This window comes from Ochlerotatus camptorhynchus, unplaced genomic scaffold (genome assembly GCF_037179485.1).
Source record: "Ochlerotatus camptorhynchus isolate MF236.1 unplaced genomic scaffold, CSIRO-AGI_Acam_v1.1 ptg000086l, whole genome shotgun sequence".
Lineage (NCBI taxonomy): Eukaryota > Metazoa > Arthropoda > Insecta > Diptera > Culicidae > Ochlerotatus > Ochlerotatus camptorhynchus.
The window spans coordinates 2,650,654-2,722,742 of record NW_027040576.1 but is presented as its reverse complement, the minus strand read 5'-3'; positions in this window follow the sequence as shown (position 1 = coordinate 2,722,742).

The window sequence follows — 72,089 nt, the reverse complement described above, 5'->3', positions numbered from 1 at the left end:
TGTGGAACAGGTTTGGACAGCCATTAAGCTGGGCGATCGCACATTATTTTTGTGCGCATTGTACATGCCTCCAGATCGAGTTCGTGATCTTGAACTCATCGAAACTCACTGTCAATCAGTCTTCACAGTAATGGAAAGAGCGACTCCAATTGATGAGCTATTCATTTTTGGGGACTTTAACCTAGCAGGCGTTTCGTGGAGACCATCCCATAGCGGCTTCCTCTATCCAGATCCAGAACGTTCTGTATTTCATGCAAGAGCTATCGGCCTTTTCGATAACTATAGCGTAGCAACGTTTTCTCAAATTAACCACGTAGTCAACGAGAACAACCGTAGTTTGGACCAGGCTTCCAGTGCGCGCGCTACCGTATGCGAGACGCAATACGATTTAGTCTCATAATCATAGCAGTCTCATGCGCAAGAGATTTGTAGCACTCTGTTTCTCTCTCTTCAGTTTTGTCGCATCTCACATTCTCATAATGTCTGTGTGTCGCACTGTTTTGTAAGCACAGCACATTTCCGGATGTACACTCAAAAATAATACAATTCATTATTAGATTAAAAAATAAACATTTTTCAAATTCACCGGTTGTATACGCTCCATAGATTAAATTTTTACACTATCATAGCTTAAACATTAATACCAAGTATGAATAGCAGTCAAAAAGCCTTCCCAAAGTATTCATGTCTAGGGTGATTATTTCTTACCACACCTAGATTAGTCGTGCTGCAAGCGGTAGGTGGGTAGGTGGCGCGTTTTGTTTTTTGTTTTTACTGTGGCGGTCATTAGTGATTATTATGAAAATTGTGTCGATTAGACTGGAACTGGTGGAAAATGTTTTGACCATTACGTGGAATCCGTTGATTGAGTTTCATGGTGTTTCACAAAAAGTGGCGCATTCGGGTGCACTGTCTGGTAGGTTTACTTACATTTGTTTGGTTGTGAATGATTAGCTAATGGGAAATTTATTTCAGGTGCTGACGTCGAATTTGGTCCATCATGGGGAAGACGAGGAGGGAATCTTCGGATTCATGGAGGAGGACATCAGAATGAGGAAGCTCGTATCCGAGGACAAAAGTGCTACATCTGCAAGGAGCGGTATGCTAAAGTTCTTGCTGCGTAAAGAAGTGCTTCTGTACATTTCATACGCTCTGTGGGATGCGGAAAAGGTGCCTGTTGCATTACGTGCAATCCATGGATACGTTCCAGTCGTGGTACGATAAGCACGTAGCGCTGGTGGATAAGGTGAAATACTCTGAGACCGAGGCCGGTGGGATTTACAACGATGAGATGGGACCGTACAGGAAGCTGGAATAGATTCGTGCCCCGTGCTGTTAGAATGGCTGGTTCCATCGGATCTGCGTGGCACAGTTTGCCCAATCTGCGGGGTACTTTCTCAAGTGCCCTTTGTGCAGCAACAAGGACAACTTTAGCCAGGAGATGCAGCAGCGCATGATTTATATACCGGAAAAGTAAGTGAGGCGGAGGTGGGTGAATCGGTATTGAAATACTGAATATTTTTTATTTGTTCTAGGGATGCCTCGTGGTAGCTGGTAACTGGTCAAGAAGATTTGACTGCCACGAGGGACTTCCGTCGAAAAGTTACTTAGAGCCATACCGGTCGTAAGGCTCGAGAAGCTCAGCTCGGAAAAGATCAAATCGTTGACTTCTCCGAAGAATGAAGTATCCTCCGCCGGATCATCGACCGTGTTCGATTTCAACTATCGTGTGAAGTTGAACAAAAAGCAGCGTTGAAAATCGATGGTAGAATTGCAGTCCATCAAAGAGGTCATCCGTTCCGACACGGATATGCTAACGGATGTCTTGACGGAACAGGAGATCGTACGTTCGTACGTACCAAAACGCCTGCCCAGAAATCCTTTGCCAAGAAGTTCAAATAAAAGCTTCTCGGGTCCAAATCCGAACCAAGAAAACGGTCGACCAGAGAGTCTGATCCGGAGCACGATTGCACAAGATTTAATTGCTTCACCGAGGTTTTCACTTTCCTAAGAAAATAAACTGTATATTATTTGAATTTATTGCTTTTCAATCAATAAAAATACCAACATTAAAATGACAGTGGTCAAATACATTGTATAGATAATCCACCGGTAAACTACGCATGTATATTCAAAAGATAAACTATACCCCTTATACTTCATGTTTATACTAGGCTCGTTTTGTTGGCAACTAAACGAAGCCTGGGGTCAACCAGGCGAATAGCGTTTTAGTGTGATTTTTATACTAATTAGTTTAATTTTTTTTCTGAGTGTATGCGTTTCACGAGAACGAGTATCATGCGACGTCGCGTGAGCCGAAGCGCATGCGCTTTTCGCAATGAGACGTCGCTAAGCGACGTTTCAATGCGACATCGAAATAACAAACTCAACTGGAAGACCAACTCGTGTTCTTGATGTGGGGAAAGTGTTGTTTTGTTTTGGAAACGATGGAAAGCGACCTAGCTACTACACTCTTATCGAACATGGAGAAGAGGTGTCGGATGGTTATGACCAACAAAGTTTTCCTAGCGGCAATTTTCGTTGATTAAAGGATTAACTTGAAAAATAGCCCATTCATAACGAACGAAGTAAGAGATGTGGCTTTGGTAAGCGAAATGTACAATCAAGTTGTGGTTTATTTGCTCGTTAATAAGCTTTTTTTTTAATTTCACTGAGGGTCCACGGTACTAACACTAGGACTATTTAGAAATCTGTCGTCGCAAATTGATTGTTTCAATTCAGCATCATGGTGGCTGATATGAACTATCCTGTGAGCGCTAACACATCTGAAGAATTCAGTTGCTGCCGTAGTAAGTTTTGTTGATTGACAGGTATTGAATACAATTCCTGCAGCAAGAAGCTTAGCAACAATCCGTAATACAGATATGACACAAATTGTTCCTAAATTTATTACTTTAACCTTAATCCAGCATTTCGTACCTACGTACACTGTGGTGCAAAGTTGATCGGACAAAGGTCGTTTTCATACAAACTAGCCAAGTTTAACATGTTATAAATGTGTTCTGTAATGATCAATTGGGCTGAAAATTTGACGCAAAACTACAAATATGTTGAATTTCACGTGTATGAAATACCAAATTTTTTGAAGCACCTGCTGGAAGGTGACAATAAAAATAAAATTTGTGCATAGCTGATCGGACAAAGGTCAATGGAAAAGCAAGTTTTGTGTCAAAAATTTTAACTCAATTGATCTGACAGAACACATTTACAACATGTTAAACTTGGTTAATTTTTAAGTGCAGACTTGTGTGTATGCAATGAGAAGTCACCACCAATGTTTTTGCAGCAAAGTACACTTCTGTGTTGAAAATAATCCCTTAAAATAGTGTTCACTCAAGCCAGACAAATAAAAATATTAATCTTTAGAGTTCTATCATTACTAGCGTGTTGATATGATCGGTCAAGTCAGACCGAAATATGAATTTTTTATTTGATTTTGAGAAAAACGAATTTAAAGTTGGCTGTTCAATATTGTGTCTTATGTAATGGGACAAATCTTTCGACCGTTTTCTCTTGCTACTAGAATTTTTCAAATCTGGCTGAAAAATTGAAATGTAGCTGAGGGAATTCTTGATCTTATGATATCATTAACTCATTTTTTGTTTTTATTTTGCTACTTAGTCCCTTCTGACTTAAGGCCGACCATATGATCTTGTATAGTATAGTGCTGTTTTACATTCAAAATCGTCCATTTATATTTTTACTGGTCTGAATAAAAGTATTCTGAGGGATTCTGAGTTTAATTTGGTGCAAATCCGCAATAACTTGTTTATATTTCCACCAAATGGGCTGAAAGCTTCAGAGGCTTCCAAAAAATGTATTTTAGAAGATTTCCGCATAAGGACTTGTTGAAGGACACATAGTTCCACAGATATTCCGGTATTATTTGGGTGCTAACATGCTAACGGTATCCCAACTACCGTAAGGTTGCCATCCACCGCTCACGTAGCCTTCCTTTACCTTCCTTTAGCATCCTTTCGACAAGCAATTGCGTCTTCCTATGATCATTAGTGGTGATCTTACGGTGATTCCAGTAGATCTCAGGAACCATGAGTTGAGTCTGCTTGAATCTATACTAGAAGATATTTCTGGAACCATCTAAAAACTTTACCCCATTTCAAAATCCACATGTGCAAAGGGCCACAAGTCCTCTGTGAACAAACCCTTGCAGTCCCTTATCTCGTCACCCGACAACATCACTTATGATGGGACCGCGAGAGTCAAAGCATGCGAAACAGCGCACGGCGATGGCGCCCTGAGAGAGCGCATTGAGATGTTTCAATGAAACAGTCGCATGTGATTGAATACATGCGTCGCATTGAGAGAGCAATGCGATGAGACAAACAAAAATTGAAACGCTCGAATTTGTTGAGAGCGTGTAGCTTGGCGCGCGCATCGTTCTGGTCTCTCTTTTGTACAATAATGTAGCACACCATGGATTTGAGAGTCATGCGACGCTCCGTCTCACAGCTCGCTGTCACATTTGTGTACGCGTGAGAATTCCGGAAGCCTGGTTTGGACCTCTGCTTCGTGAGCACTCAGGACAATGCTCCGTTCATTTCCACAGCACCTTGTCCACTAGTTAAGCTTGTTCCGCACCACCCTCCTCTGATTGTCACTGTTGTCTTCCTGCTGCGGTTTCTTATGACTTTCGAAAGGCCGACCATCGAAGCATTGTAGATGTGTTGTCAAACATGGACTGGGAGAACATTCTCGATCATGACGACGTTGAGGCCGCTGCGCAAACTTTTTCTCATATCTTGGCATATGTCATTGACAGACACGTCCCGAAAAGAATTCACCGCAAAGACCCTCACCCTCCCTGGCAGACGATTGAACTGCGTAGGTTGAAGTCGACCAAGAGAGCAGCATTGAAAAGATTTACGAGGTATCGCACGCTTCCTCTGAAACATCACTACGTGAGGCTTAATCACGAGTATCAGCGAGCCAGTCGTCGATGCTTTCTGCGATTTCAACGAGGTATTCAGCGTAACCTTAAACTACACCCGAAATCTTTCTGGAACTACGTGAACGAGCAACGCAGAGAATCTGGCCTCCCATCGTCAATGGAATTGAACAGTGAAGTCGCTTCCATCCGCAGGATATTTGCCGCCTTTTTTCTGTCAATTTTGCCAGTGTGTTGACTGATGAGAGACTAAGTGACGACCATGTTTCCCTCGCAGCCAGGAACATCCCACTAAATGGTCAAACGCTGGGTGCAATTGATGTCAACGTTGAGATGATTTCTAACGCTGCAACGCAGCTCAAATCGTCCTTCAACCCTGGACCCGATGGAGTTCCGTCCGTGTTTTTGAAGAAACATATTGCTTGCTTGTTAACTCCACTTCACCGTCTATTCCGTATGTCCCTCTCCAGTGGTATATTTCAATCCTCCTGGAATTTTGCACACATGTTTCCTGTCCACAAAAAGGGAAGCAAACGAGCCGTGGATAACTATCGTAGAATTACATCGCTGAGTGCTGTTTCGAAACTATTCGAGCTTGTTATTATGGAACCGTTGCTCTCTCACAGCAAGCAGTATATCTGAGTGCTGATCAACACGGGTTTACTGGCGGTCGCTCTACAACCACAAATCTGCTATGCCTCACATTCTACATTACCGATAGTATGACTGAACGGGTACAGACGGACGTTATATATACCGATCTATCCGCGGAATTCGATTAGTTGAATCATGACATTGCGATTGCTAAACTCGACAGGCTTGGGGTGAGCGGTAATCTCTTGAGTTGGTGCCGTTCGTATCTTACTGGTCGCCAACTTATGGTTGCTATAGGAGATTGCTAATCAGCTAGCTTCTTTTTCACATCAGGAATACCGCAGGGAAGCCATCTGGGACCGTTGATTTTTCTACTCTACTTCAACGACGTGAATCTGGTCATCGAAGGACCTCGATTATCATATGCAGACGACATCAAAATATTTTTACGAATTTGCTCGATCGCTGACTGCCACAATCTTCAACATCAGCTTAATGTCTTCGCCAGTTGGTGTACTTTAAATCGAATGGTAGTGAACCCAGCAAAGTGCTCTGCCATAACGTTCTCACGAAAAAAGCAACCGATTGTATTCAGCTATGACCTGCTTGGAACGACACTCGAACGCGTGAATCAGGCGAAAGACCTGGGTGTGGTGTTGGATTCACAGCTAACATTCAGGCAACACATTTCTTATGTCATCGATAAGTCGTCTAGGACTTTAGGATTCATCTTCAGAATAGCTAAGAATTTCACCGATGTCTACTGCTTAAAATCTCTTTACTGCTCCCTCGTACGATCGACGCTTGAGTATTGTTCTGCGGTTTGGAATCAGAATTACAACAATATGGTGCCGAGAGAATCGAATCTGTTCAACGTCGCTTTCTTCGTTTTGCGCTTCGTAGACTGCCCTGGAGGGATCCGCTTCGGCTGGCCAGCTACAAGAGTCCGCTGCCAACTGATAAACCTTGAACCTCTCCGGATTAGAAGGAACACCAGCAGAGCTTTGATTATCGCCGACACTCTACAGGGACGAATAGATTGTGAGGCTATCCTAAGGCAAATTGACCTAAACGTGCAACCCCGACCACTCCGTAACAACCTCATGCTGAGACTGCCACTGCGTCGCACGAACTACGGGGCATATGGTGCGATTTGCGGACTACAGCGTGTGTTCGACAGAGTCGCATCTGTATTCGACTTTCACCTCACACGTGATGCGCTTCGTCGGAGATTCTCATCTGTTTTCGCCGGCCGCAGTGACTGACAGAGAAAATTAGTGTATTTCCATTTATGTTTTTTTTTACATTCTGACCATGTTGCTTTGTTTTTCTTTCTGTGATTATTTGACATGTAATTTTACTATTATTATTATTATGATTAGTATTATTAACATCATTTGGGCTACAGCCAGCCTGTTGATATATGGCAACAATAAAGCATCATACTTCATTCTGGTCGGGTTTCTTTTTCTGTCAATCAATTATTCAGCAAAGGGACCGATGGAGTAAGATGGCCACCCTAAGCTTGAAGTAAAATTTAACCAAAACTGTATAAAATTTCCGCGGTAATTGAGTGAATATTGATCTTTATAGTACTTTCCATAATAACATTGATTCCCAGAAATTTTCTTTGTCATTTGATGGTATTTTATCGCAAAAAAAAACAAAAAAAAAACTAAATAATGAAAGAAAAAAAATCATTGGCCACTCCTAGTGGTATGACTGCAACGTGGAATATCCCATGATCCTGGGATATAAAAGGTTAGAAATCCAGAAACTAATTTTAAGAATTGACTGCATTTACGGATGTTCCGGATTTTCCAGTGGATCCCCCGGGGCCTCCATATCATGAATTCATACTGATAACAGATCTGCAAATGTTTTCGAAAAAAGCCTGATATATTTTAGAAACGAAATATTGTTATTTACTGTATTCAGTTTTATCCTTGATGCTTAATGCATTCCAACCAAACGTGGTCGTTAGACTGATGCAAATTTTGAATTTTTTGCTCCACAAGTCTTAAATGATCCCATATTGGGTCCTAATCATCTTGCCAAAATTTGAGCCCATTTGGTTACAACCTGACTTCGCACAAACCTTTTGAAATTCATATGGGAATTAGTATGGGAAAATCAAGTTTTTCGTTGGTATCATTCTAAACATCCTGCATGGTGGTTTGAGGACATATTTATTATTTGCACTTATAGAAAATTTTGTCAGCTACAACTTTGTGGTGGACCAAAATTTTGTACGACTTATATAAAAAATGTTATTCAATAAAACTTAAAGACATAACTTTTCCACTCATGATTTATTAGTTTATCTGCCAACACTGGTATGAGGAAATTATCCCTAGTAAGCCAAGTCAATGTATTTGTTTCAATATGTCAATCACGTAAGAAACCGCATCATTAGTACAGAAAAGGTGTTGCGTTCTAACTTGAATGTGTTCCTCGTGGGACCGGTGAAAGCAGACTTTGTTTTGCAGAAGATTCTGTTCAATCATATATACATGTAAAAGTCAATGTTTGTGAGTATGTATGTTCCAGCGTAACTCTGAACCGCCTGGACCGTTTTCTACCAAATCCATTGCCATATTCGAAAACGGAGCGTTCAGGGCCCGCACTTAGAAGGAACTATACACCAGTGAACCCTAAAAATGTCATACGTCGCAAACAACCGTAAAAGAAAAAAAATGTTTATAGTTAAGATAAATGAATAATTTTATGTGTATTTATTATATTCAACAAGTGTATTTCAATAACAAAACTAATTCAATGATCGGTGAAATTCAATAACTTGTAACAAAAATTGTTCTTGTTCGGAATTTTTCGTCAATTTTCCATTTAAATCTGTAGCCATCTTTACCGCCCGTTCTGCTATATCGTTTACTACATGTAAAGCTGCTACCCGGTTCTGCGCGCTCAAATATTCCTCAGATTTGTACCATTCAGCAGGATCGCTTTTTAGAAAATCTCGTCCAATTTCCAAAATATCGAAAAACACGTGTGTTCCCTCCGTCACAAAGTCACTCAACAATGAGCTTTTCGATATAGTAGTAGGTCTTCTTGAAGGCTTGAATGGTTGAACTTCGACATTGCGTTTCTTGATGCACAAAGATGGCTGGTCATAAACAATTCTCGGATTGTGCAGTGCTTGATCATTTTTCTTTTCTCCTCAACTTCTACTCCGTTATCGAAAAACGATAAGCTATTGTCGTTTCCGTTAAGTACCACAAGTGATTTGAAATCACACGAATTGCAACTTGAGCGTACTTTCCGTTATGAAACCTGTAAAGATCTTGGATGAACTCAAGATCCACCCTGGGAGCAATAGCAGCATTTGTCAGCCGATACCAATACATTACATAACATTGTGCAATAAAAATACATAATGTTTTGTAATGCCGCATGAGTGCTGAATCAATGTTGAGTTGATCAGCAAGCATCCATATTTTCAGTACATAAATTGCACGAGCCATCCATCTTGCTCGGTTTATAGCTCCAGCCTTCCGGAAACGAGCTCCTTTCGGGATTTCACCGAGAAACATGATTACCAGCTCCAAAAGTTCCTCATAATCGCCTCGAGGTTGCTGTTCGGTTAATTTTTCTACACAGAAATCAACGATTGAACTTTCCAAGGAGCGGCAAGACGCTTCATCGCAGGATATTTTTCTATAGTTCTGTATTTGTTAGTTTCAATCGAGCTATCCTTCAGGCTTTTTTGGAATTCTTTGAAATCGTCGAAATTACTGGATTTTGAGTCATCCCCGTGAACTTCAAATATATGCTTAAGAACAATTTCGGCCACGTGGTGTCGGCAGGCCAGTGCCAGCATGTTTTTGCTTAGTAGCTCGGATAGCTGGTTTATCACACCTACGTTGTGTCCCGAGTTTACCGCAGTGGTATGAAAGCACATAGCTGAAACTCGCTCAACTATACCTCAATCTTCGATGACATCTTTTATTGTCGTTGCCTCGATAATCGCTGTCCCTTTCGAAAGGGCTGGGACGGCCAACAACTTGGACACGTTACCTATATTGGTAGGCGATCTACTTTCTTCCCGTTTATGTCCGGCAGAAGCTTACCATCCCAATGAACGGTAAGTGGAACGTTCGGTTTGAAATGGGCTCGAATCTGACATGTCAATGATAAAGGATAATTGGTATAATAACGTGCAAATAGAATCATATCAGAAGTTAACCTACCTCTTCGGTCAGCTTCTCACGGTGTTTCATACGATGGCGTCTGATCGAGCTGTAGTTTACTGCATAATTGTTTTTGGAAGAGTCGATAAGTTTATCCTTGATAAGCGCATCCAATAGCATTCCTGCGTTTCTATCCGTCATGCCAATTCTGTCTAAAGTAGCAGTCACGGTAGACGTCAATAGTTTGATTTTTTTACGAGACCTGTCTTCATTGCCATGTGATGAACCCGGTTCCGATGTAAAATTATGGAACAGTATATCTTCCGTTTTACCGCTGATGTTTGCATCATGAATACCCTAAAGTTAATAAATGTATTTTTCTGTCAGAACATTATGTACTGCCAATTTAGTTTAACGGTAAGAATGATTAAAATACCATCTCTGCTTGAGGAATCAATAAACAGTTAAATTGTTCCGATAATTTACGAATGAATTGCTGCCGCCGGTAGATGTCACTCTGATTATTCCATTTTTTAACTGATTGTAGATCTGCAAATAAATTATTTATTATATAATATATTTCACAATACTTATATGCAACTACATACATCGCCAGGCCTCAAAAAGCCGATTAATCTCCTATTTAATTACATCACTTCGCTTCAGGTTAGCAGGTTTCCGACTTTTTTGGTCGTTGTTGTGAGACTTTCATTTATGGAAATCTTGTCAACAAGTCGGAAAAAGAAAAACACCTGCAATGTATCTCTATTGGTCGGAATCTTCTGCAAAACAAAGTCTGCTTTCACCGGTCCCACGAGGAACACATTCAAGTTAGAACGCAACACCTTTTCTGTACACATGATGCGGTTTCTTACGTGATTGACATATTGAAAACAAATACATTGGCTTGGCTTACTAGGGATAATTTCCTCATACCAGTGTTGGCAGATAATAAATCATGAGTGGAAAAGTTATGTCTTTAAGTTTTATCGAATAACATTTTTTCTATAAGTCCTACAAAATTTCGGTCCACCACAAAGTTGTAGCTGACAAAATTTTCTATATGTGCAAATAACAAACATGTCCTCAAACTGCCATGCAGGATGTTTAGAATAATACCAACGAAAAACTTGATTTTCCAATACTAATTCCCATATGAATTTCAAAAGGTTTGTGCGAAGCCACGTCGCGAGAGCATCGTGGGGCTTTAGGTAGTGATGAAAACGTCGCTAGAACTATTCCACAGCCGCAGTCAGTTTATGAGCAACAGGAGGGACGCACATTTTTGCCTGTGGACTTGGAGACATACTTCAAGTCCCCGCGTACATCGTACGGGCTAGGCAAAAATGTGCGTCTATCTTGTAAACTGTCGCTTTAATGGCCCTTCGCTCATTTTCAACTTCTATTCAATTTTCATACTGCCGTACTCTAACGGAACTATCCACCTACACTCTTCTAAAGATCATTCTCTAGCTAATAAATCATCACACTAAAGCTTCATGTTAGCATTTCCAACCAACTCTGAAAATCGTTAACTTCGCGTATGAAGTAACATAAAAAACACTTTGAATGTAACAACTCAAGGCGGGAGTAGCCGTCAACAATGCTGATGATGGTACAGCACACGCAACAACCACCCTACTGCTTTCTCTCTGAGATGATCACGTTGGTCATGACGAGAGGAGCAACACAATAGTTGGGTAGAGAAGAACTGCATTATAACACACCATCGACTGGAAATGCTCTCGCGACGTGGGGCTTTAGGTAGTGATGAAAACGTCGCTAGAACTATTCCACAGCCGCAGTCAGTTTATGAGCAACAGGAGGGACGCACATTTTTGCCTGTGGACTTGGAGACATACTTCAAGTCCCCGCGTACATCGTACGGGCTAGGCAAAAATGTGCGTCTATCTTGAAAAACTGTCGCTTTAATGGCCCTTCGCTCATTTTCAACTTCTATTCAATTTTCATACTGCCGTACTCTAACGGAACTATCCACCTACACTCTTCTAAAGATCATTCTCTAGCTAATAAATCATCACACTAAAGCTTCATGTTAGCATTTCCAACCAACTCTGAAATTAATGCCATTAAAAACGAGTTTAAGAATGCAGGCTATTGTTTGTTTATGTTGTTTATTTCACTGACACTTCCGGAGAACTTTGAGATTTGGGCGTAATTGCTTTTGTAAACAAACACGTCAATCGCCGATTTCTCGCGAATAAAAGAACAATCTTGCAAACAAACCATACCAAATGATAGGGAAACCATTCCTCTTCCTATTTGTGTTATTAGTTTTTAAGATTGAGCTTTCATTCGCGAGAAATCGGTAAATAACGTGTTTGTTTACAAAAGCAAATACGCCCTAATCTCGAAGTTCTCCGGTCTTGTTATCAAGCTAGAATGTGTTTTACACCACCAACTATTCCGTATGCGTGATAATGTTTGCACCATCGTACAAATAAGGTTCCCGTTTTACCTGTGCATACAATACCTCGGTTTTCTTTGCATGCACGTAACCTATAGCTGATACCGTAACAATCAATTCGAAACTAACGATTTAAAATTGGCTCACTACTTGACTAGCCTATTGGTCCCAAGCAAATCGATTAACGTAGCCCATTCTAGTTGAAATTCTAGTACTACATTATGTTTGTTTTGATTCGCTATGAAAGTTTGACAGATAAAATGAGGGGTTCGTGGATTTTCCTATGTTTCGAGGGGTGCATCGATTAGCTTGGGACCAAAGATAGTACCAGAGCTGAGCCAAAAAGTTGAGCTCGTTTCTTCGGGAACTTCTGGTCTTAGAATTACCTCTATGGTAGTAGGCTGTGTATAAAAGAAAATGATTTAATTAGTTTGACAGTTGCACCATGATGAAGTGGCAGCGTATTCGTGATTTGTCCCACGCGCAAATGTCGCAAAAATACATTTCAATCGCCGTGGGAGTGTTCCGGTGGACCGCACAGAGGAGTAACTGGAACAAAAACCTGGCCAAAATAAGAAAACAAGATTTTCTTGATTTTTCATGCTGCTTTATTTTTTGTATATATTTCAATATATGCAGCATAAAGTGGTAACGGAATAAAAACATTACATTTTGTTTACAAATTTTGAGACGTGTTCAAAAACTGAAGAAATTCGAAGCTTCTTGTTTTCCAAAAAGTAACCATGTAATAATTACGCCTACAAGATATAAACAATTTGATCAAGAGACAAGTGTTATAATAAAATGGGTATTTTGGGCTCTTTTCTAACAAGTTATGAGATAAAAACCTTTAAATTTAAATAATGTCTTATTTTTTAAACAATATGAAAAAAATGTATTTTTTATGTTTTTTTGTGTTATTTCAGACTTGAAAAAGTTGTAGAATCTTGCGCGATCAGATCATATAATCTATGAATGAATGAAAGTTTACGTTATTATAAACACATTGGCATAGGAATCTCGTCCGGAGTCGTCCGGATTGGCGATTGCGAGCCATTTGAAAATGGCATGTTTTGCATCATTTCGTGGCAACATTTTATCCCTTTATAACGTCATACTTCCAGAAAACTTCCGTAACACAACGCTTTTCTGCAGATACCTATGAAAAACTTACCGAGTACTACTTCTGTCCTTCTTTAATCTATTACATCATTTGTGGTACTAGATTAAAATTATACTTCAGTAAACTACTCCCGGTTTGATACTCATGACCAGCATCATTTTACTAATGTTACTAAGTTTTCAAATCTAGTACATCAATTGATGTACTAGAATAAAGTAGTGTAACGCTAGAAAAACCATTTGTCATTAGTTTATTTTTATAATTTGTGTGTGTAGCAAGAGTAAGGTTTCTTTGCCTTGTAATTCAATGTTTATCACAGACCGTTTACCCCATAAAGTATTTCACTTTTCAGGTAGATACTGTAGATTTTGAAAATTAGCGAGTGCCATTTGGTTGTAATACTCTCTCGTACACACACACACACACACACACACACACACACACACTCACACACACACTCACACACACACACACTCACACACACACACACACACACACACACACACACACACACACACACACACACACACACACACACACACACACACACACACACACACACACACACACACACACACACACACACACACACACACACACACACACACACACACACACAAACACACACACACACACACACACACACACACACACACACACACACACACACACACACACACACACACACACACACACACACACACACACACACACACACACACACACACACACACACACACACACACACACACACACACACACACACACACACACACACACACACACACACACACACACACACACACACACACACACACACACACACACACACACACACACACACACACACACACACACACACACACACACACACACACACACACACACACACACACACACACACACACACACACACACACACACACACACACACACACACACACACACACACACACACACACATTTACCCATTCGATTTTACATACATAGCTGGCGATAATGAATGAAAATAAAGCAGAATCTGTGCACGGTAACCGCAAACTACTCAATATCCATTTTCATTTTCATTTTCATTTTCATTTTCAAGCACAGAAGGGGGTCATAGGGCCAAGTCACCAGCGAAAAATCGCTGTCCATACTGCACCAGGGTAGAGGTATAGATTTGGCATCACAGAATAATAACCACAGGGGTCAAATGAATCCTGTTTACGATACCGGATAGTAAGGAAAGCTGTTGAACATAGGGGATAGTCAGAGTAACAGCAGTAATAGTTAAAGTTAGGAAAATAAGCAGGTAGAGATGGTTGATTTGCAATGGTTATCGACTCTGTTATATGGCCTACCGTATCAGATTCAAATTTAATGTCGTTTAATATTGCGCTTATTACTTTTATCTTTATTCTTAGCAATCTCTTTTCATACTTGTTTGCTTTTAAAGTGAACTGGATGAAAAAAAAAAAAAAAACAGAACGTTGCAAAAGTTTATACCAAAACATATCTAACTTACTATCCACATTTGCTAACTAATACCTGAATGTAATTTTTAATGTCTTTTGTGGATTCGTAGTAGCAAAGTTGTGCTAAAAGCTAAATAGTTACCTAAAAATACTACCTAAATCCACTACTGATGAAAACCAAAACTACAACCCTGAAAAAACGTATCGATATTTTCGAAGGCGAACACTCTGCAACCTATTCTTGCTAGTGATTCTGTCCAATTGTTAGGTATCCAAATTATAGTCATTGGTTAATTTATTTTTGAATATATGGATGAATTATCAATTATTGAATAACTATTATTTACGATAATTACATGAAAGAAATAAACTATAAACAAAACGTGACTACTAAAATCTCAAAAAGATATCCTCACAAATATATTTCACGCAACCAGGAATCTCAAAACCATTAAACGTTATAATAATACTCTACACATGTTAGACACAAGAAGAGGCCAAAAAGCAAGCGTCCGACACACAAAACCCGCCAAATCCACTTGCAGTCACAATCAACGATTCTACGAATCACGAGCGCTCACGAATCATAAAACCGCTGACTGCGACACTCTGAAAGCGAAACTGACAGGCTCTATGCGTCAAACACACGCCCTCCAATCTCCTCCCGCATCCAACAACACAAATCTCCATTACAACATCTAACGAATTCAAAACTCCGACAATCACTCATCTATAGCAAGTGAGTGGAAGCAACCCTGCATGCAACCATTCTTCATGGTACACTTTTTCTGTCTATCTTTCTATTAGGCCTGTGGACATGCGTTAGCTTCGAAACTTCTAACCAAACTAGGAAAATAAATATTGATTATTTTACGCAAAACCGAGCAAGTAATATTAAATCTTTTGTAATGCCAATTGACTGTAACAAAAATAGTATGCTAAAATTAAATAAAATTTTAATAAAATGATATGTAAAATTTACTAAAAGATCATTACTTTATTGGTGAGAAGTTTCTAATAAGCCCTCCCAGTTCCTCTGTATAAATGAACAAATCTGATACTATAATCAGAATTGCTCAGTCTGCATGAAGCAGCCGATTGCATCAAGGAAGTTCTATTAACAACGAAGAATTAATCGTTTGAGGCATACTGAAGCATTAAGAAGGTGATATGTGTCACTATAGGAAATCATCATCGTTGCAAATACATATAAAGAATTAAACATAACCCTTTGCTTCAGTAACGTCAACCTCCATGTCCATGGGGAGGGGGTAACCGCAAACTACTCAATATTGAATACAAAATACGCATTTTCGAGGGAAAGTGGGACTACCCAAAAATGAGTAAAAGTTTACTCACAAATGAGTAATTATTACTACAAATATTGGAAAAAGTTATTCTATTTTGAGTCATAATTAATCAAAAATGGGTAGAATTTGTAAATTTTCCCTCGAAAATGCATAATTCTAGTCAATGTTGCGTGCTTTAAAGTCTGCTTTCGTTATTTTTTTTTATTATTGTTTTTTATTTCAGGGCAATGATTCTTGGATTATTTCTTTACTCTTTTTTGTCAAATAATCCTTATATTAAGCAGAAGAATAAAAAAATCCTACTTTCAAAACCCATTACTTTTTTTATTCGTATGGATGAAGAAAGGCCAGATATGCACTGCTAAGTAGGTGGATTTTAAAAGTTAAAGTTAACAAAAGTCTAAAAACCTATTATTATTAAATATCTTAATATATATTAGCAGAAAATTGCTCAAAACCAGTGAATATAATTTTGGCCAGGTTTTTGTTCCAGTTACTCCTCTGTGGACCGTCAAAAGGGTTTTATACCTAGAAAAGAAAGGACAACTATCCGCGAAGGTGGCCACAGGTCTTCCGAGGTCAGCTCAGGCTCCGAGGGTTATCACTGCTTTCAAAAAGAAGATTCTGGTGAATCCAGTGCGTTCAATAAGGAAAATGGCAAAGGAACACGGGATCAGTAACTTTATGGCACGGAAGATCGTAAAGGAAGATTGCGGGGCAAAGTCGAGGGCACGGAAAAAAAAACTTACATGATTACCAATCGCATCCGGGAGCTACGAGTCGAACGATGCAAGAAAATCTTGAACTTCCTTAAGTGAAAAAATCCGGTATTCCTGTTCACCGACGAGAGCATGTTTACCGTCGTTCCCGTATCAAATTCCAGAACCGACCGGTATATTAGTTCTCTTCCGGTAAAAGACGTGGCCGACGAGCACAAGAACGTGTATCTGACCAAGCATCCTGCTAGCGTTATCGTGTTTGAATTGGTGGATTCCGATGGCAAAAAATGGACCCGGTGTTCATTCCAGAAGGCGACAAGGTCAACACGGAGGTCTACATCGGAATTTAAATAAGTATGTTCTTCCGTGGATCAAAGAACAGTACGGTCCGAAGCCAAATGTTGTATTTCAACAAGATGGGGCCCCGTGCCACATCTCGAACCGCACTCAGAAGTGGTTGAAGGAACATCTTCCGTTCTGGGCGAAGGATATGTGGCCGCCATCCAGCCCCTATCTTAATCCGCTGGATTACTCAATATGGCGCGTCATGAAGGCCAAGGCCTGTTCTGAACGCCACCCGAGTACAGCAAGTCTCAGACAAACATTGACCTGTACCTGAAGAGAAATGGATCCAGACTACATTATTAGAACCTGCCGTTCATTCCGGAAGCGTGTGGAGGCCGTAATTGTAGCAAGTGAAAACTCGATCGATGATTAACATAGTTTAAGACTCTGAAAAACATCCCCCCTTTGAATAAATAAAAAAAACTCGAAAACGAAATTTTTTAGATTTTTTTTAAATTTTGACATTGCTTAATGGTGCATACATTATCACGCATACGGTACTATAGCAAAGAACCTTGCTTCATTAATGTTTTTAAAGAGTTTATCGTTTCAAATATCTAAAGGGTACCCGTCTTACCCCGTCGTTCCCTAAATCAAAGCTAGGGGAAAAATAGATGAACTGAGCACAGTTTGGCAATCTGGAAATTTGCAATTGATTTACCGGGTTAAATTATGCGCATGCTAGTCATTCTTTCCCTCTGGTGCTCTTCCACCATCCGAATCGAATTCCCAGGGCAATAATGCAACAGATTGCAAATATGTTTGGCATAGTAATAATTGGTGGAACTCCCTTCTAGAGGATTACGGCGTTGACTTAATGACGTGAAAACGAAGCTGGGACGACGTTTGTTTACCTTTGGAAAGGATCACTGCGAATCAATGCAAACAATTTCGCATATTTTACCCCCTTCCACATCCCGTTCGGTTTTTTGCATCAACATCAATTATCAACTTTATTACCTGCTTTGAAATTGGGGTCCCGCTTTTCAGCAGTAACGTAGAACGGGAATGTTGTCCCAAAAAAAAACCTGTTGTGCCTGTCACAGCAAGGTAGATTCAACGTTCCAACAGGGCATCGCAATTATCCTGATTGGTAGGTGTCTCATTTTCTCCGGGAATATTCAGGTCAATAGCTTCTCATGCCCAAAAATCCAATACCTTTTTGGTTGGAAGAATGAAGCTGGAACGAACATTTTGAAAGGGACCCTGCAGTTTAACGATGATGTTTTTGAGGCATAAATACTTGCGTTGGTAGGGTTGTATGTCACATCGGCGTACTCCACTTTGCTTCGTTATGGCCCCATAAATGCGGACCCCAAAAACTCCTTGGTCAAGAACTATAAAGTTGTGAAGAATTACATAAATATGCTATAACTCATCAAGAAATAACTAAATTTAAGGGAGTTTCAATAAAACATGCTCCATAATTCTAAAAATTTTGCACTTATTATTTCGTCTTCTTCAATAAAAATGACTTGTTTTGACATTTTCTACAACTTTCTGGATTCCTTCCTTTCTCTATATATTTAGAGAAAAAAGTTGTTTTTTTTATCATAGAAGATATGACTATTTTTTGTTAATTTCAAATTGTGGAATATGTTCATTCAAAAAATCTTCTAAAGACACTTTATGGCTAAAATAAAAAGGTCGGGTTCTAAGAATCATGTTTCACTTTTTGCAAATAGCATACCTTTTTTATTATAGTAACTTTAGATTTGAACTCGTGACTCTGGCGTGAGAGGTATGGATGCTAAAAACTACACCGAGGTTGTCCCCTGCCATTATTATTCGCTAGTGGCAATCAACCAAGTTTGTGCTGGAATTCGCCATTTTCACTCTCACCTAATTTTTCAAAATGGTGTATTCGATATTTTTCGATAAGTTTCAGCTGTACCATTGCCTCTTTAGAATAATAAAAAAAAAAACACTGAAAAAGTATAAAATTTTCGTCAAGAAACGAAACAAAAAACTGTTGAAAATATGATTTGAAAGCGTATCGAAAATGCTAACTTTTCTAAGATGGACACAACGGACACTTCAAATTAAACAAAATCGCAGAGCATAATCTTTTAGTAAAAATTTTAAACTATTTTTCCACAAATATAGGGGAAATGGCTCTAATGTTGGCCAATGGATCTAAGATTGGGCCCATCACTAAACATCTGCTATTTATCAATTTTATCTAGATGAACGCGTCATTAGGACGGTACTAATGGATATTTTAGGCCGCTTTTGAAAAGTTAATCGATTGATGAATTTATGTATGGGCCCAAATTAGGGACATATAGGCAGGCAGCATTCCGCAAAATGTTGTATAGAGCTTTAGTAGGTTTTGTTATTAGCTACATTTTATGCCCATAACTCAAATCTTTATCTCTTATGCATCACGAATTAGAGCGGGTAGAACTCGTTACTGTTTTTCAGTGAATGTAAAATACATTCACTGAAAAACAGTAGTGGCTTCTGTTTGCTCTGGTTCGTCATGCATAAGAGATACGGATTTGAGTTCTCACTAAAAGTTGTAGCTAATAACAAAACCTACAAAAGTTCCATAAATCATATTGCGGAGTTCTGTTGATGAAAAAAGTTAGGGGCAAATGAATGTAAATGAATGTACGAAATGAATGCAAATGATTTTCCATGCCTGCATATAGGTCAACATTTCATCCATTTCCCCTATTATACTCTTTTTATACAGAAATCATATTTTGAAATAGACTACGTCTTTTGGGAGGGTACAGAAAATCTAAAATTGTGACCATCGCGAAAAGGTGTTAGGTTTTGAGTGGTTATAAGTTTGTCATGGATAGATGAAATTTTAATCCACATATACCAATCGATAGGAAATAACTTCACACATCTAATTTTCTATAAAAAAAAACAAACTTTTGTAAATTCAACAAATGAAAAATGATAATGTTATCCCTATTTTCTTAAAAAAAAAAACAACAACATTTCCCTTGTTGTCATATTTTTGTTCATATTTTTCCCCCAACATATTTTGTAATCTGTGAGAGGGAAATCACAAATGGAGTGTCATCAAAATACAAGGCATGTTGAGAGATTGAGCTCGCGAAAGATTTTTCTTTCTCAAATTTGAATAGTTTGTCTCTCTGGGGACTGATAGTAAATCGGGTGAAACTGTATGAGGAAACATAATTTTCATTTAATTGTAGCATGTTTGACAATAATTTCCGGGTAATAAGTGAACGACAAAGTCCATGCATGAATTTGTTTACGCTGTCGTTCCCTTTTTTGGCCTAAATATGGGTCATTCCACGCCAAGTGTTCACAAAAAAATGTAAAAGTTATATTGACCTCTTCCGATTTGGACCAAACTTGGAGGGAATGTACTGAGATAGTTTTTTTTCACGACGTAAATGAAAGAGGACTGTCTTCATACGGAATTTGTCATGCGCTGTTTGGAGTGCGACGAAGATAGTAATACAATATTTTTCTCCACTGACTTTGCTCTCTCTACGTTGATGTAATACAGTCCTGCTCGAGAGTGTTCCCGATACTCGAACAACGCACATCACTCGATCCATCGTCGCCTTGACCAATCGCGTCAGTTTATCCGGCAATCCGTAACTGCATAATCTGCCATAGCTGATCACGATCGATTGTGTCGTATGCGGATTTGAAATCGATGAAAAAATGATGTGTAAGCAAGTTTTATTCGCGGTATTTCTGCAATACCTGCCGAATCACCAATATGAACCCAAGAATCCCGGCTGGTATTGCCCCACGAACTCTCTTGCAAATGGTGACAGGCGGCGGCATATAATTTGGGAGAGTACCTTGTAGGCGGCGCTCAGTATTGTGATCGCGTGGTAGTTGCAGCAATCCAACTTGTCGCCCTTTTTGTAGATTGGGCATACGACACCTTCCATCCACTCCTCCGGTAATATCTCCTCCTCCTCCCATTTCTTGGCAATTACCCAGTTCAGCGCTCTAGCCAGTGCTTACCCACCGTATTTTAATAACTCACTTGGTAGTTGATCTACACCAGTTGCTTTGTTGTTCTTCAGCCGACCGATCTCCTCCTCAACTTCTTGAGGATCAGGGATCGGCAGTCTGTCGACTTCTGCGCGTGCTCCAAGGTCTGTTCCCGTGCCACCTTCGTTCTTTGCTGCATCACAGTTGAGGTGCTCGTAATAGTAATGCTTCCACCTCTCAATTGTTGTTGTTGTTGATCTTCCGGACTACGATTCCATGGCTATCTAGGTACATGTTTAAGTCACGACCACAAATTCTGTCTTATATCACAGTTCCTAATGTTTCTGGAAAAAACTGCGGAGCTCTAGGATCAGTTTCATTGATTGACCTCTTTTACGGATGTTCTGTACTTACAAGAGGATAGCTCCATGGCGATTTGGGCCCATGTTTATGTCATGACCCCAAATTCTTTCTTATATCGCAGTTCCACATGCTTTCGAAAAAACCGTAGAACTCTAGGATCAGTTTCAAGGATTGATCATTTTTAAAGATGTTCTAGATCTTGAGGAAGATGGTCCCATGGCCTTCTAGGTACATGTTTATGTCACGACCGCAAATTAATTTATATATGACAGTTCCAAATGTTTTCGAAAAAAACCCTGGAGCTCTAGGATCAGTTTCATACATTATCCATCTTTACGGATTTTTTGGATCTTCCGAAGGACGGTCCGATGGCCATCTGGGTCCATCTTTATGTCACGATTCCAAATTCATTCTAATATCACAGTTCCTAATCGATGCTTTCGTGCATTAGGAAATTGTTGGAGAAAATGATCCTTCGGAGACTCGATCAGTGGGTCGAAACAAATAACTTGCTATCAAATACACAGTTTGGGTTCCGCAAGAGCAAAGGAACAAACGATTGTCTAGTGCTGCATTCCACAGATATTCAACTGGCCTTTGCACACAAGGAGCAATTAGCTTCAGTATTCTTGGACATTAAGGGGGCTTTTGATTCAGTTTCCATTGAAATTCTGCCAGACAATCTGCACAGATGTGGACTTTCTGGAATTTTAAATAATTTCTTGTACAATTTGTTGTCAGAAAAGCAAATGAACCTTTCCCTTGGACAACTGACAACTTCCAGAATTAGCTACATGGGCCTGCCCCAAGGCTCATGTATCAGCCCTCTTCTTTATTCTTCAGCCTTCTATTTATTCTTATTCATTGAATGCAATGGATAATGGAAACCACGTAGAAGCTCTCTATACAGACTTTAGCAAGGCATTTGACCGCATTGACATACCAATGTTACTCTTTAAACTGCAAAAAATTGGAATTAAGTCAGGGCTCCTGAAATGGCTTGAATCATATTTAACTAACCGCCAACAAATAATTAAATTCAACGGAAAGAAATCGAGCCCAATTCAAGTCACTTCAGGCGTCCCCCAAGGCTCTCATTTGGGACCTCTCCTTTTTATTCTATACGTAAACGACATATCTTACATTCTCAAAAAACTTAAATTGCTTATTCATGCCGACGACATGAAGCTCTTTTTGGAAATAAGAAATGAAGAAGACATCAATATATTCCGGAATGAAATACACATATTCTACATATGGTGCAAAAAAAGTTTACTAGAATTGAATGTAAAAAAATGTAACTTAATATCATTTAGTAGAAAAAGAACAACTTCAAACATTTCAATTGCATTAGGAAATCAAACTGTAGACAAATGTGAAAGAGTTAGGGATTTAGGAATTATCTTAGACTCTAAACTAACTTTCATAGACCATTACAATACAATTATTCACAGGGCAAATAACATGCTAGGCTTTATCAAGCGCTTTTGTTATAGCTTTCAGGACCCTTACACAATTAAAACACTATATATTGCCTATGTGAGGTCAATACTGGAATATTGCTGCATTGTATGGTCTCCATTTTGAATCACGCACGAAGAAAGATTAGAATCAGTACAAAAACAATTTCTATTATACGCTCTTCGTAAATTAGGTTGGACTTCATTTCCTCTTCCATCATATGAAGCACGCTGCATGCTTATAAACATACAAACATTAAAAGAGCGTCGTGAATATGCAATGGTTTCATTTGTAAATGATATCGTTTCGCAGCGAATTGACTCAACAGAACTTTTATCAAAATTAAACTTCCATGCACCCACTCGGCAACTCCGAAATCGAAATTTATTTGCCATAAAACATCATCGCACAAATTATGCAAAATATGGGCCATTAAACCGCATGATGGCCTCTTACAATAAACACTGCGAAACCATTGACTTTACAATGTCTCGGCATAAACTAAAGCAATATTTTTATTCCATAAGAAATAACAACTCATAAAAGAAAAGACAAGAAAGCTGACACTACTTTTTTATATAAATATATATTTAAGAAAACAAAACTGTATTAATTGTACTAGTCTACGTTGGTTGACGAAATAAATAAATAAATTCATAAATAAATTATAACTTTTATGTCAAAGATATCGACAACTGTTTGGCAGAACAATGCACGCTTAGACAACTTGCAGATGACGGTGTGGTTTCCGTAAGAGGGCCACATGCCGTGGACTTGCAAGGACCATTGCAAAGTTCCTTAGATAACTTGTCTTCTTGGGCTAGGAATCTAGGGATCGAATTCTCGCCGCAGAAAACTGAACTGGTAGTGTTTACTCGAGAGCGGTACCCAGCCCAAATGCAGCTTAATCTTTTGGGCAGAAACATTACTCAATCATTGTCTTTCATGTTCCTTGGGGTCTGGTTTGATTCAAAGTGCACTTGGAATACCCATATTACGCATTTGAAGCAAAAATGTCAGCAGAGGATCAACTTTCTCCGTTCAATTCGCGGCACATGGTGGGGTGCTCATCCGGGAGACCTCATAACGCTTTATAAAACAACAATTGTCTCTGTTCTAGAGTACGGCTCTTTCTGCTTTCTCTCGGCAAGAAAATGTCACCTAATAAAATTGGAACGAATTCAATATCGTTGTCTGTGTAATGCTCTCGGCTGTATGCACTCAACGCATAACATGAGTCTCGAGGTTCTGGCAGGAATAACACCCCTCCAGAACCGTTTCTGGGAGCTCTCTCTCAGAATACTAATCAAATGCGGAGTGACGAACACACTTATAATTGCTAATTTTGAAGAAATTCTTGGGCTGAACACACAATCTCGATTTATGAGAATCTACCACCACTACATATCGTCAGATATGTGTCTTCCTTGTTACACTCCAGACCGTGCTCACTTCACCAATCGCAGTTCCTCAATTGAATATGATCTGACCATGAAACAAGTGATTCATGCACAGTTCGAAAAAGTAGTGTAAATTTCTGTTCAGTATGATGCACATAAATAGAGCGTCCTATATCATTTACGTTTACATTATAAATCATGTTAAGTCCTGAGACATTTCATGCAATGTAGGAAATATTGTATATAAAAGCCCATCTTTGTAAACAACATTGTTTACAAGTTGATCGGTTGCGTGAAATGAAATATAAGTATACGTGGAGGAATGTTTACATCACAATTAAAATTCAGAATTTTTATCTGTGTGGGATTCCAGATCAACTTCGAACTATTATTATTCCGCGTATTTTTACTGAAAAGTACCAACACGTCAATTGCGTGAAAAGATATTTTACAGACGGGTCACGTCTCAATGGATCAACTGGCTTCGGTGTCTTCAATGAAAACTCTAGCGCCTTCCGCAAACTTCAGGAACCTTGTTCTGTTTATGTTGCTGAGCTGGCAGCAATCAACTTCGCATTGGGTATGATTTCCAACATGCCCGCAGACCATTACTTCATCTTCTCGGATAGTCTCAGTTCGATTGAGGCTATTCGGTCGATGAAACCAAGTAGGCACCCATCTTATTTCCTTTCAAAGGTAAGGGAGCAGATGAGTGTACTGGTCGAAAGATCTGATCTGATGGAAGTAAAGCCGTTGGTCCCCGGTTCATGAGTTGATGGGTCGATAGGTAGGGTCCAGGTGTGGGAGCTGCCTTCCTGGCACGTCGGTAGCATTGGTGCTCAGCACGGAAAACAAGATCGACGGAAAAAACAAACCAAAGGAGTTGGAGACGGCAACATCTGTCGGTGTGGAAACGGTTACGATGACATCGATCACGCGCTTTGGCAATGTACGGATAATGACGCCGCCAGAGAGCGACTTTTGAATACCCTCGAGGCCCAAGGAAGACAACCCTATGTTCCTATCAGAGACACGGTACCCGCGATCTCTGCTATATGCAGTCGATATATGTGTTTCTGCAAATGTCTAGTAGAAGAATTTAATTCATTTGTCTTTTGTATCTCTTTATTAGTTTTGTTTGCCTTGTCCTCCGTCTCGATGAGTCTCATCGTCACCCACTGGTCACCATAGCCGGTCGAACTCCAGACGAATCTAGAATCACACTACCGCTCATACTGGCAACATCGCTCTGATGAGACAACGAAACCCTACCCCCAAGCTACTCCCCTTTTCCTATCCTTCAACAATGTACCTCTCTAACATGGAGTAAGCCGCGAGTATTCGGCCCAACTCCTACTAGACATAGAATTAAGTGAATTTTGTTACAAACAAAGAACAATGAATTATCGGCTCCGTAAAGCTAACGCGATTGAGCCTTAAAAATAAACGAACTAGATAAAAAAAAACAGTTCCCAACGTTTTCAAGAAAACCACGGAGCTCTACGACCAGTTTCAAGAATTTTCCACTTTCACGGATGTTCCGGATCTTCCGTAGGACGGTCTCACGGCCATCAAGGTCCATGTTTATGTCACGACACCAAATTCATTTTATCATCTCAGTTCTTAGTGTTTTTCAAAAACTGCGGAGCTCTAGGATCAGTTTCATGGATTAACCACTTTTACGGATGTTCCGGATCTTCCGCTGGCCATCAGGGTCCATGACCCAAATTCATTCTTATATCACAGATGCTAATGTAAAAAAAAAAAAAAAAACGTGGAGCTCTAGGATCAGTTTCATGGATTGACCACTTTTACGGATGTCCCGCATCTTCCGGAGGATGGTCCTTGTGAATTTCCACCTGGTTCAAAGGGAAATCCCTGCAACGCTGTAGCTTGCAGCTAAATTAGTACTTACCTATTGGAGCTCCTGGAAATGAATGACCACGAGTCCTGGGTTTTCAAATATACGAAGCATAGCATACTTTGATCAAATCGACATAGAGTGTACGTCGACTTTAGTTCCATATACATTTCTATCGAATCAGCTCATTTCACACTTTCTTAAGCTCATGACTGTACACCGCACAGCCCTATGGACATCACAACCCCGCCCCGTAACGTGGGTAGATCACCTTTTCGTGGTACGTTACGGGATGTAAGATCTACCGCCGATTCCTAGTCCCGACTACTTCAAACTAGGGGAACAGGATTTTTCAGTAATCAAAGCAACACATCTTAGTCCTTGTTAGTTAGTTAGTCTTCATCTATGTGGTTCCTAATCTTCTATTCGTTGTTTCTAGTTTGAAGTGCCTAAGACTAGGGTTCTGATGCATGGTCATTACCGGTGTCATTCCTTAATTTTGTTGCTAAGGAATCCAATTTTGACTGACAAAGGGGCGCGCCTTTGGAGGGTATTCCAACACTCCGAAGGGTATAAATAGCGGCACCTTTCAATTAGTGTCGGATCCTTGCGATAAATGCAAGAATGACAACTGTAAAAAACGAATACTTCATCATTTCTCAATAGTGATCGAGTAATACGACATGCACTAAACTAAGGACACGGGATATACTACAATCAAGGAATCAAAAATATCTTAAAATGACAAAATGACAAGCGATCAACGAACCGAATAATAACGCTATGTCAGAAGTGCAAAGCAATAATGATATAATCTTCTTCCTTCTTTTTGATGCCAAGCAGCCCGTGCGACACAGCTCATTCGGGGCGGTAGAAGGAAACGAGCAAATTGTTGGCAAGCTGCTTCACGAAGTAAACCCGAAGATGATACACGCGTGTTAATGGAAATTTTTTTGTTATGTCTTTTCTCGATTCATATCAAGCTTTGTCCTCATCCGTGCATATTGCAACAAAGCAGGCAAGCAATATATCATTATCATTCTGCCACTCTGATCGAGCCATGTTACAGAGCGAGTTGTCATGGTAGTCGTAGCAACCGTTTTGTCTGTATCGTTGGTTACTTTATGTGTTTGGATTCACTGACTAAAATAGATCAAATTACTGGTCGCAGTGGTTTTAGGTCCCGAACAGAGGAAAAAAATGGCACAACCCCAAATTATTTCTATCATCACAGTTCCTAATGTTTATTAAAAAAAAGCGGATCTCTAGGATCAGGATCGTGGATTGACCACTTTTACGGATGATCTGGATTTTTCGAGGACCGTTCCGTTGTCTCCAGGATCCATATATAGGAACCATAACTGTATTCTGGCTAATTGTGAACATTTGTGCCTATTAATCTAGATTACATAACTTGCGCCACTTGCAAAACCCTACAAACACACCTTTAAAAACCCGAATTTATCCACCTATGGTGTGATCAGACCCTTCTTACTTATTCAAGTTTATTTATTTTATTGTCATTATCAGTGACCAAGCCTCCCACCGCCGTGTCATCCAGTGACGTTACGCCACTGCCTGGGGGTACCCGGAATATATCCGGGTGTAGTCTATTTGGTGAGGCTACCAATCACCTTATCATCGTATTTTAATGTGATTTAATGGGTTTTAATTCAATTCATATGCAAGCAAATTGGAACGAATTCAATATCGTTGTCTGTGTAATGCTCTCGGCTGTATGCACTCAACGCATAACATGAGTCTCGAGGTTCTGGCAGGAATAACACCCCTCCAGAACCGTTTCTGGGAGCTCTCTCTCAGAATACTAATCAAATGCGGAGTGACGAACACACTTATAATTGCTAATTTTGAAGAAATTCTTGGGCTGAACACACAATCTCGATTTATGAGAATCTACCACCACTACATATCGTCAGATATGTGTCTTCCTTGTTACACTCCAGACCGTGCTCACTTCACCAATCGCAGTTCCTCAATTGAATATGATCTGACCATGAAACAAGTGATTCATGCACAGTTCGAAAAAGTAGTGTAAATTTCTGTTCAGTATGATGCACATAAATAGAGCGTCCTATATCATTTACGTTTACATTATAAATCATGTTAAGTCCTGAGACATTTCATGCAATGTAGGAAATATTGTATATAAAAGCCCATCTTTGTAAACAACATTGTTTACAAGTTGATCGGTTGCGTGAAATGAAATATAAGTATACGTGGAGGAATGTTTACATCACAATTAAAATTCAGAATTTTTATCTGTGTGGGATTCCAGATCAACTTCGAACTATTATTATTCCGCGTATTTTTACTGAAAAGTACCAACACGTCAATTGCGTGAAAAGATATTTTACAGACGGGTCACGTCTCAATGGATCAACTGGCTTCGGTGTCTTCAATGAAAACTCTAGCGCCTTCCGCAAACTTCAGGAACCTTGTTCTGTTTATGTTGCTGAGCTGGCAGCAATCAACTTCGCATTGGGTATGATTTCCAACATGCCCGCAGACCATTACTTCATCTTCTCGGATAGTCTCAGTTCGATTGAGGCTATTCGGTCGATGAAACCAAGTAGGCACCCATCTTATTTCCTTTCAAAGGTAAGGGAGCAGATGAGTGTACTGGTCGAAAGATCTGATCTGATGGAAGTAAAGCCGTTGGTCCCCGGTTCATGAGTTGATGGGTCGATAGGTAGGGTCCAGGTGTGGGAGCTGCCTTCCTGGCACGTCGGTAGCATTGGTGCTCAGCACGGAAAACAAGATCGACGGAAAAAACAAACCAAAGGAGTTGGAGACGGCAACATCTGTCGGTGTGGAAACGGTTACGATGACATCGATCACGCGCTTTGGCAATGTACGGATAATGACGCCGCCAGAGAGCGACTTTTGAATACCCTCGAGGCCCAAGGAAGACAACCCTATGTTCCTATCAGAGACACGGTACCCGCGATCTCTGCTATATGCAGTCGATATATGTGTTTCTGCAAATGTCTAGTAGAAGAATTTAATTCATTTGTCTTTTGTATCTCTTTATTAGTTTTGTTTGCCTTGTCCTCCGTCTCGATGAGTCTCATCGTCACCCACTGGTCACCATAGCCGGTCGAACTCCAGACGAATCTAGAATCACACTACCGCTCATACTGGCAACATCGCTCTGATGAGACAACGAAACCCTACCCCCAAGCTACTCCCCTTTTCCTATCCTTCAACAATGTACCTCTCTAACATGGAGTAAGCCGCGAGTATTCGGCCCAACTCCTACTAGACATAGAATTAAGTGAATTTTGTTACAAACAAAGAACAATGAATTATCGGCTCCGTAAAGCTAACGCGATTGAGCCTTAAAAATAAACGAACTAGATAAAAAAAACAGTTCCCAACGTTTTCAAGAAAACCACGGAGCTCTACGACCAGTTTCAAGAATTTTCCACTTTCACGGATGTTCCGGATCTTCCGTAGGACGGTCTCACGGCCATCAAGGTCCATGTTTATGTCACGACACCAAATTCATTTTATCATCTCAGTTCTTAGTGTTTTTCAAAAACTGCGGAGCTCTAGGATCAGTTTCATGGATTAACCACTTTTACGGATGTTCCGGATCTTCCGCTGGCCATCAGGGTCCATGACCCAAATTCATTCTTATATCACAGATGCTAATGTAAAAAAAAAAAAAAAAACGTGGAGCTCTAGGATCAGTTTCATGGATTGACCACTTTTACGGATGTCCCGCATCTTCCGGAGGATGGTCCTTGTGAATTTCCACCTGGTTCAAAGGGAAATCCCTGCAACGCTGTAGCTTGCAGCTAAATTAGTACTTACCTATTGGAGCTCCTGGAAATGAATGACCACGAGTCCTGGGTTTTCAAATATACGAAGCATAGCATACTTTGATCAAATCGACATAGAGTGTACGTCGACTTTAGTTCCATATACATTTCTATCGAATCAGCTCATTTCACACTTTCTTAAGCTCATGACTGTACACCGCACAGCCCTATGGACATCACAACCCCGCCCCGTAACGTGGGTAGATCACCTTTTCGTGGTACGTTACGGGATGTAAGATCTACCGCCGATTCCTAGTCCCGACTACTTCAAACTAGGGGAACAGGATTTTTCAGTAATCAAAGCAACACATCTTAGTCCTTGTTAGTTAGTTAGTCTTCATCTATGTGGTTCCTAATCTTCTATTCGTTGTTTCTAGTTTGAAGTGCCTAAGACTAGGGTTCTGATGCATGGTCATTACCGGTGTCATTCCTTAATTTTGTTGCTAAGGAATCCAATTTTGACTGACAAAGGGGCGCGCCTTTGGAGGGTATTCCAACACTCCGAAGGGTATAAATAGCGGCACCTTTCAATTAGTGTCGGATCCTTGCGATAAATGCAAGAATGACAACTGTAAAAAACGAATACTTCATCATTTCTCAATAGTGATCGAGTAATACGACATGCACTAAACTAAGGACACGGGATATACTACAATCAAGGAATCAAAAATATCTTAAAATGACAAAATGACAAGCGATCAACGAACCGAATAATAACGCTATGTCAGAAGTGCAAAGCAATAATGATATAATCTTCTTCCTTCTTTTTGATGCCAAGCAGCCCGTGCGACACAGCTCATTCGGGGCGGTAGAAGGAAACGAGCAAATTGTTGGCAAGCTGCTTCACGAAGTAAACCCGAAGATGATACACGCGTGTTAATGGAAATTTTTTTGTTATGTCTTTTCTCGATTCATATCAAGCTTTGTCCTCATCCGTGCATATTGCAACAAAGCAGGCAAGCAATATATCATTATCATTCTGCCACTCTGATCGAGCCATGTTACAGAGCGAGTTGTCATGGTAGTCGTAGCAACCGTTTTGTCTGTATCGTTGGTTACTTTATGTGTTTGGATTCACTGACTAAAATAGATCAAATTACTGGTCGCAGTGGTTTTAGGTCCCGAACAGAGGAAAAAAATGGCACAACCCCAAATTATTTCTATCATCACAGTTCCTAATGTTTATTAAAAAAAAGCGGATCTCTAGGATCAGGATCGTGGATTGACCACTTTTACGGATGATCTGGATTTTTCGAGGACCGTTCCGTTGTCTCCAGGATCCATATATAGGAACCATAACTGTATTCTGGCTAATTGTGAACATTTGTGCCTATTAATCTAGATTACATAACTTGCGCCACTTGCAAAACCCTACAAACACACCTTTAAAAACCCGAATTTATCCACCTATGGTGTGATCAGACCCTTCTTACTTATTCAAGTTTATTTATTTTATTGTCATTATCAGTGACCAAGCCTCCCACCGCCGTGTCATCCAGTGACGTTACGCCACTGCCTGGGGGTACCCGGAATATATCCGGGTGTAGTCTATTTGGTGAGGCTACCAATCACCTTATCATCGTATTTTAATGTGATTTAATGGGTTTTAATTCAATTCATATGCAAGCAACTTCCCCGGGGTACCCGGAACATGTCCAAGTGTGTCCAATGTGGTCTGGAACACTTAACACGACTTGCATTGATCTTATTTTTGAATTCTGTAGTAATTTGATGTGTCGCATGATGGTTTTGATACGTTTGACAACAAGATGCAACTCAAATGCAAAGAAAGGCAGGTTAAAAAAAAAAATTAGGCTTACGCGGGAGTAGTTTTGGAAGCGATGGGAGCAGTATTTTTGTAAATAACAAGAGAAAATATCTAAATTTTTCTGCAATCTTCTCCATATAACACGAAGACTTCTTCTTTTAGCGGAAATGTCTGTGTCATCAACGAACAGGGAGGTCCGAAGTGAAGATGTTATACAATATAAGTCCAATAATGCTACCCTGAGGAACTCCTGCTCTAACAGCTAGTCGTTCAGATTTGGAATTTTGATAAATTACCTGCAGGTTTCTGACAGTTAAATAATGATGAACTAATTTCATAATACAGAGTGGAAAATTAAACTTATTCAATATATCAATCAAACCTTGTTGTGTAACGGTAGTAGCTAAAGCTGTAGAATCCATCTCTAGAGAATGTTATGACAGGGCAAATGTGAACTATCCCTTAGGATTCGTGCACTGTTCGCACACACACACACATGCAAGAAACATCAGCTGTTATGCTTCAAGTCAACTCCATTAGCAATAAATTATTATTAGTAATCGGTCTTTCAAGCTATTCGGTACGATTTTTGCTACTAATTAGTGCTCAGAATATAAGTCAGTGAAATAGCTAGAAGAGCTCGTGAGTTTCCTTGAACCGATTCCTTCCGGTTTTCCCTACAAGCTATTTTGGTCGGTTGGATGACTGCTAGTTTGTGTTTGATAGTGAGTGCGACTGTTGCCCAGTGAAACATAGGGCTAGATCACGACCATTCCGGCCACTTCTCGAACCGCTGGTCCAACAAACCTTTTTGCCAAACAATGTCTATGTCTAGAAGGGCAATTCCAGTTGAGCAGCCTTCAGATTTGTTTGAACGAATTAAATTGGTAACTCTTAAGAGTTGATGAGTAGTTGAATGCGTATGGTGAAATCCAAACTGCTCATCTGCAAACATTGAGTTCGAATTGATGTGAAGCATCATTCTATTAAAAATTATTTTGTTCAAAAAGTTTACTTATTGAAGAGAGCAAACTTATTGGATGGTAGCTAGAAGCTTCAGCTGGTTTTACCAAGAAAGACAAGGTACTGCCTGGGAGTTTTTTGATTTGATTTTATCTCCTCATCTATCGTATACAATGTCCACTTTAAGTTTGACGTTTGACGTTAAGCATCTCCAACTATGTAAATTGTTAACTTCATACACGAAGTAATAAAAACATGATTGGTTGAAGTACATAGCTCTAGACAGGAGCTCACCAGCAGTACCTCCCCTACCTGTGTCTCCTTGAGATCTTTCAGGCGACGATGACAAGAGCACATACAGTGGTAGAGGCTAAAATAGCTGCATTTTCCAAACCTATCGACTAATCATTCAAATGAATTCTAGAACAGAAACCTTCCCCCCAAACAGGTGACACGACGGCAATGAGTTCATCGCCTCGACAGAGGCACATTGACCTGCCCCAAATGGTCTCCGATCAAATTGAAAGACTCAACACCGGCTGGCACAATTTCAGCGCCTAGGAAAACAGAAATTAAAAAAAAAATCACTTTAATCCTTAACGTCGTCCATCCGCCAGCCGTTCATTCAAGGCTCTGTTGCAAAGTACCGGAAATCGATAAAATCTCCCTCCGCATGGATCCTGCCCGCAAAAGGTCATCACGAGTGCGACTTTCTCACCACCGACCGTGGCGAGCAGACAGCGCGTCTTCTTACTCTAGAGCCAGCACCCACCTCACCTCACCACACCTCCCACCCACTGCCGACCGCTTTCGATGCTAATTTGTTTTTACTTTTAATTTCCTTAGCCTAGGTCAGTTCGCTTTTCGCTTTCTCTTTCCCACCGGTCGTCATCATCATCTTCATGATCCTTCGGTCGTCACCGGCTGGGGCAATGTGGTGTGAGAAAGCGAAAACCATTTTCCCACCCGCGTACGATCTGTTTCAGTTTCTGCTGCTGGCCATCGATCCAGTTGGTGTCTGGATTCTAGGACTTTAAGAACTACACCCTCACCGGGAGAAGGGGATGCCGAAGGCTGAAGCGACGACGACGGTGGGCGAGCAAATGAGCGAGAATTAATGGCGAAGAAAAGTGAAATCATTCGACGGGAGGTTGATGGTCACGATTCGCACCCCGATGAGCTCGTGGGGCTGATTTCTTCAATGAGAGGTGGTTGCGATGGTTTTAACTCGACTGGTAGGTACATAGATGAGGGCGGCAATTGGCTGAGTTTTGTGAATGAAATCGAAGATGCGAAGGAAATGATAATGATGATGATGATGATGATGATTCGGTGTGCAGAATTTAAGTCAAGTCCTGGTGGAGGCGGCGGTGTCGACGACGACGGCTTGATTCATCGTTTTACGATTAAATATGCCTCGGGGTCTGGGTCGGTTCGATGTTGTTGAGCGTGGGATGGGAATAAATTTAATTGAGGTTACGAGGATGAATGATGCACGGTTTCTTCGGGGGTGCGACGTAAAATGTTGGGCCTCGGGAGGCATCTATTTGCGTAAATTGGCATTCATTCATATCGTTAAGCATGAATGAACTGCAGGAAGGCAGGGCGGAAAAATTAAGAACGGTTATGGTTTGTTTATTTGATTTAAATATGGATCAGACTAATTCAATATTTCGAATCCACGTTAACAAAAACACCAAACCTAACCATATATCGAAAAAATCTTAATTTGAGATCACACTTTCAATATTGTCTTTATATCGCTACCATAGATTTTTTTTTTAAAAAGACGTTCATCCTCAAGCTGGTTCGTCTCTAAAAAAAAAAAAAAAAAAATAGAGAATTAAAAAAAAATTTGAAATTCATTTATTGTTTATTGTTTATTGTTTATTGTGTATAAATCAACTGGTAAAATGTTTACCCCAATGGCACTTATGCTACAACTTAATACAAATCATACAAAAACATAAATTAACATGAAACTCGTTTAATACTACGCTTATTTGTTTCTTGAGACGCGTCGTACACATAGTTATCACTGGTAGAATACACGGGACATGCTTCGTAAAGTTTCGTGAAATCCATAGTTATTTCTTGCCGGAGGGATGGTGATAAACGTCTGCGAGCGAAGATTTTGACGACGTGTGTTGATGTCCAAGAGACTAATTTTGATTTGCAGAAGATCCCGAACAAAGTACGCTTTTACTACGTTGCATCTCGCTTTCAGTAAGTCAAGGTTTATAAGCAAACAATGGTTTTCATAACTGGGTAGGTTGAATGGATCTCTCCACCTGAGATGGCGTAGAGTAAATCGGATGATTTTTTGCTGAATAGCCTCAATGCGATGAATTTAATTCTGGTAATAAGGAGACCAGATGATGGACGAATACTACTAGCTTTGGGCAGTAGACGTCTGTCGCAGTTGCAGATACATGGCATCGAGTATCCCCTCGAATTACGGTTACCAATCGGTTACCAACAACAGCAGGAATTTACCTGATAATAATTAAATGATGAGACAATAGTTCTTGCACTTTTACCACACACAAAACTGCCTTAAGAGAGAGAAAGAGAGTTGGAGTCAGCTTGCGATCCGGTCTGCAGTCGCATCGCGTGCGTTTGATATTAAATTAAATTTGTAGTTCATTTGTTAGTTCCGTTAGTAAAATAAATAACCCAAGTGTTAAGTGTTCAATCTATACACTGGTATTTTTGTACTGCGATGAAACCGGTGAAAACGGTGGCAAATTCCCCCACAATAAAGGTTGACTGCTAACCATCCCTCCCCAACCAACCCCACGGATTTTACTGCGTTTGGCTATTTTTGGAAGGTAATCTGAAGGGAACCAGAACAGTGGTCGAACAAGTGGTCCTTCGAGCCGGATAGTTGGAGGAAAACTTATCCGGTAGGAAACCTACGGTATTCGGTTCGCCAACGCGGTATGAAAAACCCACATCTATAGTTACCTGAGTAAACGCCATCTTTTTTGAGAGCGTCGGATGTGATTGCATCAACCAAGGAGAATTAATTATCAACACCCGAGGCATATTACTTGCCTTAAATAGGTGAGTAGATTTCCAATCAAATTTATTGCTCACCTCCCAGTAGTGCTCGCGGTCTTTCTATTGGATAAGAGAAATCGTACCTATCGTACCTTGACGCTGCTCATACATCCACGCTGCTACTAAATCGGTTGCTAACTACAATTTTAACCGATATACCAACATCAATTTGGAGATAGAGAAACTTACCGACTGGAGGTTTTCCTATATCTGTTAAGGTTCATCTGCTGCTGTGGCAGCATCCCTATGGGTTCTTCTGTTTCTGATTGAATGAGGAGCATCTTTAAATAATCACAAGGCTCGATTTGAGAGCTACCAGGTAATTAGCTCTCCAAGCACGTTAATCCTCTCCAGCTTCGCTATTTGGTTTAATTTTTTGAGGGTACTCCATGTCGAAAAGAAAATCGATTCCACTGCGGATGCTGCATGCGTCTTCATGGACTGCAGACGACGTTCACCAAGTTGTACACCTTCATGGAAAAATACACGCCCCAGACGAAGCCGTTGGGAGTTACCGTGCGATTGAATAAGCTGGATTGCCTTTGGGATCAGCTGAACGTAGCCATCGACGACATCGTTACATACGAAGAATCACCCAACGAACATTCCTGCTAGAGAAAAGTCAGCCTACTCAAAACAATCCGTCCACTTCAACTTCTCCCGCCAATGATTCCTCTGTTTCTAAGCCTCACGTACGACTACCACAGACCACGCTTCCCAAGTTCAACGGTAAACTAGATGAATGCCTCCCGTATCGTGATCTTTACACCTCGCTTATTGACTGGCAAGTGGATCTCCCATCGGTTGAAAAATTCCATTATCTTCGGAGTCAACTCGAAGGTGAAGCCTTGACAGTGATTGATTCGCTCTCCCTAACTGCCGCCAATTACATTATTGCGTGGGATCCAAACGCTACACCAACTCAAAGGCACTGCCTAAACGGCAAGTTCAGGTTCTTTTCGAACTACCCACGATTAAAAGGGAATCGGCATCGGATCTGCACGGATTTCTGGACTCGTTAGAAAAGATTTTAGAAAGCCTCGATCGACATGTCGTTGCTTCACGTACTCATCTCTCCGAATTTCTGCAACGCCGAATAAGAATATTGGAAGCTCTTTCCAGCAAGGCGTCGGAGCAAAGGGTAGATCCTGTTCAGTCGAATTTTCCGAAGAAGGTCCCTTGAATAAAAACCTGCAATGTTACGTTCCAGTCTTCGATGTCCAGCAAATGTATGCTCTGTTCAGAAAGCCATCTATTAAACCAATGCCCACAATTTCAAAAAATGACTGTGGTGGAAAGGGACGATATTCTTCGAACTAATTCGTTGTGTCGAAATTGGTTTCGACGTGGTCACCAAGCGAAGAAATGCTCGTCCAAATATTCAAACTGTTAGGCGAAACACCATACACTCGTCTGTTTTAAGGGAAAGGCAGTATCCGAAGCAAAGCCGAATGAGAAACCCGAACCTAGCGATAAACCGAGTCAATCGGAATCAACTGTGGAACCTAACACTGCAGACTGTGCGTGAAACATGGCGGACTTTGTACTATTCTTTCACTCCACCGAAAATTCCCATAAGAAACTGTCTATATTTGCTGGAAGAGGTGTGGCATCCAAGGTTCAAGGCAAAATTACAGTCCTAGTACAATCCCGGATAACAGACTACAATCAGCCGATGGAAATCTATGTTATGCCAAACATTGCAGCAAGGGTATCCACAGCGGCAATTGATACCAGCAGGTGGAACATACCCGAGGGAATTCAGTTGGCGGATTCAACCTTTCTGCAAGGGGAACGAATTGATCTGCTATTAGGAGTGAAATAATTTTTAGAATTCTCGGTACTCGGTGAGTAGTCCTATGCAATCTGTCCTGTGTGAGCTTGCATATTCTAGTCGACTCGATTTATGGATTCTGGAGATGCGAAGAGGTTAGTTCTGAGAGATTTAATAGCTACTCGCCCGAGGCGTGAAGCGCATTTTGTTTAACATTCTGGTGACGCTGCCTAAGAACAAAGAAACTATAGCCAAACTTGCCAATTCCGGATCGATTGCGGAGAGGAACGACGGTTGTCCCGTGATGAGAAGCTACGAGTGCAATATTGCGCCATTTTGGAGGATAGTACAGCCACAAAAGTGAGGGTCGTGTTTGCTGCTTCCGCACAAACGACGTCAGGATTCCCTCAATGATGGGCTGCTCGCAGGTCCTGTTATTCAGGATGAAATGCGGTCCATTTCCTGCGAATCCACATTCGTCAAATTATGTTAGTGGCTGACGCAGAAAAAATGTTTAGGCTAATCGGTGTCTGAACTAAAGGTTGCCTACTCCTTTCGATATTGTTTAGGCTACATATGAACTATGGTACAAAACCTGCTCCATTCCTGGCTACCAGGACGTTACTACAAATTGCAATTGATGAAGCGGACAGATTTTCATTAGCCGCTAAAGCCGTAAAGGAAGGCTTTTAAATGGACGGGAGCGGATGACCCGGCTACCGCCAATCAGCTTAGGATCCAGATGAAGGAGATGTTGCGAGAGGTGGATGAGGAAGTTAGCCTCAAATTTCGAATCATTCTTGGAAGACCTACCTAATGAAAGTCGAGCAATACAAACGGCGGATGGAATCCATTTGGATCCGGATTTAACAGTGAAGACGTTGGCCCAAAATTGCACTTTGTCAAGAAACCTGAGTCCCCCTCCAAATGGTTGCTACAGGTGTAACAAGCAAACTTTTGTATGACTTCAATTTTAGGAAAGAAGAGATTTTTTGAAAAAAAAAGTCCATTTTTCATAGCTAACATCGAAAAAAAAATATGTAATTCTCCAAATTTCAGTAAAAACTTATCCTTTTATATTTTTAACAGACTCCTAAGGTTCCAAACTAGAAGAGAAGAAAATGTAACGTTTGTAATGTTTTGAGTAAATTTTTTTTGTTTAATTTTTTTTTAAATATCTGAAATGGTGAATTTTAAGGTACATTATGGCATTTAATCATTAAAAGTGGGCATCAATCATGACTAATTAAAGATAAATTAGAAAATCTTTGGCAAAGACGTTTAGACATATAAAGTTATTTGTGATTTACTTCCGAATCAAAAGTGAAATTTTTGCATGAAGTTAAATTTATTCGCAATATTTTACAATAATATTTATGAAATCAAAAATCATTGAAAAATTGAGTTGTTTGATAGTTAAAACTAAAAATTTTAATTAGTTGTTTTGGCTTTTACGATTTTCTGCTATAACCATTAACAGATAATGTTATCTTAATCAGTCTTTGAACCAAATTCATTATAATCTACTGCTACTCCAAGGGCTCGTTCTGCTGGATCGTTAACAACACACAAGCTGTCACATCTTTTTTTCACAGCAATATAATCAATCATGCTGATTCCAGCTCCTCATACAGGAAACTACAATCAAGCCGCAAAATTTCGAAGAACTGCAACAAATTCTCTGTGACGTAATCTTCCAATCCTTTCCTGCCTTAATTTTGACGTAGGACTACGTCTGTGGTTTCCGTATGGGGGTACACTTTTCGAAAACCAAAAATGGATCATGTAACGAAATTATGAAAGATTTTCAACGTTAATAACTCAGCTGCCCCTGAACCAATTTAAATAATTTTAACACCAATCGATCATAAATATTTCTACGCATCGATAGAAATACTTCGATTTTTAACAATAAACTATTGAAAAATTGGTAAATGTCAGGCGTTGCCTAAAAGCGTCTAAATAACTAACAAATCCACCAATTACGTACATGACTATGCTGCTTCCCCAAAACAGTCATCAGAGAATCGTATTTAGACGAAACATGTCGATGTAGCATTGCTGCTTCCCCAACACTATCATCAGAGAGTCGTTAGTAGAACCATACGCCCCATCGACCACACAAAATGCTCTCCAGAGTTGTAAACTTGTAACGAAACTTGGAAGTAGAGGAGCAATTGATTTTGATCGATTCTCTTCATCCACTTTCTGTTGCGTTAATAACACGACGGCAAACACATTCATTGATACGTTTGTTGTTCTGAATGATAGAAGAACATAGCAGAATAAGTGCGAAATAGATTAGTGAAGCCATGGTCATCAAAAGAGGAAATCGATGAAGATAATTGACTTTCACCACTCTGATTCTATGCCCCTTAATTCGGCAGTCATAGCAATGAAAACTAGCATCGCACCGCTTTTAGTTCTTGGGTTACACTTGCTTGTTGCAATTATGCTGTTCGACATTTTAGAAGGACCATCAGAAAAACATGAAATTACCCTTTTTTCTTGGAATGCCTAAAAGTCTAATTATTCGAAAAGAAGGTCCAATTTTTCCGCTCGTAGTGTCTAAGCACACTGAACATGCATGCGTATTTTTATTGCCAACTATAGCATTTGCAACTTTTCCGTCGATCATCGAATAAATGGCTTGCGCTGTAATGTGAAGCTCAATATTCTTAACCGTAACCACCACGGGTTCATCCTTGATTTGATCTATCTCGTAAAAAAAATGCATCGAGCATTTGAAAGCAGCGAATCGTCGTTACCAAGAATATTGGATTGATTGTAGTGGTTAAATCCAGTCGCTGAGTTAGGGCCTCCGGCAATCCTCACCACACAATCAATCGGTACGTTTCTGAAGTCGGCGCAGAGTTCAAATATCTTGGATCTTACGTCATCCAGTTCGAGGACCCGTTCGACATCGTTCTTTACTAAATCCCGAACGGAAACGGAGGTCGACAGATAACCGTCTGCCCAATTCGGTGAAGAAAATGATGGAATGATAGAATTGCGATATGAAATCATATCCGCCCAAGATATCAGATGTTTCATGCCGAATTCGTGTTTCATAAATTTGATGATACACGCAGAAAAATGATTTTTAAATCCAAAGTGATATATTTTTGACTCAGGGCCTAATATATTTTTGGTATTGATTCATATATATTATTCGGTTGATTCAAAGACAAATATTTTTGAATCAACATTCCGGTTGTAGAGTCAATAATCTGTTTGTTGATTCTAAAAACCATTTTGTTGATTCAAAAATATGTTTTGTTGAAATAGTGATACAATATGTTTGAATCAATAACAAAATACATTAGGCCCTGAAACAAAAATCAATTTTTCTGCGTGTACCTTGAATAAATTCATATAAATAGCTCTCTTAAAATTTACTGATAATTTGAGGTGCGACAGATACTAGAAACTATTTAATTTAGAAATTTGTTTCATAGTATAAGTGTTAAATTAAAAAAAAACAAAGACTGATTTTAATACTTTAATACTTTGGTTTGCTCAATCCAAGTCTGGTTTTCAGCATCAAAGACGATTCGGGAGATGGTTCAATCTTCTGGTACACCTTTGACGTATTCAACGTATTCTTCGCCCAGGACTCACCACCATTTCTCAACAATTTCAAAATCTTCGTGACTGCTGGGCTTTCGAGTTTGCGTGCAGCAGCTTATCTAAGGGATGATCACGGGCTAGACGTTGACCACTTTTAGCTTTGGATTATTCCGTAAGATCATTGAACTGGAGTCGTTTTCGTCCTACTTTTCGATATAGTGTGCTTTCAGAAAGGACAGAATTATGGAAAGGAGAAGCTGGTGATCCTGATTGTTTCAGCTTTAAATCAAAATCACAACATGTTATTCTTCTGATTTTTTTTTCTTTAGGCAACATACCGTATGTACAGACTTAATCCATTTCGACTCCTTCTCGAAAAATCGTTTTTTGCATCCATGCTTCGACCAATAATATTTGAAGCTGACCAATTCCACGCCAAATCGGTCAGTCACCAAACTTGACTATCTTCGATCTGAATGATACTTGGCACATATTTTCAGTATGATAGACCAAGTATTTTCCGCAGGAGAGGAGACCCTTTTGACTCAAGGGTAATTTTTGAAAAGGGCCTATGTGTTTTTGCACACATACTTTAAAAAAAAAAATGTAGTTCGAAAACAGTTGGTTGTAGAAAAAAAATTACTAAGAAGGAGTTGTAGGAAACTAATAAGGCTTTATAAAAAAAATATACACGTTATTTTTTTTTCGTTTTTTTTTACAAAAAAAAAATTAAAAATAAACCTCTAAATTCAAATAACAAAAAAAACGTATTTTTGATTTTTTTTTTATATTTTTTTTAATAAAAACTTGAATAGAAAGCAGCAGTTTTGAAAACAACTCCAGAATGGACAAACTTTTAATAAAAAAGTTTTTCTAAGAGCAACTTTTAAGGCATTTTTGAAACTTTCATTATTTACGGCAAAATGTTCAGTTTGATGTCAGTATATGAATATAAAAATCATTTCAAACGATAATGCTCATCTCGATAAACTTCCTAAATGTAAGCGTTTTCAAGATATTTCAAATTTACTTTCATCATAAATCATTTTTTTGTAGAAAATATGCCCTTTTCGTAAGTTATACGTGATTGTCCATCAAATATGATAAGTTTTGCAAGATATGCATGTACTTACCTTCAACTTACCCTTGCACCAATAGACTATTGGAAAATTGGTTTTAAACTTATAAGATAAATAAGATAAATAAATGAAATACCCATGCGTTTTTATTTGCATCTTACATTTATTACTTTCGATCGTCTTTAATAATAATAATTTGTACATAAACCTTTTCGTTGAATATATTTTTATTTGATGAACTTTTGATTGGTATGTTTTTATATGTTATGAATTTTTAATTCTACCTTATTCTGAATAATAAATGTAAAAAGGAAGAATAGCAGCTTGTTGATTATTCCAGTAACTACTTTGGGCAGCATCTTGAAGAACAAATGAATAATTTTCGGAAAAATCACAAATTATGACAACTTCTCCATTTTTAAGAGTATTTTTTGTATTTCTCAAGAAACTAGACTGCTGAGAGTTGGTTGGAAATGCTAACATGAAGCTTTAGTGTGATGATTTATTAGCTAGAGAATGATCTTTTAGAAGAGTGTAGGTGGATAGTTCCGTTAGAGTACGGCAGTATGAAAATTGAATAGAAGTTGAAAATGAGCGAAGGGCCATTAAAGCGACAGTTTACAAGATAGACGCACATTTTTGCCTAGCCCGTACGATGTACGCGGGGACTTGAAGTATGTCTCCAAGTCCACAGGCAAAAATGTGCGTCCATCTTGAAAACTGTCGCTTTAATGGCCCTTCGCTCATTTTCAACTTCTATTCAATTTTCATACTGCCGTACTCTAACGGAACTATCCACCTACACTCTTCTAAAAGATCATTCTCTAGCTAATAAATTATCACACTAAAGCTTCATGTTAGCATTTCCAACCAACTCTGAAAATCGTTAACTTCGCGTATGAAGTAACATAAAAAACACTTTGAATGTAGACTGCTGAGTTTTAATATAATCATGGGATACCAGTTTTTCCAACTTTTCGCAAAAATAAGGAAAAAATCCATCTACTGGTTTTACAAGTTTCTCTAAACTACATCGATCAGTTGAAACCCATTGTTCAAAACATATTTCAGACATACCCTGTTCCTCGAATTTTTCTGAAAAACTTCTTTCAAAATCTGAGAGACCTGGGCAACGTTCGCATTCGCGGAGGTAACAATGATGAGCTGCATAATATTTCTTCAAAATAATGGTTGAAATCTTTTTCGAATGAATATTTTCTAAGACAATGAAGCATTAAATTAATATTTTCATGGATGGTACAAACACACATATTGTGAGAACCTACCAAGTAATTTGCAATGCTTTGGTTTTAGTGCTGCAAATGAACTAAATCCAATGCTATTTTTACTAACTTCTTGAAATTTAATAAAAGCTTCTCGCAATGTACAAATTAAAAGTCGCTTTTGAATATGAATCTTCTTACCTCCCTTCTTCACTGAAACGTAATCGTTTAGTCCTGGCGTGGCTCTGCTTATCTGGTCGCTTTCGAAGAACTGCAATACCTCGTTTTTAATTTCGGGATCCAAACCGTGTCCTAACCTTTCGTTGGGGGTGGCCAATACTCCTTTCCCGTTTGCCAAGCATCGAGCTTGCAATACAATGTATTTATTTGTTTCAAATTCGTCCATTACCGTTTGCGATGACCAAGATTTCGGCAAAATCGTCAGAATCCTTATTTGATCGTCGCTCGATGAACCTGGATCAGCAAATCTCTCCTTCAGTTTTCCGATCATCTCATTGTGCTCCGCAGTTTTCAATTTAAGTTGCTCCAGGTCATCTTCTTCCGCTTGAAAACCAAAGATGCGTTTCTTAATGCCATTGGTAATGTCCATATACTTTCTCCGGGGATAGTTAACATTCTGGAATTTTTTTTGTCGATATTGGCGATACGTTGATACCAGCTATGCCAGTTCAATATTATGCATCCTGGAAAATTGTTGCTCTCCACTATCTTGAGATGATGCTGTTGTTATTGACGTAGTTGATGGCATTTCTTCGAGGCTATGTCGAGATGTAGATGGCTGCGGTCCATGACTGACGGTTGCACTTCTAGTTCCAGATTTTCAGCACATGGTTCGATTCTATTCAAATTCAAGCGACACGTATCACAGATTGATAGAGATGTATCCAAATTAAATTTCCACTCTAGGAACTTATGTTTTTCAATCAAATTTTCGGATAATTTACGAAGCATTGACGAACACCGTTTATAAGGAAACGGCTTGCAACACTTGACCTTCTTGAATTCCATATTCAAATTATACTTGTTCACTTAAAAAGATATTTTTAGTGATGTCTGTTTTCAAAAGGATGGTCATGCTTAAATACAAACGTAGGTACCATTTGGATATTAAGGTATAAATATTGTTTTGGTATTGAAGCTACTCTAACAGAGAAGCTCTTTTTTTTCATGAAAAATACCATGGAAGACATTATAATGTCCCTAAAATAATGAGATGGATAGGTGCATCAATATTAACAACTTAAATAGGATGAAACTACGCCTGAAAATGAAAATAAGTGCAACTTAACTTGTGTTGGTTTCTATATTTAAAATAAAAGTGTTTTCATTTCCCCTGTAAATTCTAAACGGGTTGTATGATTGTTCAATCATCAAAAGACAAATTGAAGGTAAATATATGTGTATCTTGCTAAACTTATCAAGGCTGATGGAGAATCACGATTAACTTATGAAAATGGAATATTTTCTACAAAAAAAAAAAATGATTTTTATGAAAGTAAATTTGAAATATCTCGAAAACGGTTATATTTAGGAAGTTTATTGATATAAGCACTATCGTTTGAAATGATTTTTATATTCATATACTGACATCAAACTGAAAATTTTGCCGTAAATAATGAAAGTTTCAAAAATGCCTTAAAAGTTGCTCTTAGAAAAACTTTTTTATTGAAAGTTTGTCCATCCTGGAGTTGTTTTCAAAACTTTTGCTTTCTATTCAAGTTTTTATTAAAAAAATATAAAAAAAAAATCAAAATAACGTTTTTTTTGTTATTTGAATTTTGAGGTTTATTTTTAATTTTTTTTTGTAAAAAACGAAAAAAAAAATTCCGTGTATATTTTTTTTTTATAAAGCCTTATTAGTTTCCTACAACTCCTTCTTAGTAAATTTTTTTCTACAACTAACTGTTTACGAACTACATTTTTTTTTTAAAGTATGTGTGCAAAAACACATAGGCCCTTTTCAAAAATTACCCTCTCCTGCGGAAAATACTTGGTATATCATACTGAAAATATGTGCCAAGTATCATCCAGATCGAAGATGGTCGAGCACGATTTCAGGTTTTTTCAGCTCATTCTGGATGGAATCCCTCAGCTGCTAATCCATGCTTTCACTGTTGGCTTGTTATTTTCTTCTCGTTCCTTCCCTTTACGACATATAAAACGTTATAATTCATTTTGGGATTGGTGTTGAAGATACAATTTTGCGATGTCACCGTTAGAAATCATGTTGACAGTAGTTTCCCGATTGCGATGATATCCGCTGGGCTGTTAACAATTAATTGCAATCGATCGTGCTAAAGCTTCTGCGATAAACACATGTCGCACTTAATAGTAGGTCAAGATATATTCTTATATCTTGCAGTACTGGACATAAAAACGAAAACATCGCGATTTGATGTGTTGCATGTCCATGATCTGTCCGATCGAAAATTGGTCGATGGTATTCCAAAACATCCGGTAGTGGCCTAAGAGGTGGTCGGAGGTACTCTTTGAACAGATAATTTTGACATTTTATTAAAAATTAGTATGAGACGATTCAAAAGTCTTCTATTTTTAGAAATTATTGTGATCTACCATACATTGAAAACATTTACCCCATTTAAATCCGGTATTACTCTGAAATCAAGTGCCCAATTACAGTTCTTCAGAAACATATCGATAATTAACAAATACAACTACAGTACTGGACAAAATAATAAGACCTCATGATTTTTTTTCTTTTCAAAAAAATTTGATGAGCTATGAGCTGTAACTTTTCAGGACGGCTTCAACATTTCTGAAATGTTGATTGCTGGTACATCAACTATTCAAGTTATATCGGTGTGGTTTTGAGTTTGGTTGGTTGAATTTGTATACAAAAACTGCGGGTTTTTAGGAGAGTTTACAGTGCCGATCGATATAATAGCAGATATAATTTTGTTCTCTTATGCTCAATTGAGCTGTAGCCTTCTTCACAGAACATTAAATGTGTACGATTTAAAGTACCATTTTTTTAAAGCACCTGCCAGAAGCGGGACACTAGGGATTTTTTTAAATAAAAATAGTTTTAATTATTTGAATATTAACAAGATTGTTGAGAAAAAAAGATCGTAGTTTTGCAGGACTGTTTACTTGTTATGACAACTTCTACGGTCAATCCAGATTTTCCGGAGGATATGGCCACTTTACCCCAAAAATTAAATTCTTTATTAAATTCGCTTTGATCTCATGATTCTGAACAAATATAGAAAAAATCGAAAGGTTCTAGAACACTTTTTATAATGTGACTACTTCATTGGTCAATCAAGATTTTCCGAAGAACCAGGATATGGCCACTATATTCCAAAATATGTATTCCAAGTTAAATAAAAAATATATTCCAAGGCGACGGTATGGGAACGGGATTTGTCTGACTAGCAAAACTTTCAATTTTCTGGCTCAGTTTTTAAACCACGACGAACAGCTCCTGCACTTCCTTCGGCAAATCAGCAAGCGGTGTCGAATCTCTGCTCCTTTACTTTACCAAAATCAGTAGTAGGTTTCTAAATTTTGAAGCACCTTGGACGTTGATGGGTTATTTTCCCATTAAAGTAAATACAATCATCATTCACCTTCAAACAACACGAGACAGACAGGGTTTCGAATGAAAATTCAAAGTACTCCATTCTAATTCAAAAAAAAAAAAAAAAAAAACAAAAACAATTGATCCTCTCACAGGAAGTGATAACGAATTTCAAGTGCCAATGATTAGACATCAACGTCAGTGAGTTTAACACTTCCAGTTAATTAGACCCTGTCAGTGGATCGGATGGCTGCTCCGTCTAGACTTCACAACGATTGAATCGAACTCCGCAGTCCGACAACATCTGGCCAACAATTTCGACGTCGTCGTCGTTGGCTGCGCTATCAGCAGATCTTGCCTCGGCAACCAGCCAGCCAGCCAGCAGAGAAGCGACACATTTCGCACAGACCGGAAACAATACTTCATTACCGAGTAATTCCCGTTTCACTGGTTGCAGCGTGTTGTGTTTTCTCCTTTTATTGTTTTCATTTCATTGAGCTTGTGCATCGAGAAGCAATTTTCTAATTGCGCGCAAATTCTTCCACACAGTCCGTTCCATCCCCGTCGTCGGCCGCAACGAACCTAAAATGCAATTTAAAAATTGTTTAGAAGCATAGAATACCTACTTGAGCCGAACAGGCCCCTTGTTTTCCGGCCGAGTCACCCTGCTTCCGATCTTTTTCTCCATCTCGGTGTGGTTGTTCGAACCGAAATGGGGCGGCAATTTCAAACATGGATGATGTTAAAAAAAAAGAGTGAAGTTCAATTGTTACCTCGCTCGCTCCGAGACGGTGGCTAGAGTGGTAAATACCTTCATTGAGAACCCTTCGATTTTCGCTGTGTTCGCAATGTTTTACACCGAAGAAAGGCATGATCGATTGAACCTGGAGTGGTGGCGGTGGCAGCAGCAGCACATGGCGTGCTCAATTGCGCTGACTGTTATTGTTATTTGCGGTGAGTGAGTGCACAGCAACTTCGCGAAAACAGCACATCACTTTCCCTTTCGATGGAACTTCCATCAGCAGTTAGTCGCAATCACTAAAATCTGCACCACGATAGGGCGCTCGTGTGGACGAAAAGGACGAAACGCCGACGGGAGGGAACACAGCCAAACGGAAGTGATGTAGACAGGCCCTGGACGTGACCTCGGGGGATCCTCATCGCTCGAAGTAGCCGTCACCTGATGGCTTTTGTCGTTATTTTTTTTTCGCTTTCTGTTTACTCACATTATCAATTGTTTTACGGACAAGTAGTACTGGTTGAGAGGGATGTCGTGCAATTGGCTTTCTTCCAGACGATGCCGGTGCGCTGGTCTAATTACTGCTTTGCGGAATTGTTTTCAAGTAGACACAGAACGCATTTCTGGAAGACATCTGGCCCCTCAACAGTGTCCACGACTTTACTTCGTTCAACAATGCAACCACAATTCCATTCATTGATTGATTCTGGGATATTGAATGGGATAATCCGCCCCGGATTGCACAGTATTTACGCAACAATCCACATTCACATCGCATCATTGATGGTGTTACGAGCAACAATGGTTCCGATCAATTGGGAACTTACACGCCCGGCTTTTTATTTTTATAAAGTTGCTGTGTGTGGTTTACCTTCAATACAGTCTTCGATGAGCTCCGGTACACCCCTCGTTACATGTTGAAGTCGTAAACAAACAGATTAATTCCCAATCACTTTTGAACTTGGATCGCTTCGATTGGAAATTGTGGCAAAGGGATTCTAGGGTTTGTCAATTCAAGAGGGAGAAATACTAGCTGAAGCGATTAATCGAAAGGGGTTCGCATTTTTTGTGCTGTGCTGGGAGGAGTATTTGCTGTATGGATTTCGTACCTAATATATTTTTAAAAAACTTTTTAGAGTAAGGTAGAGTAAGGCAAAAGTTCGACTTTAGTTGACAAATTCATATATCTCAAAACTCCAAGCATTTGGAATCATACTTATTACATACACATGATCCCTTATTCAAGGTATAAAACCTTCTTCTTGCGAAGCCTTGATGAATGTTCAATTCATTCGTTGCCAGAACATCTTTTTTCGGAAAAATGTTCAAAACGAGCTTCGCAAACTTAATGGCAGTTTTTGAGAAGTTTTGCCACTGATAATTTTTAAATACCCCATAATGGTGCGAAGGACATTTAAGAAATCACATGTTTGTGACCAGTTATTGTCAGAACTTGGCGAGCAACAAATTCTACTAGAACATAGTGTTTGTCCATAATAAATGCACTAGGGTCGCAATTTTGTCGAGGCTTTTGCAACATTTTGCTCCATTTATAATTGTTTGATGTTAGTTGTGCCAATCAATCGTAGAAGCGTAGAAATGTTTTACTATTAGTATGAGGAACGAGCAGTTCCGAATTGCTGTAGAATAATACGTGATCTCAGTAAAAATTATTTTTGCCGAGATTTGCACAGCCGAGCTCAGTAGAAAAAACTAAGTGTGTACGGTGTTACCTTCGGTTCTCCCGCTCAATTACAACAGAAGAATCCCCAGGTAACAGTTTGATACTTAACAAAACAGCAAAAAAATAATTTTGATATCACATCAAAGTGGATGCACTACAATCATGTCGAAAATTTCATGTAATTTTTATGACCACATAAATAAACAAATGCAGTAAAAGCAGCGTAATGTCATTTCATGCATTGTATTAATGATAATTTTTTCCTTTTTAGCAAGTAATATTTCACCATATTTTCGACATGATTGTAGTGCATCCACTTTGACGTGATATCAAAATAATTTTTTTGCTGTGAAGTGTTGTTTCAACGATTTTAATTCAGAATTAGTTTGAATAATTGTTGTACATAGACCACCCCAACTAACATTTTCAGCTTTATAAGCCAACTTTTCCAGCATGGTGCTGTGAAGTAGCTGAAAAAAATCTGCAGATACAGCTAAAAGCAGAAGTAAGCAAACTAAGTTTGAAGAGCGTTTACTCAACTTTTTCACAAGCATTATTCAATTTGTCAGTCACACTGAATAGCAGCAGCCAATAAACACTAATGTCACTTCTATGCAAATATTAATCAACTTTCAACTGGTAGCTGCAAAACAAAGCTAATAAAATGAATATATTACTCATTTGATGGCTTCTATGCAACCAACCACTCTTGCTGAATAACATAAACATCAAAAGTGCTTTTGCAACAAATAAACATCCTGTACTCAGCTAATAAACTGTGTTAGTGCTACTTCGGAAGCATTTTTACAGTCAACTAGGTTATTATTATAGCAGGAAAAGAACAACTTCAAATATTTCAATTGCACTAGGAAATCTAAATGTAGAAAAATGTGAAAGAGTTAGGGATTTAGGAATTATCTTAGACTCTAAACTAACTTTAATAGACCATTACAACACAATTATTCGCAGGGCAAATAACATGCTAGGCTTTATCAAGCGCTTATGCTATAACTTTCAGGACCCATACGCAATTAAAACACTATATATCGCCTATGTGAGGTCAATACTGGAATATTGCAGCATTGTATGGTCTCCTTTTTCAATCACGCACGAAGAAAGATTAGAATCCGTACAAAAACAATTTCTATTATACGCTCTTCGTAAATTAGGTTGGACAGCATTTCCTCTTCCATCATATGAAGCACGCTGCATGCTTATAAACATGCAAACATTAAAAGAGCGTCGTGAATATGCAATGGTTTCATTTGTAAACGATATCGTTTCGCAACGTATTGACTCCACAGAACTTTTATCAAAGTTGCACGTTCTCGGCAACTCCGAAATCGAAATTTATTTGACTTAAAACATCATCGCACAAATTAGGCAAAATATGGGCCATTAAACCGCATGATGGCCTCTTACAATCAATACTGCGAAACCATTGACTTTACTATGTCTCGGCATAAACTAAAACAATATTTTTACTCCATAAGGCATTATAACTCATAAAAAAATAGAAAAGCTGACACTGCTTAGTTTTTATTAAAGAAAAAAATAAACTTTTAACCTTTTGTCCAAAGTTGACGAAATAAATCAATAAATTTAAGAAAACAAAACTGTATTCTTATATGTACTAGTCTACGTTGGTTGACGAAATAAATAAATCAATAAATTTTTAGACGTGTGCAGTTTTACAGCTTTTACTCTGCTCCTTTACAAAGCTGAAGTAACTAGTCGAGAAAAGTGATTCATGTGAACTATTATAAAGCGTAGTGTTGGCGTAGCGGAGTTGGTAGTGTCAAGGATTGCCAATACGGTCGTCTCGAGTTCGATTCGAGGTTCGGTTGCAGGGTAAATAATTTGGTGGTGTGCTTATAACTAATTTCGATTAATTTGATTCTCACAGCAAAATAGACTCAATAAATTCCTCCAACAAAAAAAGCGTACACAATTTTTAACGCGGCTTCAACAGAATGCTTTGTATTGATTATTGGGTAACCGGAAAAGGGTTGAATAAGCGCCTTTCAAGTTCACACACAACTAAACAGCAGGATAACAGCTGTTTAGAAGCGTTAATGAAAATGCAATAAGAGCTTGATCCAACTGTCCCAACAGCCAATAAGTAGCTGACTAAGTTCGCCAGATTTGCTTGTAAAGAAGTTGAGTAAAGGTTTCCTCATATCGTATAACATATGAATACAGCTTGAGGCTGTATTAATGAAATGAGTAAAGCGTTTACATTGCGAAAATTGTTAGTTTGGACGTTAACCTTTATTCAGCTTTTAAACATCTAAATGTGGTGGTTTTAATCAGCCGAAAGCTTAACAGTAAAAAACATTATATTTAAGCTTGTTAAGACATTAAATAACGGTCTTTCCCAACCCTTGTTCAGCCTTCTAGTTTTATTTCAAAACAATTAATGGAAGGCCGTTTCATATCTTATATTTTTATGGGACTGCTTAACCTTGTTCTTGTTGCTGACTAATTGGAGTTACATATTAATATTGATATTATAATTAATAATTACCTTTGCATTTCGGGATTCTAACTGGCAGTTGCTGATTTACAAGTGTCAATCATACTTACTGCACCACTTAAGCATATGTGCGGCAAAAGGTATGATCTCAAGTTTATGATCGTCAAATTTAAGATGAATAATAGCAACAGAAAGAGTATTATAGAGCAATTGTAAACAAAAAATGGTGACAGTAAAACATTTCTCTCATTTTCAATTGCAGTTAAACAAATGTGAACACCAGTACGCGATTCATTTTGATGATCATTTGAGTCCTATTTTAGTGCCATATGAGTTATATTTTTGGAATGCGGTCTTAAAATTTAGTGGTCTGTCACTCACCACAGTGTGCCAAAAATACATATGGAAACACCTGAGCACACTCATTGGCACTGTTTGGCCCCATGGTACATAATTTGTATGATCTCTAAAGTAACTGGCATCACTTCACTTTTTCTGCGCCTGTGAAGTGCGGGTGTGTCAAAATTTGATTGTTGACACAAACCATTTTTAGCTAAATTTAATTTCGCAGGAGCCATTACTGTCATGATCGGCAACCGGAACACCGGAAGATGTCGACATCACGACGATGAGCAAACACGCTTTCGTCGCAATAGCTGCTACTGGACAGATCGTGCTGAAGTATCCCTTCCGGTCATTTCAGCCCCCATCAGCATCACCACTACTACCACCGCCATCTTCATCCTTATCGTCAGGTACAGTTCCATCAGAATTTCCCGCTTCTCCTCGGTCTTAATTCTCCTGCGGCAAGAGCTTCTCCTTCAGTATGAACATCTCCGAACCGGCAGCCGTCGCCGAAGAACTCGGAGGGTATTTCGCAGAAATTTCAGCCATCTCCGGCTACGATAGCCACTTTCATCGGTTGGCAAAGCCTACCCGTACATCAGTGGCTGAGTTCAGCATCCCGTCTGACACGGACAACCTCGAGATCAACGAGCCTTTCTCCTGGAAGGAACACCAGCACGCACTAAGCCGCAGCAATGGCAAATCTGCGGGAGCTGACGATCTCGGGTATCCACTTTTAAAAAAGCTGCCCCTTGAGGGCAAGCGTTGCATACTTGAGATGCTCAACCAACTCTGGGTCTCAGATACCTACCCGACGCTGTGGAAGGAGAGTCTCGTCGTGCCCATCCCGAAGGCAAACGAAAAAGACAGGGGCACATCTAAGTTCCGGCCGATCGCTCTCACATCCTGCATCGCCATTCGAACAGATGGTGAACCGTCGACTCAAGATGTTACTTGAGACCACCGACAACATGCATTTCGACAAGGTTTCGGTACGTCCACGTACTTTGCCACTCTGGGGGACGTCCTCAAGGAAGCTTACGACCAGGAACACAAAATTGAAATCATCTCTTTGGACATCTCCAAGGCTTTCATCCGAACGTGGACGCCAGCCGTCCTGGAAAAACTTACAAACTGGGGCTTGAAGGGACATATGATGTATTTCATACGAAACTTCTTAACCGACCGGTCATTCGTGTATTGGTGGGGAACACGCGGTCGAAAAGTTTCAGCGAGGAGACCAGAGTCCCTCAGTCACGTTGTTTCTAGTGGCAATGAACGGGGTATTTAACCGGCTACCTGGGCACATTTACATATTTGTTTACGCTGACGATGTGCTTATTGTGGACACCGGTCCTACACAGATCCGAACCCTACGGCATGCGCAAGCGGCAGTCTCTGCCGTCGTCGAATGGACCAAGTTGATGGGTTTCCAGGAAGAACATCTGATGCCACGATGTCTCGTCTCATCACCGAGTCAATAGCACCCCAATTACGATCCACGACCAAGCCATTCCAAACAGGAAAACAGTTTGCGTCCTCGGCGTACTGATCGACCGAACGCTCTCCTTCGACCAGCATTTCCAACAGGTCAAAAAGGACTGCCGCAGTTGACTCAACCTCGTTAAAACGATCTCTCGGCCTCACCGATCCAACAACCGCGATGTTCGGTTCCGGGTAGCGCGAGCCGTCATCGACAGTAGGTTGCTTTACGGGACGGAAATCACTTGTATCGCTTCCGAGAAGCTGGTTAGAACCCTAGCACCGGTCTACAACAGCAACATCCGCATCATATCTGGTCTCCTGCCATCCACTCCAGTAGACGCTGCATGCATCGAAGCGGGTCTTCTTCCTTTCCGGTTTTGCTTAAACACGAATATTGCCACAAAAGCCACGGCCTTTTCCGCCAAGACCTCCGGAAACAATATGATCTTTCTCCTCGATGAGGGGAACAGAGTCCTCCGTACGGCCGCCGACATCGACCTCCCCCCAGTGGCCAAAGTTCATTGGCATGGAGAGAAAAGTTGGCACTCTTCACATATCCAATTGGACAATCTGATCAAGAACCGCTTCAAAGCAGAGGATGCATCCGTGATTTTGCGCAGATCGGCCGCCGAGTTACTTGGGTCCAACTATGCCAACTACACCGACGGCTCCCGATCGATAAACGGAATAGGTATCGGGATTTTCGGAGACGGTATTGCTGAAAGCATCAGCCTTCCTCCACAGTGCTCGGTTTTCTCGGCCGAGGCTGCCAGCCAACAAACCGATACAGCGTCGTTCAAGCGATCACCTCGGAAGCACCAAAACACCCATGGATCCAGGCGATTATCAAATACGCCCCACCGAACACCGTGTACACATGGATTCCCGGACACTGTGGAGTGCCAGGTAACGAGTCTGCTGATCACCTTTCCGCAGCCGAGACATCGGGTCCCAGACTCACCGACAAGGTACCCCTACAGGACGTCAGACGATGGATCATGCGGACCATTCGAGCGGCATGAAAGGCCAAGTGGTTCCGCAACAGAACTGCCTTCATCCGCAAAGTCAAAGGGTTAACTGAACCATGGAGCGAACTGGACAACCTGAGGGATCACGCGTGATTTCGCGGCTTCGAACCGGGCACACCAAAATCTACTATAACTGTGGTGGCCTGCCGTTCCGTAGAAGCTGCATCATCTGTGGGGTACTGCTGTGGTTCAACTGCTCGGAGTTTCAAAATCTTCGAAATTCACTCTGCCTAACTTCCAGCATCAGCGATCTGCTCGGGGATGATATTTTGGCCTCGGCACCACTAGTAACCTTCTTAAAAGAATTTAGCAAGATTTATTTTCGGCCGTCGGGACATCTCAACTGGACTGGTGCGTAATATTTGCTGTACTCTCCATGGATCAAATCTTCATCGTACTGCGATATACGGGAGACGAAACTGCGCCGAACCGAGTGCTGCACAGCTGCAGTATTCTTAATGGCCTGCTCAAGCGAATTGTTCACCGTACTAGTAATTATTTAGTCTACAATGCTCTACTTTTATCAGGTCAAAGAAAAACACATTAATGTTAAAATTAAATACCAGTGATTCTACACTTAAATTTGATTCATTACCTTCTCGACATGGTGAATGATCGAGTTCGATCAATTTGATCCCTTTGTAGATGTTGTTGCGGGTATTCATGTAGGAACCCCAGGTACTCTTGTCGCAAGAAACAGCTGATGCGGTTTCGTTATTTACGCTGCTGAACGTTAACGTCAGATTCTGATGCTTATCCGCATCCTCCAGGTTGTTGTACGATGAATCCGGATCCCGGCTTACCCAGTAGAGTAGACCTTCGACATGGTGTACAGTATGTCGATCACCTGCGTGGTTCACACGGAATCGGAAGCGTTCCAACGGCCAAATGTCGTTTCTGTTGATCCGACGTTGACGTGACCATTGTCCTCGACAGCTCGTAAGATATCGGGGAGTTGTGACCGTCGGAAGAGCACACAACGGAGCCGAATAGTCTTCATCAAGGCTGTATTGATGTCCTCTGATTAGTGGAGTTTTTCCTACGAAGGACTTTCAGCTATATTGTTTTTACCACTGAGCAAGCAGATTCAAGCATTCGTTCAAGGATGTGTGAAGGTCACAATCGACAAATTCCAGGTAGGTTAGGTAAGAGTTTTCTTTACCGTACACGTGGCACCTGCCGAGGTGACTGATTTCAACGCATTGCAACTGGCCGAATTCGAAAGGTTGGCTTAATTTCGGTTGTTCTCGGTGTTGCTTTCCAGGCAGAGTCGATTTTCCGGCACGAAACTGACGGTGATCGCTCGCTTTCGGTTTTCAACATTGCCACAAGCAAAATAAAACATTTCAACTGTCAAAATACCGGGTCGCCAAATATACAATTATTCACAAACAAAGTCAGTCACAGCGCGGTACACACAGCTGGGTGATTTGCCGCCATGTTATTGAAACCAACATCTGAAACGTCACAATTCAAGTGTGAACTAGAAATACTCTGAGTGGTGCGAAGACGGACCTCAAAATCGAACCACTTTCGAGCTGTCAAATCGAACCACTTTTTTATCATTGTGGTTCGTTGAAATAGATAGAAGTATTGTTATCGTCCAAAATAAAAAATAAATATTTTTCAGTAATGTTTTTGATCTTTTTAAAAACGTGATTCGAAACGACTCAAACAATTAAAAATAACAGTATTATTGCGTATTTTGGACCAAAGTAGACTCCTGCGCTGAAAAAAAACCCCTCCGATTTTTTTTCGCTCAGGAACGACTGTGACTTCGGAGAACGTTCTAAGGAGATTTGTGATGATAGTACAAAAGTTCCAGGAAATTTCAACAGATTTTTCCCGCGACAGAAGAGGTTTCAGTGGATATTTTAGTTGCTGCCAGCGAGGTTCTACGGGGGTTCTATAGAGTTTTCATGTTCGAGTTTCACACGATTTGGAGGGAAGTCAAATCGTTGCCATTGGAGGTCCCAGGGAATTTCGACAGCACTTCCATAGATATCGTCGGCCACATTAAATTTGCATCTGATTTGCAACAATTTTCTACAAATAAGTGAGCAAAACACTTCATTCTGAATTTTATTCCACTCCGTAAAAACTCCAGCTATGAACAATGTCAACAAACAATCACAAAATCACGAATCGGCTCTGCACAAAAAGCCGTTTGACACTTCTCTCTACCAACCGACGGTGATGAAACGTTTATTTCAACACTACCAACATGAAGAAAATTTCACTTCGCACCACTCAGGAAATACTCAGAGGGAGAGATAGTGTGAACTGCAAAAATGGCGTGACTGAATTGTCTTATGAAATTATTATCCCTCTTATGCCATATAAATGGTTGACTTCGTGGTAGAAAATCAGAAAAATTATGTTTTATGAGTTCTATGTTTATTTTTCACAAAATGTAAGCAAAAATATTAAGAATATCTAAAATATCAATCACACCTGTTTTGAAATTCTGGCTTGAATCTTCTATTTGTTTACCAATTGTGAGCTGTCAGTGGGGCCCCCAATTCGCGGGCCCGCAGCGATGTTAGCTCTTGTCAAGGCAAGGCAAACAAGATAGGGTTGCCACCTAGCTGGGTACACATGAGGCACACTGAGAAAAATGTTGGCGCAAAATAAGTGTGTAGAGTGACCAGTGAAATATGAAGTGATCAACAGTCAAAACACAGGAATACACGTCTTCGCAGTTCACTTCTATCTGAAGTTATCCCTATAACGCTCATCTTATTTGTCATACTGCTGGCGCTGGTTGGGATTAGAAATGAATATACACAGCAAACAAAAAAAAAAGTAATAAATCGCAAATCGTTGTACGATGTACATCGCAAAATCGATGTACATCGTACAACGTTATATTACACAACCGATGGATTGACTTGGTTGCAGCAGTTTGGATGTAATATTCAACAACTTTTTTTTCTGTGTAGAAGAACTAAAATGCCGGAAATGCAACGAGTGACACTGACGACATTTAGCAAAATTGTGCAATAGATTAGAATTCTTCTATCAGACTATCAAAATATTTGTAGCGCATTGCTTAAATCAGTCTTGTTCAATCTTTAGATCAGCTAACTTATTGAGGTTGAATTGTTTGGAGAAAATTCGCTTTATGCACTACTAATCAACTTTATATTCAGCCTAGTGTTAATCAGGGTTGTACACCTTGAATCAACCAATAATCACCTTCTGTTCTAACTGTTCAGCTTGAATTGTAACTTGGGTCGGAAGACTATAATAGGCCAATACGACTCCAGACTGTTAAGCATTAGTGTTCGCGACAGTTCTCACCTTGCAGGCACACACCTTGCACCGTCGATCCGTAACGTTAGGCATTGAATACGGATAACGGATAGCTTTGACGTTGATGTAAACCTTCAATCCGGACAAAGAGCACAAGCGGACAATGACTGTTTACAAGTGAACAAAGACACAAAGTAGACGAATTAAAATGTGCGTTCACAAAACTTTATCCTAAATTGTATTATTAAAATTCTAGTTTACGAAGTTAAAATTACCTATATTAATTGAATTGGAGACACCAACAGCAAACACCAGTGGCAACAAATCTTTAAGAGATTTTATCGCATTTGAGGTTATCCGGACGCTATCAATCACAGCTGTGATTATTCACTCGAACTTTGTTCAACTTCGTCACATTATTGTTGTGAACTATGCCGGATGAAACTAGCCGCGCCTGTTGTTCAGTGCGAATCATTGCATCGGAAGACTCGGCATTGCAAACCGAATGTCCCGCTTGCGACCGATCAGGTGTGACGGACCGTTTGATGGTCAAGTGTGACTCGTGTGAAATCTGGTATCACTCTATCTGCGTCGGGGTTGATGAGTCCGTGATGGATCGAAGCTTCTGTTGTACCCAGTGTCTACATCGTCATTCGCCTGTCTCCTCGCAAGTCGGGAAATCATCGACCACTAGTGCCATTCAAGCAAGGGTCGAACTTCAAATGCAACGTATAGAGGAAGAGAAGCGGGTCCAGGAGAGGCTCATGCGGGAAATTGAGGAGCAGGAGAAGGCTTTACGAGAAAAATCGATGCAGCAAGAGCTTGAAAGCAAGCGAAAAGCGAATCAGCAACGGTGGGAATTGGAGAGGCAATTCATCGGCAGGAAGTACAACCTTCTGCAGTCCGTGAATGAAGGTGACGACAATGTGAGTGTGAGGAGCCTACGTAGTAATCGTAGCTTTAAAAGCACGGTTCATCGGTGGTTGGAAGACCAGAGAGAAACGATCATGGCAGCTTGTGCTGGGAACGTTGAAGTCCCAGTAGTTACCACATCGTATACTGGAACGATCCCGAAACGGACCACTGCAAGGAGCATAATTACCAGTAGGAACCCAACCACACCAGTCATAACAAGCATTTCATCGAGACAAGCACAGGTCAGGTATACGGATGAAAACTCGCTGTACGACATCGCAGTATTTAGGTGGAGTACCAGCCCCTGTCAGTGGCCAATTTTTCGAGGCGGTCGGCGCATCAGTTCCAGTATCAAACGTCGATACATTTCCGGCTCCCGTTCGTAATCCAATACCTGCATTCAGCGATTTGATCTCTCCACCAACTTCAAAACAAGAGGAACTTGCGAAGACTTTCTCCGAAATCTTGTCGAACGCAGTGATGGCCCAGAGGAAACTGGAGCAACAGATACTCGATTTGCAGCAACAGATGGACGATCTTCAACGGCAGTCAGCGAATCAACTTCGGTCCCAGCAGGATCGAGATATTCTGATGACTCAAATTCCAGCTGTAACTGATTCAAGTTCACACGGTAGGGTACCGTGGGAAGGTAGGTCAAGCCAGCTGTTAGATTCTTTTTCGGCAAATCAAGTGCCCACTCCACGATTCAGGGAACCATTGTTGAATTCGACCCCTGAAACAATCCCCCACAACTCCCACGTTAGAATAAGTAGTGCTTTGGGTACCGTTCTCTCATCAGCACCTTCCAGTGTGCCTGTACCACACCCCATAGTGACGACTATTCCTAGTTACCCTAATCCAATTCCATCTCCATGGGTTCCGCCAAGGATGCCAGTAGTTCCGCCAAGGATGCCAGTAGTTCCTCCAAGGATGCCAGTAGTTCCACCAAACGTTCCGATATGTGGTCCGAATGCCCAGCAACTTGCTGCCCGGCATGTCGTGCCAAAGGAACTTCCTCACTTCGATGGTAATCCATTGGATTGGCCTTTGTTCTTCAGTAGCTACACAAACTCAACCCAAATGTGTGGCTACACTGATGCAGAGAATCTGATGCGGTTACAGCGTTGCTTGAAGGGCAATGCTCTTAGTGCGGTGAGCTATCAACTTCTGCATCCATCTTCCGTCCCGCAAGTAATGGAAACTTTGCGAACATTGTACGGTCGGCCGGAGTTGGTCGTGAACAGTCTTCTCACTAAAGTTCGATCCACTCCCGCACCAAGGGCTGACAAATTGGAGAGTATTATCAGCTTCGGTCTCGTAGTGCAGAATCTTTGTGGTCATCTGTGCTCGTTGGGTATGGAGAACCATCTGTCAAACCCGACTCTGTTGCAAGAGCTGGTGACCAAGCTTCCGGCGGGAGTCAAACTTGATTGGGCTCTTCACCAACATTGAATTCCTGTTGTAGATCTGCGTGCTTTCGGGGAGTTCATGTCGACAATTGTCTCTGCTGCCAGCAACGTCACGTTTCAAAGTGACTTCGAAACGATACGCTCATCAGCAGCTTCGAAGTCGGAGAAACCGAAAGGGAAAGAAAAGGGTTTCCTGAACACTCATGCGGATGATGGTGATAGAGTAAAGGTGCAAGGTGAATGGAAGCGCAACGTCAACACTGTGGAAAAAGGTCCAGTTCAGCCGAAACCATGTCCAGTGTGTCAGAAGAATGGCCATAAGCTGAAAGAGTGCTACAAGTTTCAGAAGAACAACATCGATGAGCGTTGGAAATTGGTCCAGCAGCTACATCTGTGTCGACGCTGTTTGGCATCCCATGGAAAATGGCCCTGCAAGGCACCGTTATGTGGACAGAATGGCTGCGAATTAAAGCACCATAGTCTGTTGCATTCAGAAAAGGCGGAGACTCCAGCAACCAAAGACATCTCTTCTCAATCAACTGCGAAGGTGAATGTGCACCGTCAAGGCTCGCGGTCTACTCTCTTCCGGATTGTGCCAGTGCGGTTGTACGGTAAGGACTCATCAATCGACATATTAGCTTTCTTGGATGACGGGTCGTCGTTTACGTTGATGGAGCAAGAAGTTGCGGATCAGCTCGGAATCGACGGTGTGATTGAACCCCTTTGCCTTCAGTGGACAAACAATGTTACACGCACGGAATCGGAATCCAAGGTAGTACAGTTGGGAATCTCCAGTATTAGCGGTGACAAGCGATATATGTTAGAGCGAGTAAGAACGGTTGAAAGTCTCGGGCTACCTCCACAATCTCTTCGCTTCGAACAAATGGAACAACAATTTCCATATCTTCGGGGGCTACCAGTGAACAGCTACAGCGGAGCAGTTCCACGTATCCTGATTGGCTTAGACAATACCGACTTGATGGTGACACTGAAGAAGCGGATCGGCAAACCTCTGGAGCCAGTTGCGACGAAAACGAAGCTAGGATGGACAGTCTATGGGAACGTGGAAGGCCTTGATGATCCACCAGAACATCGCCTTCTGCACGTTTGCTCGGGATCAGCCGATCGTGAACTACATGATCTCGTCGAGGAGTTCTTCACAGTTGAAAGTACTGGTGTGAAGGTCGCACCGATAGTCGAAGCAGATGATGATCGTCGGGCACGGGAAATCATGGAGAAAACCACGATTCGTACACCATCTGGGAGATTTGAAACGGGTTTGTTATGGCGTTATGACTGTATCGAGTTTCCTGAAAGCCGCCCGATGGCAGAGCGGCGGCTTAAGTGTCTCGAGCGTAAACTGACTGCAGATGCGGAACTTTACAACAAAGTGAAGTTACACATCGCTGACCTGGAGGCCAAAGGATACATCCATAAGGCGACACCGGAGGAACTGGCGAACTTTGATCCGCGGAGAACCTGGTTCCTTCCGTTGGGATTGGTTATCAACCCAAACAAACCAGGAAAGATCCGTATGGTGTGGGATGCGGCAGCGAAGGTGGAAGGTGTGTCATTAAACTCCATGCTTCTGAAAGGACCCGATCTTCTAACATCCCTCAAGTCAGTTCTACACCGTTTCCGACAGCGGCAGGTAGCTGTGGTAGGGGATGTTAGGGAAATGTTTTTCCAACTTCTCATTCGCGCCTGGGATCGTCAATCGCAATGCTTCGTATGGCATGATGATTCATCACTACCAGTCGAAGTCTACGTGATCGATGTTGCCACTTTCGGTTCAACGTGCTCACCATGCTTGGCGCAGTACGTAAAGAACCGGAATGCTGAGGAGAACAGAATAGAATTTCCAGAAGCCGTCGAAGCAATAGTCAACAACCACTACGTCGATGACTACCTCGACAGTAGGGACACCGAAGAAGAGGCAATCCGAATAGCGTCAGAGGTTAAGCAAGTTCATGCAATTTATTATTATAATCTAGCTAATAAAAATCACATTTTGTAGCTTAAAGCTTACTCTACGGAAAAACCAGAGTTTGCTATAAAGAGGTCCGAAAAACCAAGTGGAATTCACACCAGTGGCAACAAATCTTTAAGAGATTTTAATTGGAAAAAGGAGTCTACTTATAACTACTATTTACAACTACAACTAACCTACAACTACTATATACACCTAACCTACTGTTGCCACTGGTGTTTGCTGTTGGTGTCTCCAATTCAATTAATATAGGTAATTTTAACTTCGTAAACTAGAATTTTAATAATACAATTTAGGATAAAGTTTTGTGAACGCACATTTTAATTCGTCTACTTTGTGTCTTTGTTCACTTGTAAACAGTCATTGTCCGCTTGTGCTCTTTGTCCGGATTGAAGGTTTACATCAACGTCAAAGCTATCCGTTATCCGTATTCAATGCCTAACGTTACGGATCGACGGTGCAAGGTGTGTGCCTGCAAGGTGAGAACTGTCGCGAACAATTAGTTTTTATTTAAGGTTAAATAGTTATCCTAAACTTTGATTAAAGGGTGATACGGTCAAAATTTGGTCAATATCAACTTGACGTATTTATTTCAATTTTGCATTTAAAAAACCTGAACACCCCTCATTTTGAAGGTGTGTGTGTGTAGAATGTTGCTCCTATTTTGATTTTGGAATTCACTCTTCAGTTGTCAAAATGCCGTCCAAGAAGAGCAGCGTATCAAAATTTTGCTCGCGCATCGCGAAAATCCGAGCTACTCGCACGCAAAGTTGGCAAAATCGCTAAAAGTTGCCAAATCAACCGTTACAAATGTAATTAAAGTGTTTGGGGAACGTTTGTCGTGCTTAATAAACTGTCTAAAAAAAAGACCTGTGTAAATAGATGTGTTTTAGACCATTCTAAATTATTACATGGGTTTGGGACACGAATCGAACTTTTGTTCTACTATAGGTATATCCAGCTTCCTGATGACATATCTAAAGATGAGGATGATGGTCCCACCGCTTATCTCTAAAACGGATTGAGCTGGCCGAATCATCTTTAGGATAATTAAGTATTACATCTTAAGCAGAATCCTGATGAATGTGGGCGTCTTGGTCGAATACCTGTATAAATAGAGAGAGAGAGAGAAAAGCATTAGTAATTTCCATTTAATTCCACTACCTTATTTGCTTATCCTTGACAGATACGCGTATTTCGTCTACAATGTGCAGACTTCTGCAGTGTCTTGTACTAATACTCGACCAGTCGAAAAATGCTGAATGCGGGAGTTGCTTTTTTCTCGCTGTTTTTCAAGCCCAAAACGAAACATTCGATAAAAAAAAACACCTTCATAAACCGATCTCCCCCTGCAACTCAACTATTCATACCCGCAGACAAAATTTATTACCCGATAAAGGAAATGCGATTAGACAGACAATAAGCAGTAATTGAAGTTTTTGAACATAAACCTAAACACGCCTCGCAAATCAACCACACCGGCCTTCGGGGCTGGATCAAACTCGATCCCGAGACACTCGAGAAGCAACCGGGGCCAAGGGCAAATTTTCTAAATAAATAAATAAAAAAAAAAAAAACAGAAAACGCATAATGCCTGTGAAAAACAAACAGCGCGAGTAAGTAAGTAGGTCTTTCGGTAAGTAGTGGAGTGCCTGTCTGGCTGTCCGTCTGTCTAACGTGCGATCGTCGTCGGTAGGCTCCTGTCGGTGGCGATCGCCAAAGGACCAGATGTGCACACCCCGTCAGTTACCATCGATATCTGTAGGTTTGAATTGCGTCTACCCACGAAACCGAGAAGGGCAATTATTTATTGCATTGGTTGGGTAGGTAGATGTCTACTTGTTATTGGCAAGGAAAACATTGAGTGCGAAAGGAGCAAATTTACCAACTGGACAGAAGCTGTTGCATGACTTTGGATTGGAGTTAGTGTGAGGAAAAATCAATTCAGTTTCTTTAATCAGGAAAAACAATAAGGATCACTAGAAGAAAAGTAACAAGCGGGAAAATGAAGAATGCAAAATTATTGGACGGTAGATAGAAGCTTCTGAAGGATTTTTATCCGGCTTCAAAATTGGAAAAACTTTTGTATTTTTCCATTTTTCAGGCAAGTATACCTAATGAAAACGTTTGTTAAATAATTTTACCAAGAAAGACAAGGTACTCTCTGGGAGTTTTTTGATGAGGATATAGAAAATTTCATCATCATCTGAAGCTTTCATATATTGATACTGTTTAGTAATAGATCTTAATTTGTCTAATTCTGTCCCGCACGAATCATCATTTCCTAGAGAAAATATTCAGATAATCGCGAGCAACCTGATTCTTAATAAGACTAGTAAGAGCCTAACTGAAATTATGGGAATTCTCGAACAGCTTAGCAAGTTTCTGAGCTTTTTCCGAATATGTGATTAAAAATTTACCACCTTCTTTGAGCGCTGGAGTAGGCTTTTGAGGTGTTAACAACATTTTTGTGAGCTTAGAACTCGGATTTTATTTCGACACATTATTTTCAAAAGTTTTGTTCATCAGGGCAGATAATCGCTTTTCATTTGTTTTTGAAAATCCTGCCAGATAACTTGATAAGATATTGCCTCTTACAGGCATTATTCAGACGGATCAAGAGCTGAAAATCGTCGTCTATTATAATTGAATCGAAATTAACTTCACATTTTGCTTCTGAGGCAGCTTTTGCTTCAACTTAGGAAGTAGTCAGCGATTCAAGAGCATAATTATCATCATCTTTGGTTTGCAACAGAATATTTGGATCAAAGCTATATTCCATAAATGATCGATATTGCCCCCAATCAGCTCTATGTTAATTGAAAGTAGAGCTGTTGGGATTGGACATTATTTCTTGGGATATTTCAAACGTTACTACAAGCTGATCAGAACCGAAGTCAGCATGGGTTACCAATTGGTTACAAAGTTGACATGAATCAGTTAAGACCAAATCAATTGTTGAGGGATTTCTTGCTGAAGAAAAGCATGTTGGGCTGTTTGGATATTGAATAGTGTAATAACCTGCAGAACAATCATCAAACAGAATAGTACCATTGGAATTGCTTTGAGCATTATTCCACGAGCGGTGTTTTGCATTAAAATAACCAATAATGAAGAATTTAGACCTATCACGGGTAAGTTTCTGGAGGTCACCCTTGAGAAAATTCTTTTGCTGGCCTACGCATTGGAATGGCAAATAGGCAGCTATGAACGTTTGTTGTTCAAATTTTGTTTCAACAGAAACTCCCAAAGTTTCAAAAACTTTGGTTTCAAATGAAGAAAGAATTTTATGAGTTGGTTGGAAATGCTAACATAAAGCTTTAGTGTGATGATTTATTAGCTAGAGAATGATCTTTAGAAGAGGGTAGGTGGATAGTTCCGTTAGAGTAAGGCAGTATGAAAATTGAATAGAAGTTGAAAGTGAGCGATGGGCCAGTAATGCGACATTATCAAGTCAAACGCACATCTTTTGCCTAACCCGTATGATGTACGTGGAGACGTCCTCCTTGAACTATTCCACAACCGCAGTCAGTAATGAGCACAAGGAGGACGCACATCTTTTGCCTGTAGACTTGAAGAAGTTGCCGAAAACTGTCAATCGATGCTGAAGCCGACTTTTACCCTGGATGAGAAAACGATGGTGGAGATTTTCTTTGAAATTGATTTGACATCCACTGGGGTACTTTCGTGGTCGAATATGGTTACAGTCATATATTTTTATTATCTTGCGACGACAGCGAGATTTTTATGGAAGTTGTTTGAGCACAGCTATATATAAAAATGTGGGTCTTAATTGGTTGAGTAAACCTTTCCTGAATCCCGTAGAACCCCGTTGAATAGCTAAAATTGCATTTAAATGACGCTCACTTTGAGTTTGTTTAACGGGTATCCCTCCAGTGCTCAATGGCACTACGCACGGTAATGCAATTGTGAGTTGAATTCGACTCAGGTATTAGGTTACTTTTATCGGCCCTGTAGACTGGGTTTTTTTTTTATTGATTTTCGTCATATTCGAGCAGATTTTTGACCCCACTTTCACGGTTTTAAGTGAAATGTTCAGTGATGTCATGGTGGTTAGAACTGATGACTGTCCAGGGTAACCAGTTATTGAAACAAAAAAATTATCTTTATTTCCTACAATGCACACAGGGTCAGGAACCGAAATTAGCAAGACAAAACTTCTAGCGCATTTGGTTTGCATTATTTTGGCAAAGTTGTAGAACATTAAAAAATATAAAAAATGCCGCAAAACTTAAAGTTCTAGATCTTTAAATAACAAAGATATGTTAATATTGTAAAATTTAACTGAAATTTACGTTTTTTGTACTATTTTCCATACAAACGACAAATCCTTCATTTTTAACGCCGTGTATCTTTTAAGTTGGATAATTTGCAAGTTTTAAGGAAGAGTTCCCAATGTTTTGGGTCGATACAGCCAAAATATTAGCCATAATAGTGAAAATTACCATGATTTTCATAATCCGGTTTCTCGAAAAGTAGCAAGTATTAGCAAAAAGTACCATTTATCATCAATCAAAGGTGAAAGTTTTTCGGACATATAATTTTATATATTGGAGATATCTGAATTCACTGTAGTTTATTCAAGCAGCGTTCGCCAACGCACAGCTTGCTGACTGCATGTGATGGAAACGATAGAATATGTCTCTTATGCTTCGCTAGCTGCACGTTGGCGAACGCTGCACTAATGTATGTGTGGACTTCGTAGGAGCTTCACACTGCACGACCTACTCCGGCGACGGTCGACCTACGAAAGAGCAAGAGTGAAGCAGTAGCAAGCTGTGATTGCCTCTGCCGAATGTTGAAGTCGAATGAATGCATGATGTTCATCCATTTGACACTCAAACGAGGGATAAGACATCAAGGGTATCCGGCTACGTTAGGGTGTACTCCACATCCCACTCCATCTCTAAAAAAATGACAAATCCCTCCTTAAGGTGACTTCATGGTTTCATATAGAGATTAGTGGCGTTTGAAGCATGTACATCAACAATCGTGCAATAAAAATGCAACGTGTGAGAGATCTATCCCAGAGTCGATAACCTATTCCGGGTTCACTGTTGAGTGTTATTTTCGCTTGTTGCTCTTCAGGTTCCGGCACTCATGCAAAATGCTCAGGTCATTGTAGCCTGTCGTGTTTTATAAGATTTGCTATCTATTCAGTTATGTACTTCATACAACTCGTGATTCATGCGGCACCACAAGATGTAATTTTCTAGTTTACTGTCAAGAATTGTTCGCAGCACATTACTTTTGAAATCTCGGTCGACCTCTTTTAATGTCCACGATTCATAGAATTAATTCGGAGTTATAATAAAAAAAAATAACATATCTCGTCACCAAGAAATTATTTGCAGTCTGATTCGTTATGCAGGGACCATGGAATCTAATGCATAATCGTAAATCAATGAAATTATATTCTGAAAATCTGATGCTTTCTGTCTAAGGTGAGAAACGGCAGAAACAAATGAAAAATTTGAAGGAGAAAGCTGAAGCAACTCGACTGAAGGATCCAATCACAGTAGTCTAGATAATAATTTGATTTCAATAAACTCAGTTTGCATTAGTTACTCGACAAGTACAGTTGTCTTTCTTTTTCCCTCCAAGAGGCTATGGGCCCAGCACGCTTCCAGTGCGCTATTGAAGATTGAAGTAATTCAAATATCGAAGCAAAATGGAACGATTGGGAACTATCAAGCTTAATGGATCCAATTTTTCAACCTGGATAACGAAAGTGGAATTCTTCTGATCCGAGATGAACTCTGGAAATACGTAACCGGGAAACTATCAGAACTTGGTGTAGAGCCTAGACCAGCGGATGTAGCAGCAGTTGAAGCGTGGGACAACGGAGACCAGAAGGGGCGTGCCACAATTGGCCTTTTGCTTGAGGACAACCAGTTAAATCTCATCAATGGGTCGAAAACGGCAAAGGAGACATGGAACCTGTTACGAGGACACTACGAGAAGGCAACACTAACATCGAAGGTGTCGCTACTCAAGAGGATCTGCGATAAGAAGTATTCTGATGGCGAGGACATCGAACGGCACATGTTCGAAATGTAGGAGTGGACGGTGGCGGGCCAGGAATTTAACCAGAGTCTGCAGGTGGCCATGATACTCCGGATTCGTTCAATACTTTAACTATGGCGCTGGAGAGCAGAGCAGACCACGAGTTCACTCTGGAATTGATTAAATCCAAGCTAGTAAATGAGGTATCGAAACGCTGTTCCGGAGCACGTGGTGAATCAGTTCTGAAAGTGGATATGAGGCAGCAAAAGATAACGTGCCATTTTTGTCAAAAGCCTGGCTATAAGCAAAAGGATTGTCGCGCAATGATGAAACAAGAAGGAAGCCAGAGCAAGTCTCGTGGTCAGAGTGAGAAGCGGAATGCTCCCAGGGTGAAAGCGGCTCTTCAAGAAACCCGGAGCAAGTTGGAGGTGGAATACTCGTTTGCGGCAAGAAGCAACATGAACCTGGTAACTGCGTGGGTAATCGACTCAGGAGCAACCTCGATTCACGTCTACGACTATCGAAAGTATCAACAAAGCTAGTTTCGTTTTTCGACTGCAATCTACGGGACTTTAGGTGGTTCGCAACCCGTAAAAATGCTTATTAGCAGCTACAATACTGCAATACCTTGCCCTCGCGGTTAACATAGCATTTCGCTGTTTCAGAAAATTGTGGCACCTGTACCAAACTGAAGTGAATTAGCCAGACTAGTGACTTCCAACGTCCAATTTTACATTAGTGATATAGGAAGATCAGTTACACCAGCGAGAAATATCGCTATGATTTTTAGTCGTATACGAGGTTGTATGTACAATAAAGGGCGAACACGAAATTATTGCGACACTGAAAATGTCATGCCCATTTTCTTATAATGTTTAGAATCAAACCAAAATTTTAGGGTAGTTTTATACATATATTTACTTCAAAAATCAAGAGAAAAGTTAATTGATGGAGCCTTGAGTGTAAAATTGAACGCATTTTCGCTTGATGCCCTCCATCAAAGTCTTTACAGTGTCATCCGGTACCAGTTTCTCAGTTTTTTTTTTCCATTTTCTTAACATGTCCTTCTCGTCTTTGACTGTCTTCTTGCTCTTCCGAAGTTCCCGCTTTATTATTGCCCAGTACTGCTCCACCGGGCGCAGCTCCGGACAGTTTGGCGGATTCATGTCCTTTGGAACAAAATGGACAGAATTGGCCTCATACCACTCCAGGACACTTTTAGAATAGTGGCATGCTGCCAAATCTGGCCAAAATAGCGGAGCTTCGTCGTGCTGCTGCAAGAACGGCAAAAGGCGCTTCTCGAGGCACTCAGATTTGTAGATCTCGCCATTTACTGTGCCCTTTGTCACGAAAGGCTCACTCCTCAGTCCGCAAGAGCAGATGGACTGCCAAATGAGATATTTGGAGGTGAACTTCGACATTTTCTTCTTCTTAAATTTGTCGTCCACATCGAACTTGCTCTTGCCGGTGAAAAACTCCAACCCCGGAATTTGCTTAAAATCGGCTTTTATATACGTTTCGTCGTCCATCACACAGCAGCCATATTTTGTCAGCATCTTCTCGTAGAGCTTCCGTGCCCGAGTTTTAGCCGTCGATTGTTGCCGCTCATCGCGGTTTGGGAAGTTCTGTACCTTGTATGTATGTAGTCCAGCTCTCTTCTTTGCATTCTGGACGTAGCTGTGCGACATGCCGATCTTTTTAGCCAAATCATGGCTTGAGACGTTGGGATTTGCTTTAATCATCCGCTTCACCTTTCCCTCCGTCTTTTTGTTCTTCGGTTCCGGTTTTCTTCCAGCTCCTTTGCCGTGGTCCAACGTCAACCGCTCCTGGAACCGCTTCAACACTCTGGAGACGGTTGAATGGTGAATGTTCAACATTTTTCCCAACTGCCGGTGCGACAGGTCAGGAAATTCCAGGTGTTTGGAAAGAATTTGTTCTCTCAACTCGCGTTGGTTCACCTCCATTTTCGTTGAATCGAAAAACACGACTTCGAGTTTGACAGCATGTACACAATACACATCAATGAGAAAGTGTGCAAAATTTGGTTGATTTTTACCCAATGGTAAAAAAGTTATGCCCTGTCAATGTGTCGCAAAAATTTCGTGTTCGCCCTTTATGTACACAAGTTCTTCTACTGCACCCAGCGAAAAAAGTAACGATATTCATAAGATTGACTTATGCTTTTTAGCCACAAGAAATCGGTATGAATTTCGTGAGTGAACGCCACTTCCACTGTTTGAAGGGGCATGTGCGTGTGTGTGATGATGGTACCGTTGCTCTGCAAACCAGTTTTCTTAATCGATCCTTCAATAGCAATGTTGTATAATAATTGGTATAGTGCATCATCCTGATTCAACCCATCTTAAGTACTGAATGAGTTCGAAATCTCATATATAACCCATACACATGACTTCGATCTATCAAGCACTGTATGACTCAATATAAGTAGAAAACTATGTCCTAGCTCAATGTGCCAAAGCTCAAGTCGCTTCACTAAATGGTACGTGAAAACAATTAAAATATTAGTATTAATATTAAAATATTAAAATATTGTTGGTCTGCAAACTGTATTCCTAAGATCCGCCAATGATTTGAGGAAGGAATCCTCCAACGGTCTTTATCCGTGAACTAATAGTACGACTCTACAAGAATTGTGTTCGCGAATGCCGTCTTGTGACAGTCATCATAGCGTCATTGTAGCGGCACCTTTTGAGTTAAACCATCAGTGTCACTCCTTATTTAAACCACTCCAACTCATATCCAGGAGATCTTTTGCTTCGATCATAGTCACCACTCTCCTTCTATCGAGCACATCTTCAGAGTGTCACGTACTGATACATATTCATCCTGGATGCAATTCTCCTGTACCTTTACGGGTGAATCTCTGATTTCACATGGCGCTGCGTCAGATAGGGATAATCAAAATTGAAACGTGCATTCGCTCATTAAGAAAAACTTGCTACTGTGTTAATTGACTTATAACGAGGGATAAGACATCAAGGGTATCCGGCTACGTTAGGGTGTACTCCACAGTATGCACAAAGCTTCTTCATGTTCATGTTCATTCTCGAACTTGTGTGCGTGTGTCAAATGCCGATGATGTTAGTTGATAGAGCAGTGCACGGTCCCTAACCTCACTTTTTGGTTCCAATAATTTTGACTCTGAGTAAAAGAGAAGGCAACGTTCTGAGTAAAAGAGATGGCAAGTTTCAGTTCTGTAAAAAATTTATGCTACTTCTCAGTAAGATACTTGAGAAGTCATTTGAATCCGTCCAAGGTTTCAGCCAATACACGTCCAATTTGTAGTGAAAACTTAAATTTCACGAAGTTCAAAAGTTTAATGCAAAGAGCATGGAAATCTGAAGTGGTTATCATAACAAGGGGAATCTTTACTTTCTTGGCATTAAGCCGGGAAAGTTTACTAGATTTTTCTTGGATGATGGATCATTCTCATCTTCCGTGAGCAAATCAAATTGATTGCTCAAATTAATTTCATCAGAAGGAGGATCAAGAGATTGCCCTTTTCTTTTGCGCTTAGGTGCCATGACGGCAGTAAATTTTATTTATCCGAATCAACTTCCAAGCAGATTACTATAAGAATCTGAAGCATCGAAGAGGAAATTTCCAAATCGATATCGATCGATGGAAGAGGAATAAGAGTTGAACAAGGTAGACATTTTACAGGTTGAGCACAGAAAAGTCCTGTATAAATTTATTGTAGCTTTAGGTAGCAGTAACACTTCCATCAAGCAAATAGATCCACATGGCAAGAGCACGATGCGGACTCATACGGACAATATGTAATTTCATTACA